Source organism: Hetaerina americana, unplaced genomic scaffold, assembly GCF_022747635.1.
Source record: "Hetaerina americana unplaced genomic scaffold, ioHetAmer1.1.p SCAF_3, whole genome shotgun sequence".
In the NCBI taxonomy this organism is placed as follows: Eukaryota; Metazoa; Arthropoda; class Insecta; order Odonata; family Calopterygidae; genus Hetaerina; species Hetaerina americana.
Window position 1 is genome coordinate 20847642 of NW_027286874.1, and position 72089 is coordinate 20919730.

General features: G+C 37.6%; 1 protein-coding gene and 1 long non-coding RNA gene across 2 annotated transcripts; both read right to left on the reverse strand.

The window, feature by feature from the left end:
• Positions 1 to 21841: 21841 nt before the first annotated feature.
• Positions 21842 to 51042, reverse strand: mRRF1 (mitochondrial ribosome recycling factor 1). The gene is made up of 6 exons (XM_071587697.1): positions 50661 to 51042; positions 50416 to 50553; positions 31882 to 32092; positions 25451 to 25607; positions 22139 to 22242; positions 21842 to 22025 (listed from the first exon to the last, which is right to left on the reverse strand). The coding sequence occupies exons 1-5, from the start codon at positions 50905 to 50907 to the stop codon at positions 22159 to 22161; spliced, it is 837 nt and encodes a 278-aa protein (XP_071443798.1). The 5' UTR covers positions 50908 to 51042; the 3' UTR covers positions 21842 to 22025; positions 22139 to 22158.
• Positions 38416 to 48170, reverse strand: LOC139690315 (uncharacterized). Its single transcript, XR_011701466.1, has 3 exons — positions 48085 to 48170; positions 47425 to 47486; positions 38416 to 38933 (listed from the first exon to the last, which is right to left on the reverse strand). It is a non-coding gene; the product is annotated as an uncharacterized lncRNA (long non-coding RNA).
• Positions 51043 to 72089: the final 21047 nt, after the last annotated feature.

Consider the following 72089-nt stretch of genomic DNA (forward strand, 5'->3'; position numbering starts at 1 on the left):
GCAATTTTATTCAAAATGTATTTATACAGATCATAGCAATTCCATTTTAGGAAACCCAAGAGGCACGAGCATTTATTTCTAAATGTCATACGTATAAACTTGGAAAGTGGTGCTACAATTTGACTGATTAGATCATATCGTTTTTCCTAATAGATTTTAATAATTTTTACAAGGGATTTTAGGTGTCCCTGTGTAGTTTAGCTGATAGCTTTCCCGAAGTTGAAGATCGTAGTTTGCCTTTTTTACAATGTCTACTCTAGATTTTCTCACAACCACCAATCGTTCTTCATTGCGTATTGCATTATAAGCACCAGTTGATTTTAAAAAGTAAGAGAATCTGTTATTTAAAATAATTAAAGTTTTTATAATTGCTTCCAGAGAAAATTCAAGAACAGGTAACTCGACGTAAATCAAGTTTGGTATAATATAGTTTACTTCTGGAAAAAAAAGAAAAGTTTGGTATTCTGATATATTCTTCTATTTGATATAATCTGATATTCCACAACCAAAGAGTAATATACTGGTAGATGAGATATTCAAAGATGAAATTTACAAATGTGGTACAACGTTTAATAATTACAGGATGCATTAAAATCATCTTACTTTCTTCGGAAAGTCTTTTAAAATATTTTTCTCTCATCAGAAAAATATTTGAGAGAAATATTATGAGTGTTAAAAATCATTTTGAATTATAAACTAAAAATATAAAATGGATCTTAAAGAACATCAGTTATCTTCCAAAGTCTATAAATATATTCTATGACATATTACTAGAAATAGTATAAAAACAATGTAAAGGCGTTAATTGATGAAGAGGTGTTACTCCACTTTTGGATGATTATTTTCAGTTTCTTATCAGTAATCATTGGTGAATTGTAATGAAATTTGTTTTGGACAAATTTTGGAAAAACCAAGTAGTTAATATAGGTTGGATTTATGTTATGAACACATTCATCTGATTGAAAAATCTGAAAATTAAAGTTCATTTGCTTAACTGAATTTTGGATTTTTAATAGAAGGGCTTTTGAACTATGAACATAATTAAGTTCATCCATAATTTTTGTCGTCTTTCGTGCTTCACCTCCGACATCAAAGCATTCTAAAGTCTCTAAAATATGTTTATTGATGCCCGATAAAGAAGTTTTTTTTATTTTTTCGTTCTTGAAAATGGCAAAGGTTGTATAAACATGTATTCCACATGCTTAGAAGTTCAGATATTCAATATTATTTCATTTTATATATGCTGCCCATTACTTAATTTTCGATATTTTAATATTACTGATATTTCATTTTGGTGGAAATCTAAACTGTAAAATGTTTCATTCTATGAAACTGTTTTTGATAGTAGATTAGTATGGAGAGTGTCATAATCATTTAATTTTTATATTATTTAAGCATTGCTGTAATAACACTCTTGTACCTAAGTGTATATTATAGAACGATTTAAACTTATTGTTAATGGGATAAATCGATGAAAAAAATTATTTAGGAGCACATGTGATGCGCAAGGAAAACATCAACCTTGGCTTTGAAATGAAAAATAAAAGTTTTATTTATTAAAATCCACGTGTACTGATAGACTGATACACGTGTCTGGTGGCACACAAGTCCCAAGTAATCACATAATAGGTAAAATATAGTCATGAAACAAAAGTACAGTATGAGAGTCTACTCCAAATAATTATAATTTTATATATTATTGTAACAGATATAGAAGAAACATCCAATAAATAGCGAGAATTTCTTTACCTTATAGACGGAAGATAATGGTTCATTCGAGTAACTCGTGAAATATAATTTTCACTTGCAAAATGTAACTGTGGGCTGACTGCTCTAAGGTTCCTAGTACGTGCCACTACTATTACAACTGCTAAATTTGAACATCTATACAATAAACGGAAGGATCCAAAAATGTCTATTGAGTCTGCTGAGATGGTTTTTGAAATGGTCTCCAACATATGACTTTGCGTTAATGGTTCATCTATTGAATTAAACCAAAATTTCACACGGTCATAAGGTTGAAACGCATTGTGCCGCTTGCGAATCTCGAATTACACCTCAAAATACACACCACCACCCTCTGTTCCATAGTATTTTATCGCTAAATTTATTTTACGATCGTGATAAAACGGAATCTAAGTGTACCTTTCGTCCCGTGAGAGATAGATAGCACGCCCACTATCCGTTGCCACCACCGAGATCCTGACACGAGGTATTGACAAAATGGGTAGGAGACTAGAGTGGGATCATAAAACCACAAGCAACACTTACTGCCACTCACCTCTATGCCCACGACGTTTCCACAAGACTCGGGGAATCGTCCTTCGCCCGGGATGGGCCGGTGGTGGCTTGCCCTCTCCGCCGGACCAGCCCCGCCAGAGCAGCCGTTGAAGTGGGGGCGGGCGCGCGCCTCCTCCCCCGGCGATCCCTGGATGAATCCGCCGGCCAGTTGTGCAATCCGACTACGCCGTTCGTCCTCTCCGCCGGCCGCACTCGTGACTCCCGAAAAACTTCCTTCTCCCTCGAATCAAACACGCGGGTCCAGTCGCGGCCGACACCAGGCCTTGCGGCCTTGTATTTTTTCCCTCTCTCTCCTTTTCCAACCACACTCTTTCCTCTCTCCCCGTCGGAATCCGAACGGTCCCGGTGGTCTGCGGGGAAGACGTCGGGGTACGGAGAGTCTGGAGCAGACGACACGCTCCTTCCTCCTTCCGATCTCCTCCTCTCCCTCTCTCCGTCCCTCTCTCCGTCCCTCCTTCGCTCTCGTCGTACCCCTCTCACTCGGCGTAGAAGCGGAGGCAGGGGAGGGAAGGAGACCAGCCTAGGCAGAAAGAGAAGGTCCGGCGAGAGCCTCCTGTCGCCAAGATGAGCGGGTATCAAAAGACAGCCTCTCAGCCGTCCATCTCTCCCCGACCCTGACGAAGATGCTATAGTTTGATGCGTATAATACTACATGCATTATCCGCTAGACTTCTTCTTCGCCTCTTCTGCTCCCGCGTTACCATCATCCCCGTCTTCTTTCCACCTCCTCCTCTCCACCCCCGCCCCCGGCCAACGCCCCCTCTCCTCTCGGGGCTCCCCTTCGATCCCCACTTCTTCCCCCTGCCGCCCCTCCCAGTCCGCCCCCCCCCTCTAAGACGATCCCTCCCTGCCCTCACCCTTTCCCCTCCCCGCGCGACCCCCTTTAGCCTTCCCCTTCGCTCGATGTCCTCCTTAAACACCCTCCCTTCTTGTGTCTCCCCCCGCACTACCCCCTCCCAAGGAACATCATGACGACGGGGAGGGGGGCGGGAGTGAGAGGGGCCGCGCGGAGAGAATATCGTCCTCCTCCCACGGCGCAAAGCCACTCAGGCTACGGGTTTCTCCGCGGGGGCGGAAGGGAGAGGGCTCCCGCGCCATCGCTTGCGCTTGTATCCCTCCGCGCGGGGGCGGGGTCCTCGAGGGGCGGGGCCTACAAATCCCCCTCCAGTCCCCTCTACTTCCTACGCCGCCTCCCCAACCCACCCTACCCCCTCTCAGCGATCCCCATTCGGGGGATACGTACACCCATCCACCCTCCTCTCTCTCCCTCCCTCCACCCCATCTATATCCCTCGCCTGAAAAACCGCCTTCATCCCCTTTCTTTTTAAGACCTTTCGAGCGGGCGAGAGGACGGGTGGGATGGGAGAGGGAGGCAGGGAGGGGGGAGAGGGGGTGCAATCGGAGGGGAACGGGTCCAGGGAGCCAATGGGAGCGACCCGTCACGGCACCCCACCCTTCCCCCACCTAACCCCGAGAAATCCGGCGGGAGAGGAGCGTCGCGGAGCTGCCTTCCGAATGAGGAGCGGTGCTATGCATTACGTGCGGAGGACGGAGGAGAGAGGGGCTGGAGGCGGCAGCAGGGTGGTGCATCGTCAGGCAACAGCCATGGGGGTGCGGATGGGGAGGAAGAGAAAGAGAGAGGACTGGCTCCTATGATGATCATAATGATGCGGGAGGGTAGCCGTGGTGAATTCGCGGAGGCGGTGAATTGCTCTCCTTCAAAGCGGCGCGCGGGACAATTTACTCCCTCCCTTCCCGAGGGATAGAGGCGGGCCCTGCAGGGAAATTGTTTTAAGGGTACATTCGGGATTCCGTCGACTTTAAAAGTCCCTTTCCCCCCAGGGCCCCCGCTCCTTCCCCCAGGGGTTTCGTGACGCGAGAAGGGATCTCCGGGCGGGATATGTCCCCGACTGCGCGGGGGTGTCATTCCTCGCGCTCATAACAATCCTCCTCGCTCGTTGGGGTGATGATATCCGGGCGGCGGATTTGGATGATGTCGGAATGCTGAGAGTCCATTCACGTCGGAATCCGAGCACTTGTGGAAGGTGTTGGCTTCAAGGGAGGAGGGGGCCATCCAAATATTTCTTCGTGTCTATTTACGGGGACGTGAGGTTCTGTGGTTACGCTAAGGAAAGGCACTGTTGAAATCAACAGTGGAGTGCAGTTGAAGAAAACTAGTTATTTTTAGTGAGGAAAGAAAATTTTAGCCCGGATACGTGCGCCGTAAATGCGTGAATGCATCCTACCGTTAATATCGCTATAGCTGTGAATTTGAAGGGATAAAAGTAAAGTAATTTTCAAAATATATTTTTCGTTCTTATTCTCTGATTGTCTTGAAGAGATTTTTTTCTTTGCCATATGCGGACGTTTTTACATGATTTCTTAGCTCAACCATTGCAATAACGATGAAGTACACTGCCCATTTATCATTTTTCTTGTTTGCCAGTAATCGATGTACATTATTCTGCGTGCATCTCAAAAAAGCCGTGGTCAACACTATGTCGGCCGTTTTCACCGTCTTTGCCTTCTTCGGAACCGTATCGTTTTTAGAAACCCACTCTGCCGACTGTTCCTTTGTAACTGGGATTTAATAGTGCGTACATGCATCGTCCACAGTTTTGTATCGTTGCATAAATTTACTAGGATTGCAAAGGCGCCAAACCAGCCTCCGAATCGGCCGCACGATTTCGTTTATTCTCCACTATGTGGCACTCTTCTAGCCAAGATTTTTTCACGCCCAATTATTCGTGCAAAATTGAAAACACTGTACCTTCTGATATGTCTGTGGCCTAAACTGTTTTGCAAACATTAAATTATCGATCACTGAAAACCATATCGTGAATTTGGTTAATCATTTCGGAGGAAGTCATTTCAAATGAACGTCCAAAACGATTGTCATCTTTTGTGAATGTATGGCCACGATTAAACTCATTTACCCAATGTAAAAAGTCTCAAACACAGAAGCAGATGTGCCATTAATTAAGCCTTTTACATAGAATTGTAAAATCACTCATTTTTTTCCATTTTTCAAAGGAAACATGTTTGTTGCTTCAATCGACTACGAAGTGAAATCTTGCGTCTAGTTAAGGATGAGGCATACTAAAAGTAAGCCTTTTCCGATGCGACGAGCGCCATCACTTGAATTTTCTAATGACTTATTGAAAGAGTTGTAATAGAGTTGTAGGTTTAGGGGAAGTGACCGACAGTTTAGGTCATTTGCGCCATTAGGGATAGATGGGAAAGGAGGAAGGGTGGAGAGAAACCAAGCGTCGGCATTAGCCTATTCTTAACGAAAGGCGTCAGGAGGTGGGCAGTTTAACGTACCATCTGGCGGACGGCGTGCTTACTCATAGTGATCTCAAGATAGCACCTCGTTAGGATCGGGATACCACTGAAAAAGATCTACCGTGCTCGAACCCGGACCCTCTGGATTAGAAGCCAGTACGTTAGCCACCGCACCATCCCGATCCCCGCTTATTGAAGCACATATGTATTTAAATTCAATTCATTCATTCAGGACTGCAGTGGTCGGCTTAGCCTCGTGACATACGAACTGATGGTGAAAATCAACGAAAAAATTCATGAAAATCGTCAACTTACGATTACGGATCTCTCGCTGGATTCGGCTTGCAACACAGCTCTTTGACAGTGACGCAGAATTGCATGATGGTGTAAAAAGTGGTTAAAATGTAAGGCGGAAGATGTCTTCAGATACGGAATTGAAAGGCATTAGATATTTTTAGATATTAGATATTTAAGTACCCTGCTAGTCACCGCTAGGGAGCGTGACAGGGGGTGATACACACAGACTAATTTTGACCCGAACATGGCCCTACCGCGGTCAGGCAATGTTGCTCTGATCCCTTATTGTTCGTGGATAAAATTACGTCTTAAATCAATCTGTTATATAGTTAATCTCTTTAATTTTATTGACATGATCTCTCCTACCGTAGTACGATGGGGGTGATAATAAATTTTCAACGTCACTACTTGGCTTCTGTATCCCCATGATACATGCCTCAATTTTGAATGGCGACTATGTAGAAAGATCGTTTAAGAATTTATCGCTTAAGAATGTATCTTTTAAATGTATACAATGAAAATTTGTCCTGTCACTAGGCTCATATTTTATTTCAAATCGTATGCTATTTTTGGACACCCTTCGTACATTACTCTGAATTTAGACTTCTTGTATCGGTGATCATTAGTTTTTGTGTGATCGTACCCATTCAGAACACATCCATGCATTGAAAAGCATTTAACCTTGAGGACATGCATCATCAGTTGAAACATATTTTCGTGAGATCCCTGAGCCCATTTCTTCAAGCAAATAATATTTCTCGCGAAATTATCTGTGTATCTAGAATTAGGAATTGAATATTTTAAAATTTACATAAAATTATAATTGCTAATGTGATGAATTGAACACTTTTCAATGCATTACGTTGGGAGTAATTTACATGTGCAAGATCAAGAGCATAGTATATAAGTTAGTGAAAATTAGATATTGTGCACAGAGTGTGCTGAGAGTGAGCTCCTTACAGAATAAGAGATATAGATATACATTGAATTTAAATTCGCAAAGGATGAAAATTACTGTCGAGCATCACAATTCATAATTTGCATATGTGACTACCTAAAGTAAAGGAAGAACTTAGGCTGTGTGAAGAATTTTTGGGTGAGAAGACTGTGCCAGCGATAATTATTTCCATAAGAAACATGATGTATAGGAACTCCAAAATTCAAGATGGCCGCGCATATGCATACAATAAAAGTAAATTTAACCTTCGATCACGGAGATGATTTATTTAGCACGCTAAAAGCTAAATTATTTCATTCTACCTAGGTTATTTTCTACAGAGTTGAAATTTCTGTTCAATTGCAAAGTTAAATAAAAGTAATACATAAAATACAATAAAAATACGTCGATGGTTAAATTGGAATGTTTATAACTGAATTATGAGACTGTAATGGGGAACATTAGAATAATACTCCCTCTTTAATGTTTCACCTCTAGAAGAATATCTTTCCATCTTAAGGAACCATAGCTTCATTAACGGCTAGGTAGCTTTGGTAGGTAAATGTAATTAAATTATAATAAAAGATATGTTATTGCTCATGGAGTGGTCAACCACATTTAGAAGAAGTGACAAATTCAAGGTGTGATAAAAAAAAGACCGGACTGATTTTATTCTGCGCAAGCCGCTCAACCGATCGAAACGAAGCACAATGCGCCATCTAGCGACATATTCTACGTACAAAACGAGAGGTGTTGCGTTTGTTTACGTCGAGTCGTTACGCAGCAGCAGCGATAGGTGTCTTAACCTGCTCGTCGCCGCGTGCAACGGCAGCAATGAAGGAGCTAGAGGAACATCGTGTGTGCGTGAAATTTATTTTCAAGCATGGCAAAAGTACTACGGAGACATTTGGAATAATTCAGCAAGCCTCTGTTAATGAAGCTATGAGTCGAGGCTAGTATTTGAGTGGTACAGTCGTTTTAAATCGGGCAGAACCTCGACAGATGAAGATTCGCGAACGGGGAGGCCTTCCACTTTGACAGACCCCAGCCATGTCAAATCGGTGAACGATTAGGTGCGGGCAAATCGCCGTTTAACTGTTAGGAAGATAGCCGAGGAAGCAGACATTAGTTTTGGATCCTGTCGGACAATTTTGACAGACATATTGGGCACGACGCGAGTCGCATCAAAATTCGTCCCGGGTGCTGACTGATGAAAAGAAACAATAAAGTGTGGACATTTGGCAGGAACTACTGGATCGAACCAATGCCGACCCTGAGTTTCTTAATACTATCTTAACCGGTGACGAAAGCTGGGTTTACGGTTATGATGTTGAGACAAAGGCCCAGTCTTCTCAGTGGAAAGGTCCTCCTCATTCTCCACGACCAAAGAATGCTCGCATGTCACGGTCCAAATGAAGGTCATGCTGGTGTGCTTCTTCGATTGGCAAGGGCTGATTCATTACGAATACGTCCCTCAAGGCCAAACCGTCAACAAAGATTTCTACTTAAAGGTTATGTAGAGGCTGTGGGTTGCAGTGAGCCGAAAGAGGTATGTAAAAATCGGTAGAAAAGTGGTGTTTTAGGAATTAGATACAATTCAATGGTCTGGTTGATTTGCCAAAATTTCCTATGGGAAGAAGTTAATTTTGAAGAGATTTCATGGAGGAAATAAAAGGGTAAACCCATATTTCACTAAAAGAACCATGCAAATCAGTACTTTAAAAAAATACAGGAAACTCGAGAATACTAACACGGAGGAAATATGTATTATAGACCCCACGACATATTAAAATTTAGAAAAATAAAGCTTCACCGTGATAGCGCAATCTTTCAGTTCCGTAAAATGCAATTAATCTGCCCTAAATAAATCTTCCATAAGGTTAACCCTGCTAAAACCCTGCTAAACGTCTCTATAGGCGGCTCTTGTGGTAGATCCGGGTAATGATATTGCTCTGGGGTTATTCCCTTCACATCGAAAGTCGTCCGATGCTATTCTTCAAACTCCATCCGAAATGGCATCGGAAGTTATTCCATAAAAGCGCCCGGCGATAGCATCGGTAGTAACCGATGCCATTTTGATGCTACGGTAGAATTAGGGAAGAGTGAAGTTAATGCCTTCTGCATGACGATCGAAGTTGATTGAAGGTTGACAAAAGAAAAGCATATTCTTTCAATCGATGCCAATTGGTTGGCGTGAGTTGGAGTTTCATGCAATTGAAAAACAGCAGGCGTGGGTTACATATGCTCATTGAATAGTTTTATGCACATATTCGTCGGTTCACTTTTTTAAGTCACATGGCTCATATTATATCGCAGTGTAGACATCATTTTCATATCATGGATAGATTGTGGTAGGTAGTACAGTCTGATATGAAATTGTGAAACAAGAAATCTTTGTTACTATTTTGTAAAGTTTATAATTGGCCGTGAATATATCTATTTGTCTCTACAAACATCACTTATGTCACAAGTCATTAAATTAATAAGATCTAAATACGGAATTGCATTAAAATGTAAAATCAACTTAAGACAAAGTATAGTAATTGACGACAGTCACATACAGTATATGCATGATCAATAAAAATTATATGCAGTGAACAATAAAAATATTATTATTACCGTTTTAAAAGTTAAAAACTAGCTCCCTGGCATGGATTTTCTGTCCAACAACACGCAGATACTCTATATTCAGCCATAAATTATAGTTTATAATTAATGGCCAATTTTATTCCTTTGCCAACAAATAAAATTGACAAAAAACATGTACCATATTGGAGAAAATTAGCCACAATAACTGATGAGTGCGAGCAATTTGACTTAAGGTTTAAGCTGGGGAGTTCATATCAACAAAATCGCCCTACGACTTACCGTAACTTGCATTTTGTGGGAAAGAGCATGAATAAGGGTAGGCACAAAGCTTACACATATGATGTTAATATGGTCAATCCTAGAAATTCCACAAATGTATGCATGAAATCCGTACGACAAATTTAAATAAATAAGTTTGATGGAGTACAAGGAATGACAGGTTGTTTTGTGATGAACAGATATGGTAGGGAGAAGAGTGTTTTTAAAATGCTAAATGCTTCGAATGTTGGGAATATTTAGCGAACAAAGGAAAACTAAGAGATCAGTCAGGCAGATATGGAACATATCGAATGGAAAGAGCTTGAAGCGAGGGTATGAAAACCTACCTTTGGAGGATAAAAACAGTTATGCATTTAAAATAAAAAAGAGAAATCAATGGGTAAACATATGAAAGTATTCCTTTTTTTAATAAAGATATAGCAAATTGGAACTATTTACCTAGTTAAATCGCATGCCTATCATAGTCAAAACTATTTAAAACCATAATTCAGACGGCAAATTTAAAACCTTAAATGCACTTTTAAATTAATTTCAACCTTGCCATCTAATTGTAGGAAAGCTTATGAGGAAGTGGTTCGGAATAAATAAATAAATTAGGCTTATTCAACTGTCCCCAGCTCAGTTTTGTGGAAGTTCATGTTCATTTAATAAATTAGGTGTATTCCATACCTCACTCCCATAGCATTGCCATGCATATTTTTTAGTGTGAATGTTCACTCTGCAAAACCTATACATTTATAGTCAAAATAAAATGTGCCGGAAATCAGTCCATTGCTTTAAATTCAACCATTTTTCAAGCTTCGTCTTCTAGTTTGGAACCAAACATACTATTAACTGTTAAATTTACGGTGTCTGTTACCGTAATTCAAGTATCGGCAAATTTTGGCCGTTTGCGATACGCCACCTGCGGTGATGTCGACAAAATCTTAAAATTTCCGTGCTGAAGAATTCGCGTCCATTGCTAGGAAACTAGTTACGATGCTCAATAATAATTCATTGCATAATTAAAGTTGTCACAACGGCATTGCCAAGTATATGTAAGCCTTATTAAACGAAAGATGAAAGGTGAGATTTCAGGGTGAGGAACACGGATGCTCAGACTTTCTTGTGTTGGATAGTGAAGGAGACGTTTAATTATGACATAAGTGGTTCTTATGTTATTTTAAAATGGTAATGCTGTGGTTGCTACTCGTGAAATGTGGCTGCTATTAGTGTGTATCACAACTGTAAGACGGGATTGGCATAGCGTGTGGATACTATTTGTTTGTCTAGCAAAGTACGGTCCTAGGTTCGTGCTGTCTGAATGCACAATTGTTCCTAAGAAATATGCAATCGATAATTTTAATTCTTGTTACTATGTTAATGGGGCCATATAGAGTAATGGCTCTGTGTAAATTAGTATTTTTTGTTTTTGTGGATGAAGAGAATTGAAATTTAAATATCTCTCAGCTTTTTGCGGATTTTCCTTCAATCTACCGAGGTAAATTCATCTGTATTTCACAAATGAATATTTGTAATTTTTTCAGAAAATATTATTGCAATTTATGATGAATTTCTCTTCATTTTAATGATGACCTTACCTGAATTTAAGGAAAATAATTTTTATTTCACATTTTTTATCCCAATTTTTTTATTTTTGCAAGTATTTCTTGCTTAAAAATTTTAAGTTTCTTAGATTTGCTAAAAGGTTGGCACAAGTTTAGCTAAGTAAATGTGACTGAAATCCATTAAATTAGGGATAAAATATTTTTCAGCGCTTCTCCATGATTTTGCATTTAGTATTTGCGACTTTTAGCATTAATTAAAGTAAGTATTCGAATTTACTCCGCGTAGAATACTCTGTGACTCTGCCATTATAAGGGAAAATTTACTGCGCCTACACATACCATGTGTTTCGTGTATTAGAGGTCGCCAGAAAGCAATTTGAATGCTGCAGATTTTTTTCCATGCAACAAATTGCACCGAATGATTTGTGGAAATATGTACATTAATGGCCTGTATTTTCTAAATCTTGTAAACCTTAAATGTAAGCTTCATTTTCATCTCACTAAAATGATGCCCATAACACGAAAAGTAGATGAGAAGCAATTAAGGTCAGACACCCAGTGCATAAGCCATACTTTTTTCCCCGTAGACTTGGGTTATAAGAAAATTGATTAACGTATGGCGAAAAGTTAAGGGCATTCCAAGGTTCTGCGAGCTTGTAAAATATGAAAAACTGTTGATAATGTAAATCATATATTACTTCGAGAAAACGTTAACATGAATTATTCTTTGTGTAATAGCTTCAAATTTAGAAATTTCTGATCATTGCACCCGTAATTAATATATCATTATAACTTCTGCAATGTGGCTGCACTTCATTGCAAATCTTCTTCTAGTTTGAATATTGTCATTCCGCGCAATACGAACAAATGAGTGTTGTTAAGCGTTTCAGAAAAGGCATTTTGTACAATTATTATTATTATTATATAAATTATCGAGGCATTAATATTAAGCTTAAAATTTCCCAAAAAATTCTGTTTCTTTGTTTCATTTATGGAATAAGAGCTGTTTCTTCGTCAATAAAACCTTTCGTACACTCATTCATAATACAGTTTCTATACACGAACAGTCATAATTCACCTCACAAATATTTCTGTCTGGAAAAAATACAATATCGGCCTTATATTCAGGCAGCTATACAAACGGAGACGTATGTATAGTTGGCATTTATTTTTCCCATGAACAGCTAACAGACTAAACATTTAACTCAATAACATCAAACAAAATGGCTTGTTTTTAGCTTCAATTATTGTTTCGCTGCGATTACTTAAAATTTTTCTCAATTTAAATACTATATGATAGTCCACTGCGGATTCTTTAAATAGAGTATAACTTTTGTTTCATTCCCAGGAAATTAATGTATTTCATTTAACCATTCGGATTTCATTCGGTTTATGCACCTAACTTACGTTATTATAATAAATGCGAAAACTCTGACAATATCGCATTCCTTTGATGGTATCAATTTCTATTTTGATCTTGAATGATTAGCCTTATGATTATAATTCATTCTAGCCCATCTGGGAGCCTGCTTGAATAAGGCGGTACAAATTCAGCGTCGACGTACTTCTCCAAATGAACACGTCACCCCAGGAAGCGCTCATTTCCAATGGCTAACTTCCACGCCTAAACTGGTAGCCTTTGTTGACTATTTTGGGAATTACATTTCCATGATAATACGCGCAGCATATTTAAAGCAGTTACACATACTTATCATCGAAGATATCTCTTCTATACTTGATATACCTACTAATGTAAACCGTCCTTCCAGGATAAATGAAGATGCCGAAGATGATGATCATTTAAAACACAAATTCTCAGCCAAAACTACCAAGGAATGCGACGCTGATTATGTGACTGACATTTTCAGAACCTAATGGCCTTCAGTGAGAAATTTCCAGAAAAAACGCGTACTCATTCCTGATCAGGTTACGATCGTAGTCCGGTTTAATGTTCCGGGTTCAGCATTAAATTTCCACAAATCCAGTTTTTGCTATTAAATCAATAACGAAGGTGATTTTTATTTATACTGTAAAAAAGAGCAATATTGACGACTTGAAATTTTAAGAGCTTATATATGTAAATATTTGTAGTATTACATGAGAGCCGCTGGAGCCTTGCGTTTGACAGAATCACTTAATAAAATAATTCTGGTTGATAAGTACACTAGAAGGTTTTCTGTCATTTTATGTGCATTTAGTTACATTCTTTCACTCTTAAAACAAAAGAATGGCTTAAGATTCTTCTTATGTCGACTGCCATTCAGAGAAAAAATTGCGGATATTTATTTTGCCAGTCTCTCTCTCTATATATCCCGCTTTATCTCCATATTTTTAGGTAATATGGTTTCCCAGCAGATTATATTTTTTTATTTGAGACTCTTTTCACACAGAGTCCTAGTATTTACGTATCGCCAAAAACCTGTTTGCCCGGATGATGCCCCAAAAATGGCATCTGTCCCTAATCTTATTATGGGAAGTGAATGGAATGATTATGTACCCCGTTTCAAAGCAAAAATGAGACCTATTGTTCAAAGGTTCAAGGGATTTGCTTTAGTACTAATAAATAAATGTATTTGTCTGTAATTATAGTAATATTTTTGATATTATAAATAATTGTTATAAGATTATTTTGCATTAATTTACAACAGTATTGTAGTAATTAATACCATCTGTTGCAATATACGTTTATCCATTTTGTCCAGTCTCGTTATACACATGAAACCAAAGAAAATTTTCTGCTGTATTTTACACACACTTTATACACACATTTTATACTAAAATACCCACAAATAAATGCAACAATTTCAGAGTGTAAAAATCATTCGCCTTGACTGGGACTCGAACCCAGATCCCTCGATATCCGGTCGAGTGCTTTAGCCACTTAAGCTACCGAGGCGTCCTCTTAAACTCTGAAATTTTGCACATTAGCGGATGACTCCGTTAAAAGTTACTGTTGCGGCATCTCCCGCAGTTTCTTTGGAATTTTACGCACAAATATATAGGTCTGAAAAAGTTTGTTTGCTCAGTTCTTACACCAAAACCATTGAACAGTTTGAATTATGATTTGCTGGAGACATATTGACACTTCCTTTAACATAGAGGAATAATGAATTTCAAAACCAGAGAAACATGCATGTTTTGGAATGGAATTTAATGGAATAGCAATACTCTTTCACTCATTAAAATAACAAATGATTCTTGGATGAAAATGCAGCTAATACATTGATATTTCTTACACTGGTAGTCCTTTTTCATATCTTGATCAACTTTCTGGAACCAAATCATTTAAACATGAAAATTAGTGATTGTCAAATTCTAAGAAACTGCAAGTTTGCATCCCGGTCAAGGTAAATGATTTTTGCACTCTGAAATCGTTATGTTGCATATTATAACTGTCATTCATTTTCTCAAGATTAGTCTATATATTATGGGTCATGGTAGTCCAGTGGGTAGAGTGTTGGACTGCTGACCTGAGGGTCCCGGGTTCGATTCCTGGGCGAGGCACTCTGGGCACCTGCAGCTCCACCCAAGCTATGTGATTTTTTGGGTACCAGGTGTTCCTGGAAAACCATAACCGGCACAGGGAAAGGAACTGGCCTCCCTACCCTGATGTGTGAATTTCACACGCTGTCAGGCTTAGTACTGGGTGAACTCTACCATCACCTACTAAACCAACCTTTGGGTTGATTACTGTGTCTATGGTTTTTAGTCTATACATATACACATTATTTTCTATAGAGAGTTAGCTCATATTAGATCATGATTTTGAGCCTAACTCTTCACCATCAAGAGTTACGCAAAAAGTATAAGAGATAATGAAATTTAACATCATTCCATTTCAAATGATATGTTTCATCACTCCAGCATCAGTGTAAGAGAAGGACACTCAGGCATCTTTGATAATGTAATGTAAATGCAGATGGACTTTTTAATTTTACTTATATTTAATGGATCAATTAAAATATTATATCATTATTAATAACAAAAGTCATAAAATGCCCCACAAAAATTAATTAAATAACTTCAATGCACTTCAATAGGGCCACAAAGTCTGGAATTAAAGACATTGACTTAACATATATATATATATATATATATATATATATATATATATATATATATATATATATTAATATATATATATATATTAATATATATATATATATATATTGTTTTTAATTATAGAATGTGATATATTTAAGTATGGCTACAATATACACCACAATCAACGGAAATATGTAGCATAATATGTGCACTTTCCCATTCATGACACCTTTATACAAATGAAGTATGGGAAAACTTTCATCTGTTATGTTGGCTTTATCTATTCCTTTTGTTGGCATACCTAATGAAATCAGTTATCTGACTAATGTAACACAGTGCTGCATAAACAGCAGAAAATGAAAATAATGTACGACTAAAAATGCCACCTTAAAAGCATCAGTAGCAAAATATATAAAAAGCATGACCTCCAGTTGTGGAGGAAAAGAGGTTGCACGACATTATATAGCCTCAAAATTTCAGGATTAGGATAAAAAGATTATTTATCTTTACAGAAGTAGTTAAGGATAACCTAGCAAGCACTTTAGGGCTAGTCCTAAATTTCAAAAAGGTGTTATGTAATAGCTATAAAAATGGCATATTTTATGAGATTGTATATTTATATTGTGATTATAGTAAATGCATACTATTGGTTGGGTATAAATACATATTCAATTCATTAATTAAGTGGCACATTATAAAAACAATACCTCAAGAAAACTAAGACAAATGGTAATTTTTTAAGTGCTCAAAACTTTGATTGAGAGCAATTAATAATCCTCCCTCTTGAATCTGCTCATGCTACAGGAACATATATGTCCCAGGAATATCTCCAAAGTACTTGATGGAAAGATAAATATATTTCAAATCCATTATTAACATACCCAATATATCCAGAGAATATTGTTTACATAATACTTCTACAAATTGTAATCCTGATATGTTAAAACAGCTGAACTTTCTCATAAACATAAGAAACTCATGGTTGTATATGTTTTGCCCAGTGATGTAGCTAGGTTCCAAAAAATTATTGAGGAATCCTTGAAAACCTAGTTGGGATTGTAAATTTTAAAGCCAAGTACATAGTTGGTTTCTTAAAGGACAACTTTGAAAATTGAATTTGTTTGTCTATTTTACCATAGTTGCCTGATTACTTCTAATGTATAAATGTGGCAAATTAGGCCAGGGGGAAGAGTGAGTAGCTGAGCTACTGACTGGAGGGTCTTGGTTCGATAACATGTGATAGTTATGGGCACCTTTAGTTTGGCCTAAACTGTGATTCCTCAGGTTCCAGCTCCTCATGGGAAACTAACCGTGGCACAGGGAAAAGAACTGGCCCCTCTCCACTGATATGCGGCTTTCAATAGCTATTATTATTTGCTGACCTCTATTATCATCTATCAAACCTAACTTTAGGTTGATTACTGTTGATATACAAATAATTAAGTTATAATATGGGTAATAGGAGTGTTCCCTGGTTTATTAATCTCCAACATGTAGGGTCCCCTTTACTGTGAGGTCTCGCAACCTGTATTTGTGCCATTCTTTTGCTATATCTTGAGATAAGATCAGTCTACTTTCTCATCATCACCCTGAATCCACAAAGGGAGGTCAATTTTGTCAGGTGCATATGAATCACCGCATATTTGCTATTCTGATTTCTAAAATTAATGCATGGAAGAAACCTCAGGGTTAGCTTCTATCTACAAAAAGTATTCAACTATGCCAAATATGATAAGCTCCTTAAAACTGGTAGGACATAATTTTAGGAATAACTCATAGTAGCAGCTGAAGTTATATACAAAAATATTCACAAATTACTATTGATGCGTGAGTAGAGTAGGTTTTGGATAGAAACAGACAGAGCATGTCTACATTTCTTAGTCTTGCCTAAAACAAATAAACCAACATTACAATATACTGTTCTTGTATTCCACATACATTCTACCTCCCTCCATTCCACCCTATAAGTCAATCTTTTTCCTTCCCATATTTTTCTTGTATAGCATAAACCTGAATTTATGAACTCCCCACTGACTTTCATTCCTATCCCATTCTTATCATGCTTCTTTTACTATTTCCTCCACATGTACATTGAAGAGAACAGGTGATAATAGACACCCCTGTCTTACTCCTCTTCCTCACTCTGCCCATCTACCCCTATATTCTTATACATTCCTAAATTCACTCAATTTACTTTATCAGACACTTTCTCAAAGTCTATGAAACAGACAAATACATTATAAGAAAAACAACTTTGCACTTTCCCACGAGTTTATTGGTAATGTACCATGCATTTTGGTTTGCAGAACAATCATCGGGAATAAGACATGTCAAATAGTGACTACATCGTATTTATACGTTTGAGGATGGTGAGAGGGAAAGAGTGAGGAAGAGGAGTAAGGTATTTGGGGGCATAGAGGGGAGAGATAGGAAAATCCTAAGACAACAGAGAAACTGAAGGAAAATAAAGGAGTGCAGGGAACCAAAGAAATTGAGAGGTAAAAAGAGGGGAGGGGAGAAGATGGATAAGCACATTTGGTCATTGTAGAGAGAATTGTGGCAAGTAGCTGATACCCTGGCAGAAGGGATGCATACAGAAGGGTTAGGCAGGAAGGGCATATGTAAGGGACAGAGGCAGGTTGAGGTATAAGTGATTCCAAGAAGGAAATTATCGGGGACAGGTTGTTCAACACAAACCTAAGAGTGGAGGGTAGGGGGTGGATGGGAAAATCCATGGAATCCAGTCTCCTCTAAGAAAAGCTTCGTTACATACAAAATCTACATCATTTGAATTGTGGAAGGGAAAATGCAACTCATTCTCCCAAGTATGATCCCAAACGTGATTTTAAGTTTCATCCTAAAGTAGTCAGCTTACCTGATTCCTCCTTTATCTGCTCCAAAATCGAATAACTACAAAAAGGCTTGAAGTTTGCCCCTGCTCAGTCTTTGACCCAATGCCCTTTCAAATCTTTGATAGTGAACTGTTAAGTTGCCCTTCATGTTGAGCATTCAGGTATTAAACAGGACGTTGCAGATATTATCATATCCCAACTTGACAACTGAGATATATCTCACCTCAAGAAAGTTGACCTACAAAATACCAATGTTTTAAGATCCATCAAGCAGAGAATAGAAAAAAACTTGATCATCTCTAAAGTAGATAAAGGGAACAGCATAATGATCACATCTTGAATCATCTTGATCACATAATGAAACAAATCTTCGTATATAAAAAAATGTGACAATGTGTTAACAGATCTTTTTGTGATCCTCCCTTGTGCCCCAATCACTAGGTTCAAAAAAGTGTAAAACAGCCTTATCCACCTGCTCTAAACTATTCCTAGAAATGGGAAAGAGAAAATTATTACAAATGAATCCCTTAATCCTCCTAGATTTTATGGTCTCCCTAAAATTCATATAGATGGAACACCTGTTCACCCACTGGCATCACATATAGGCAGACCATCATATAAATATCGCCTCCTAACTGAATACCATCTTTAGACAATCCACTGATTTTTAGCTAAATGTAGGGTGAAGAATACAATTAACTTAATGCATAATCTTCACCATCTCTCTTTGCCCCCGAACTCCTAACTAGTTTCCTATGACCTAAAACATTTACTAACTTCTGTGCCCATTCAAAAAACTTTGTTACTCACAAAGTTTGCATGCAGTTCCATCTACTGATGGAACTTCATGCAAATCAGAATTATTTTTTATTCAATAATGTTTTATATCATCAAACAGATGGCTTATCATTGGGTTCTCCTTTATCCCCACTATTAGCTGAAATATTTATGGACACTTTAGAGTCACAATTATTTAACTTCAGCCATCTTTTGCTAACTAATATTTAAAACTAATATTTTCTTCTGGTATCCTTAAGTGGATGACATCATCTGCTGCTGGACAGGGAGTGTAAGACAACTAGACAGTTTACTCATCATTAAATGCCCAACACCCCAAAATTAAGTGCACCATGGAAATTGAATCTTTTTTCTTGAAATTGAAATCAGGGCAAATGATTACATTAGGGGTAATCAGTTATGATTCAGGAAGGATAGATACATGCATGATGCCATTGCAGTTATGAGGTCGCTGATAAATAGGAACAAACAATACAATCGGGATGTATTTGCCTGATTCATAGATTTAAAAAGGCATTAATTATGAAAAACTAATGACTGTATTGCAGAAAATGGGAGTAGATTGGCAGGATGGGAGATGTTTATGCAACCTGCCCAAGGCACAGACTGCTTGGGTATGAGTGGTGGATAGAGAGACTAGATGGGCAGAGTTAGGAAGAGGAGATAGACAGGAGTTTCTATTATCACCTGCTTTGCTCAATGTATATATGGAGGAAATGGTAAAAGAAGCATGATAAGAATGGGATAGGAATGAAAGTCAGTGGGGAGTTCATAAATTAAGGGTTTTGGACAATCAAGCTTTGGCATGTCAGCCAGCCAAGGGGCTGCAAGCATTGCTGACTGAATTGGAAATTCAGTGTGATAGAAATGGGATGAGAATAAATGTAAATAAAAGAAAGGTTATTCAGTTTTTCGAAAGAGAAAAAGGCTAAGTTAAATGTTAAAATAGGAGGACAAAAACTAGAGCAGGCGGAACAGTTTACATGTCTCAGAAGTGTTTTGGAACAAAATGGTCAAAGAGGCTTTCACAAGGAAGAGAGAATTGATGCTAGGGATATTGAGTAATTATGTTAAGAAAAGGCTCATTAAAACTCTGATATGGAGCATAGCTACAGGTGTATGTACGGTACAGAAACATGGTCACTGAAACAGTATGATAGTAATAGATTGGAGGCTTTTGAAATAGGAGTTTGCAGAAGGATGGAGAAGGTAAAATTGAAAGAAAGGAAAACAAATGAGAAAACGCTAGGTATGGTGTGGAAGGAGAGGGAATTGTAGGGAGAAATCATAAGGAGACAGGAAAATTAGATGAAAAGCATACCGATTGGCAGTGGGATGTTAAAGACTGTAATAGAGGGGAGAATGTTAGGCAAACGAGGAAGGGGTAGAAATAGTATAGGGATGTTTGACGAAATGAGGGGAGGAAGAAAGTATATGGAGATGAGGAGGGGCTTGATGTAGAGTGGGCTGTTGGGTTGTGTTACGTAGGAAAGACAAGAGAATCATTTCATAGTTTTTATCCATCCAAAACCTACCTTAACTGGTATATTAACTACATGTAGTAATAATGATTTCCTGCCAGTAATACCTACCACTCTTTCCCTTAATTAATCATACAGCCTGTCTATTTCTTCCTCTCTATGGTTACTTATTTGTATGTAAATCTGAATAATGACCAGTTTCATTGATTAAGGTTTTCATTCTACTAATAATACTCTGTTACTCACCTGCTCATGGTTTATTCCTGACTTTAGATTCAAGACTACTGCAACTCCACTCAGGCTCTCTTCCTATCCAATGTAAATTAATCTGTAACTATCACTCCACTAATTTATTCAATGGCATAACTTGGTAAAACTCCTTCATGATGTGATGTGTAGAAAAGGCAACACCCTGCTATTCCACAAAGTACAGGGTGCAGCAACATAACTTAATTATAAATGCGGCAATATAAAAAGAAGTTATATTGCCGCATCCTGTATAACTTAAATGTGACCAGTTTCAATACAACGTATCATAATCTGGCAGTTTTACAAAGATTTCACATAGTTATATAGCACTGGATGTAGAGAGTGGAGGGGTGAGGTTGGGCTGTAATTTGAATCTTTGAAAAATTGCCACATGATGATATGCTGTTTCAAAACCATTGCAATAAAGTTATATTTTGTGGAATAGCAGTGTGTTACCTTTACTACATACTCCACTAATTCCCACAATCCTTCCATTTCATCTTGCACAACTCTAAAATAGCTATAGCCCATATTATAACAGGTCTGTTTCTCTTTTATGTCTTCTTCTGTGCTGCTTCTCTCAAATTTTCTTAAACATGATTTGCTAGTGATGGTTCTAAATACTCACCTCATGGGCTCCATATTTTTGGCTACTAAGGTGTTTGTTGTCTGAATAAAATCCAATCAATGAGATTTTTCAATTACTAGTACACTCTGTACCCTAATGCAGACAGTGATAGGAAGTGGACCCTGAATGCAACTGAATGAGTTGCAAATGCCTTAAAGCTTGATTCAGTGTATCTTGAATGAATTTATAACCTCAATTACCCCGATATTAAATATTATGCAAGTATTATGGGGAACTAGTTCAATTGAATTCATTTAATTGAACAAATAAGTGCATTAAGATTCCTAGATCTGTAAATATTATAATTGATAGACTACAAGATTGATTGATAGACGACTCGTATTTCCTGGAGCCTACAACCATTAAATCTGGTAGAGTGGACCACACTGAATGCATACCTTATTTTCTGTACATAAGATCTTTATAATTTACAAATGGAATTTTGGATAAAAATTATCCACTACATTACACCTCTCTGAGGCTACTGTGGATTCAGAATGATATGGAAGTTGGATGATGGAAGAACAGTGGATTAAAAAACACAAATGACATACTTCGGTGTCACTACATGCACAAATTTATTGCAATTTTCTTAGCACTTGAAAATATTCTTTCTTTCTAGAGATCAAACGAGTTCTTATGATACCAAATCAGTCTTGACCATAGAGCTGATTCCTCTTTTTCTCCCTCAATTTAATTTATTTGGCATCTTGCTTTTATTCTCCAATCCCTTTGTAGCTATAAAATAATGATTTAAATTATTATTACAATTTATTAAGATAATAACAAGTATCAATATAAAAATAAACAAGGCAAAGCAATCCAAACTGAAGCTCATAATATTGACATACCTCTTGAGACTTGCACAACATTAGTCTTTTCCAATAAGTTCTTTTTGCTTTGCTTCCATGATACTTTCTGCTTGTGAAACATAATTATTTGTCAAGCTCATAATCTGAAAGATAAATGGTTGATTTAGTACATAGCATATACTTTATCTAGCACATTCAAATAAAAGGTAATGTAGGGTTAAGGGCAAGAGACTGTTTTCTACTTTACTTTAAATTTCCTAGTTAAATGAATACAAACATTAAGGTAGGCAACTAATGTGCAGTAACATGGCTAATTGAAGAACTTTTCTAACATTAATAACACTCTCAATTATTCATTCATGTCCAATGTGAAGAAAAGTTTTATTATAACTACACATAAAAAGAAATTAGGGCCTGTAGAAAATGAACATGGCATTTTAACTAGTTCGAAACATATCAAGAGCTGCTAGGACCAGGTAATCATTCAGATGGTTTGCATGACCTACAATGACTCACAGCTCCAAAACCTCTCTTCTTGCTCCTCTGGTAAGTGGTCTTTTATTGTGGTTGATTAATAATTTTTAGTGTCTTAATTTAGCATAGTTGAAGAATCATTCATGGAAATATTCTTAAAATATGAGAACTCTTCAGAAAAATTGCCAAAATACAGAAGATTGTCTTTCATGACATTGCTACTAACACACTTATTAAATTGAGGTACAATTTTCTGTTTCAATTTCATCAAAGTATTTTTGAAAGTCTGGCAAACCAGTGTGATAATGTGGTTTTTGACACAAGATGTTGCTGGTACTTCATACCATTGTAGCATCATCATTATATTCTAAGCGCATGATCCCTCAAAAGGTTTTTTTATTAGTTGAGACATCCTGCGGTTACAAATGATTTATTGATCATCCCAAAATTATGGATCTTGGGTACTTCAAGCTTACTCTGGATTTACAAGCATTAATTGAAAGAGTGCTGAACTGGCTTAAAAAAAAGGGATTTTTGAGGGGTTTCCCAGTAATAAGTTGAACACTTTCTCGACAAAAATTTCAAAATATCCTCATCCATTCAACCTTTGCAGTGAACATGGTTGTGATTTCCAACTGCAAGGCTTCTCCCAGCATTTCTGCATTTAAATATTAGCAATAGTTTTAATTCGGTACCAATAACTCAACAAGCCACTGATGAGAAAATTAGATAAGTCATTATTGGATATTTAATGGTCTCAGTTTCATCAGCTTTTGCATTTATTATCTTTATTAGACAGTACAAAAAATGTTGATGGAAATGTATGCATGTGCAATCTGAGTTTATTATATTTTCTTTTCTGATGTTTATAGCACATCAGAGAAAAGTCCCTTCATTCTCCTCTGGCACTTTATGATATTTTCATTCATGTATGCATAGTAAATGTATGTATTTTCATGAATCTATACCACCAAAAGGTTAGGAGTCATGAAATCATCACTCACCAGTCACCCTCTTGCAGCCATTTTCAATTTAGACTAAAAAGATATTGTCACCACAACGCCATGGTTTCTCTGGTCCCTTTTCAATTAGTTTCTTCTGGGAAACAATCAAGCCTTATTTGCTTGCAAATATGGTACTTTCTTAAGTTCATATCTATAGGAATCCCAGTCACTATTTCTAGGTTTCCCTGTTTTTCCTGGTGGTTTATATCCTTCCTGATTTTGAGTAAACTGAACATGTCTAGATGACATGATGTATTTCTACTCGAAGACCATTCCTCCAATGATTAATACATTTGATCCTTGTTGAATTTGGGCCACTTAGTTTTCATAAGGAACTTTAAGAAGATCCTGCCCATAGAGTTGATTTCAGTAACCCCATGGCGGAAGTAGTATTTAGGGGAGGCAACTGACAGCTGAGGTCATTTGCACCATTAGGGATGGACAGGAAAAAGGGTAAAGAGAAACCCGGTGTTGGCATTAGCCTACGTTTACAAAAGGAGCCAAGGGGTCTGCAGCTTTACGTCCCATCCAACGGACAGCGTACTCACTCAAAGTACCCTTCACAAAGCACCTCAAGTAGGGATCGAGATACCACTGAAAAAGATTCAACACCACCGGATTTGAATCGGGCCCTCTGAGTAGGAAGCTAGTACAATAGCCACCGCACCATCTCGATCCCCTGCCTGTGGTGGAAATTAGCGTCAATACTATGATGTAGCAAGTCTGTTTTTCTGGTGTTTCATAGGCTGCTGCTTGATGGCTTATTTCTCATACATACAGCTCAATTTACAAGCCCTCTAAAAACAATTACAAATGAAACATCAGGTATTCCAAAAGAAAAACACTGAGGAGCATGTACAATAAAACCCTGTATTTCCACTTTCCTAGTAATCTTGGAAAAAATGTAAATTAGAGAAAAAGAAAAGTTATTTTCTAAAATTTACTCAAGTAAGGATAAAAATAAACAGCCCAGCTAACAGAGCAAAAATAAATAGAGCATAAACTAGAAAATGATTATTCATTTCCTTAATCAGCTCCTCATTAGAAAATGTCTTTTTTACCTCAAGTTTTTATTGGAATGTGGGATAAATTTCATATAGAACGGTAAAAATAGTAAACTAGCTTCACAATGCGTGAGATACTGAAGTGATTCAGTGCAATACTGTACAAGTACATAGTGAGATACAATACTATAAAAACTATGATTATTACTAGTTCAAATTAAAAATTATTTAAAAAATTGGGCATGGAGAACATACGTCAGAAAAGTCTAGAAAAATATTACATATAGAAAAATATTACCTACATAGAAAAATATTACATAAATAGAAAAATATTACATACACTGTCCAGCACCTCAGAATAGAGAAGATGAGTGCTTATTTATATGAAACTATATTTCCCAGGATAAAAAATTTTTCAACTGCAATAAATTGTAACTATATTAATTTGGCATGAGCTGGTTTTTTGGAGGGTATTTATTCAAAGAAATGACTAAATTTTACCGATTCACCAAGCATTTTACGCAATCAATCTCCATGGCATGCTTCCTTGATGTAAAATCTATAATGTGCACTATTTATACATACATATTATTGGTGGTCTAACACTCAAAACTATTCTACACTCATGATGGCCTCCTCATTTGGGTAATTAGGAATGACTGAAAGGGGGAATGCACAGGGAAAACTTCTTTTTGGTTTATATTCATGATTTCAGCTTTTCAAGGAATATAATTCATGAATATAGTTCGGTTAAAATTAACACATATATTTCCATAAGTGTGTATCTTAAAATGTACACATACCACATTAAAATGAATGGAGTAATTACACAAAAAGTGATACGCAATGCAATTCATCCTCCTTCATACCATTTGTTGAGCTGAAAATACATCATCAGAAGAAACATTTTCCTTGTTTTTGACATTCTTCATAAATTTGTTCTGAATATCCTTGATTGAATCTCTGCATTTAATGAAAAGGGCTTTAGCATTCTTTGACAAATTTTCTCTATGCTCCTTAGTAACTCTGAAAAAAATTTGAGAACATCTATGAAATAACTACATCTTACTCATAACCTTTTATATTTTCTCTCAGGGAATAATTGATAGCTAAATAGTCAATAAATAATAATAGAGACAACTCAATAAATAATGGATAAATAATAAAAATAAATAATTAAGGCAACTCTAATTAACTTTATAAAAGATAATTGCTAAATCAGCATTATATACCATAATATGACAGCAAGAGTCTTAAAAGACCTAGCTACAAACTGCACAGGGGCAGACTATTTGGAAACTTAAATTAATGGAATTGCTTCACGTTAATTTGGCACAACAGAGCTTACTGTAGATCAGTCCAGATGATGCTGCATAACAATGAAACCTGCATCGCACACAATTAAAAGCTTGGGGAAAACCAAGTGACTTTTGCTTATTTTGCATGAAGTTTGTGGCTGGTTAAAAGATTCATATTATTTAACTTTGCAAGAAATATTTATCATGCAACTTGAATTTGGCATCAATGTCAACACTTACATTGAGTTTGACTAGTAATGTATTAATAATAGTATTTTTTGATCATTTAGAATATAAAATACAATGGACCTTTAACAGTACTTATCAAAAGGAAAAAGACACTACAGTAATTTTATTGAGGTCTGCAATGCAAAATACATGACCTGAAATGCCAAGCATATGCTTTTAATGAATGTATACATTGCCTAAATTGAAATAGACCAAAAATTAATCTCTTCTCTCTTATTTTTCATTTGCTCAGCACAAGACAGTTTTCTTATATTTTCTCTATTCCCCAAATTCATCCCCATTCCCCAATTCATCTGAGCACTGCTCATTTACTAACTTTTTACTGACAAAACAGATTTTTATCCAACATCAATTTTAGAAATAGAAATACATTGATGATTTAAAAATTCTTCTCAGTAATATTGTGAAAGTTTGGGCATTGTTAACACATTTGATCTTGAGTTAATATTCATAAGATTGAAAGTATACTTTCTTATCAATCGATAAACTAGTTTTCTGACCGATATGTTCAAGTAAATAGCTTTCATGCTCTTGTTTCCCTAATTTTAATTTTCTCACACAATATTTTATCAAATTTAAATTAATTTTCCAAAATTAATTGAAATTACATGATAGAGTTGTGTTAACCAGCCAACATCATACCAAACCATAACTAAAATAATGTTCTAGTTTATCAGTTATGAAAAACATTGGAGTTTTCAGACAAAATATGTACGTACAAGTATATGATTACATGTACTACATACATTACAGCATAGTACATATATTACAGTATTTATTTAAAACATTTGGAAAATGTGCTAGACTCTAGTTTTCCTAAAAATAGCGGTGACAGTTAGAAATTGCATCATTTGGCCCAGTAATATGATAGCTTTGATATTATAGGGATGAGTGTTTGTGTATCTACAAATAATTACACTGCATGCAGAAGACCAAGGAGTAGGGCAGACTGCCAATATTAGGTCAAAATTAACAGAAAAATTGCAAAATACAAATTATAGTCTCTTTTATCCTAATAGAGTTTACCCATATTTATGAGGAGGAGACAAATGACAGATCTACAGAAATCCAATGGTAAATAAAAGTCCAATTTACTCCGTCAAATGCCTTTTAAAAATCTGACAAACCAACACATATATCCTGATTGTATTCTATGTTCCTCTATATCAGTGACTTCATATCTGCAATGGCATCACGCATGCCTCTATCCTTCCTGAATCCAAACTGATCATCCCTTATGTAATCATTTGCCCTGATCTCTATCTCCTTGTTGATGATCCTGAGAACTACTATAGCTGCATGCAAAATGAAAATTATCCTTCTGTAGTCCTCACAAATTCCTGCCTTTCCTTTTTTTTGGAATGGGAACTAACACTGACCTAAAGAAGTCTTACAGCCAAATTCCTCCCTCATAAATTCTACAAATCAGTCAAGAAAAACTCTTCCTTATGCACTTTCCTAAAAATTTAAGTAGTTCCGCAGGAATGTTGTTGCCTCCTATGTCCTTATTTGATTTCAGTTCCCTTAATGCCCTTTCTATCTTGCTATCAATTACGCCTCGGCCTAAGCTATCTTCATCTACATAATATTTTCTCTCTGGGCCTAATCTTGCCGGTCTAATTTCTCCACCATACAGTTACTATAAATAGTATTATTCCTTCCACTTCTCCTCGATTTTTTCTCGTTCAACTAGTAATTCTCCTCCTTATCTTTCATTGTTTGCAATGATTTTCCTTTTTACTTCCTGACAGGGTTGTAACCATCCTGTTTAGCATACCAATTTCACCTTCATCAGAAAAATTTCTATACCCTCTCACGGTGTTTTCCACCACGCTTCTTTTGTTCCATTGTTAGCTACCTCAGTTTGTTATTTAAGTCTTCATCCTTCCTTCTACCTAACTCGGTATTTACAATCTTCCATATCTCTTTCATCTTTCTTTCTAATCATCTCATTCGTGATCCATGGTTTCCTTGTCCATTTCCAATTAACAGTTCCAATAGTTTTTTTGGCATGTTTCGATATTCCTTTTGTGATATATTCCCATTTTTCCTTGACAGTACTCAGCTCATTTCCCACACTCATGATTTTCTCCACAGCCTGCTGACACTCCTTCCTTTTCATTCCAGCTTCTATACAACGATTTCAAAGTGTAAAAACCATTTGCCTTGACAAGGACCCACAATTTCTTGAAATTTGTTAATGCTTCCATGCTCCATTTCCTAAACTGCCTTCTCTACTTTATCTTTCTGAATCGAATGCTACACTTCATAATTACTAAATTGTGATCTTAGTCTGCATCTTTTCCTGGGAAACTGTTTGAAGTGATCACGCTGCTCCTAAAGCTTCACCTAACCATAATATAGTCTAACTGATACCTTTCCTAGTCACCTGTCATTTTCCATGAATATGTATGCCTATTGTGGTGTCCAAACCAAATGTAGATGATGATTGATCCCTGCCTCCTGTAGAACTCAATTGCTTTCTACCCGCGATCATTCCTCGTACCTTAACAGTAATCCCCCACCTCATTACCATCTCTTCATTTGCATACCATCACATTCCAATACCCTGTCACTATCAAATGCTTCCCTGGAGGAACACATGTGATTAGGTCCTGTAACTGATCATATAGCCTATCTACTTCTTCCTTCCTATGAATGCTTGGTGGCATGTATACCTGAACAATAACCAAGTTTGCTGGTTCTGCTTTTACTTCTATGAGTAAAATTCTATCTGTTGCATGCTCTACGAGGGGGACGTAAATATAACAGGAATGTTAGTATAGATTCTTTAGTTCTCAATATATTTACATTGAATTTTGTTCACCTTCAAAGTATTCCCCATCGACCACAATGCACTTCTCCAAACGATGCTTCCATTGTTCAAAATATTTCAGAAATTCATTTATCAGGATGTTCTTTAGGCCTTCTAGCAATTTTTGTTATGCCTCCTCCACAGTATCAAAACACTTTCCTTTCATGTCCCTTTTGAGTCTGAGGAACAAAAAGAAGTCACAGGGAGCTAAATCCGGTGACTAGGGGGGGCACAATTGATGTCATGCCATTTTTTGTCAAAAACTGCATCACGGGGAGGGCAGTATGAGCTGGCGCGTTGTCATGATGGAAAAACCAGTCGCCTTTGTGTCAAAGATCTGCTCCAGAATCCTCTGAATTGAACTCCATGACACTCCAGACATCTCACAGAGTTTATCAATGGTTCTGCAATGATCTTCATGAATGAGGGGATTGATATTGACAACGTTTCTGTCAGTTCTTGATGTTGAAGGGTGACCTGAACAGGGTTGGTCTTCAATTGACATTTCACCATTTTTAAAACGTGTAAATCACTTGTAGACTCTGGTTTTGCTTAGGGCAGCTTCCTCATAAGCAGTCTTGAGCATTAGAATAGTTCCGCAGCCGATTTCCCCAAGAGGAAACAAAATTTCACTGAAGCGCATTGTTCTTGATAATCTGTCATCATGTTTTTTGCTGAAATGAAAAAAGTTGTTTCACTGAAACAGCTCTCATGGACGGACTGATTCAGTCACAGCAACGGCGCTGTGCATACAGATGCAGGTGGCGTGAGCCTGACATACGATCGGCTGAACAAAGGCTTTCCCCACTCTCGCTCCTCACCACAGCCCAATTCCCATTACTTTTGGGTCCCCACTCGTAAGTCAACTACTCTTTAAAGTTGGCTTTAACCTCGTGGACAGTGGCGCCTCGCACACGACTACGAATGCATGTGACATTGTATGTACGGTATTTCGTCATAACATCTAGTTCCTTTAAAAGCCCCAAAATTTCAGAGTTTAAGAGGACGCCTCGGTAGCTTAAGTGGCTAAAGCACTCGACCGGATATTGAGGGATCTGGGTTCGAGTCCCAGTCAAGGCGAATGATTTTTACGCTCTGAAATTGTTGCATTGAAATGCACATTAGCGGATGACTCCGTTAAAAGTTACTGTTGCGGCATCTCCCGCAGTTTCTTTGGAATTTGTCAAAGGGAAAACACCATAAGTGTTTAAAGTTGGCTTTAACCTCGTGGACAGTGGCGCCTCGCGCACGACTACGAATGCATGTGACATTGTATGTACAGTATTTCGTCATAACATCTAGTTCCTTTAAAAGCCCCAAAATTTCAGAGTTTAAGAGGACGCCTCGGTAGCTTAAGTGGCTAAAGCACTCGACCGGATATTGAGGGATCTGGGTTCGAGTCCCAGTCAAGGCGAATGATTTTTACGCTCTGAAATTGTTGCATTGAAATGCACATTAGCGGATGACTCCGTTAAAAGTTACTGTTGCGGCATCTCCCGCAGTTTCTTTGGAATAAGTCAACTACTCTTCTTTCTACCTATTTATTCACTGTTATTACCACCCCTTACATGCTTTCATCCCCTCCACTGTATACACTACTAATTAAACTGTCCAATAATCCCCACTATCCATCCATCTCACTTCCCACAGCCCTAAAACACAAATTTCCTCTTTTCATCTCCTACTTCATATTCTATAATTTTCCTGCCCCTAACATTGTCCTAAAATCCCAAGTTCCTATTCCAACTAATTCAGCCCTTTTCAGTATTTTCTGAGCTGCTGTTGTCGGTTTTGCCCCGCAAGGATTTCATGGAATGGGTGACCGCAGAAGCCTTTCCTCCCCCACTGCTGGGAATGACATGTGGCCAATTGCTGTACAATGGCTGTACACCATAGTTGCCAGAACTCATTTTCATTATAGTGTCCATCCATCCCCCATCACTACCAAATGTTTCCCTGCAGGAACACATGGGATTATGTCTTCTAACTAATCATATATATCCTATCGACTTCTTCCTCCTTATGATTGTTTGGTGGCATGTATACCTGAACAATGACCAAGTTTGTCGATTTTGCTTTTATCTCTACTAGTAATATTCTATCTGTTGCTTGTTCTATGTTGACTACGCTTCTTCCTACCTCTTTATTCAATATTATGGCAACCCCTTGTTGGCTCTCGTCCCCGCCACTGTATGTATATTATTCTATAAATATCACTCCAGTAATTCCAGCTATCCTTCCATCTCACCTCCCATAAACCTAAAATATCTATATTTCTTCTTCCCATGCCTTGCTTAACATTCTCAAATTTCCCTATCCTCATCATTGTTCTAACATTCCACGTTCCTATTCTAAGTAATTTGGTCTTCTTCTCCTGCGTCTTATGTCCTGCTGCTGCTGTTTTACCCTTGCAAGGGTTTCGTGAGATGACGACCGCTGAAGCCTTGCTTCTCCCGCCGCCGGACATGACACACGGCTGATTGGGCTGAGTCCCACAGTTGCCAGGACTCATACTCTGCAAAGTGTCTGTCATTATATTCTTGGGAATGATAATTGAGGTGGCTTTCCTGTTGCCTTCTTCATTAGTGTTTTTTACGTGAAACCATCACTCAATGGATGCCCAACTGGGGTCAGATGTCTTGGCAGCCACCTTACTGAGGAACATACACTGACTGGACTACCTTGCATCTGGTTCCTAACCTTTGAACTATCTGGCATGGGTGACCCTACCAGGAGCGATTATTATAACTCCTGCCAGCACAGCTCCAGGGGTCATCGGAATGCACAAAGCCCTTCCACCACGTCAAGGTTGTAGTCCTTGGAGTGTGCAACACTATATAATAACTTATTTCAGTTCTGCATTTATTACCGTGAAAAAAAGGCAATAATAAATCGACTAACAATTAACTTAAATTTTAGAGCTACAAAAAATACTCACTTTGGAACAGGGATGTAAATGGTGGTTCCATCCTGTTGTGGATTTAGGTTCATACCAGATTTTGCAATGGCTTCTAGTACACTTGGAATTGCCTGGGGAAAATCTGACATATTGACCACAATAGTTTTAGGGTTCTTCCGAATTATTTGAGCCAAGTCCTGCAGGGTATATTCTGTTCCTTCGAATTTCACCTTTAAAGTTTCAAAGGAACCTGAAAACAAGATAATAATTATTACAATTTGAATGCTGATAAGATGTATTCTGATTGCATTGCAAATCAGAAGAAAATTACAATGTGACCCAGGTATTTTCAATCCATTATACGAGGGTAATACCATAAGTACCCGACCCAACAAAGAAAACATGAAAATTTTGGAAAAAATATATTTATTTTTCAACATAATCTCCTTTCAGCTCTATTCAATTTTCCCAGCAATGCCCAATAAGTTCGATACCCTTTTAATAATAAGAACTGTCTTGCTCCTCATGATAGCCATTAACTGCAGACATCACTTCCTCACGGCTGGAAAATCTTTGACTACCAAACCATTTTTTTAAGTTTGCGAACAGAAAATAATCTGAGGGTGCTAAATATAACAAATAGGGTGCATCAGGCAGCAATTCAAACTTCAGTTAATGAATTGTAATGCAACACCGGATTTGTGAGCTGGTGAATTGTCTTGATGAAACAACACTTTCTTCTTAGCCAAATGCAACCGCTTTTGCTTGATTTCTTTGCTCAAACGTTGCATTAAGTTCTCGCCATTGATAGTTTTTCCTTATACAAGATAGTCAATGAAAATTATCCCACGTGCATCCCAAAAAACCGACGCCTGCAGATGACACGGTCTTAGCCTTCTCTGGAGCCAGTTCTCCCTTTTGAATCCATTGTTTTGATTGTTCTTTTGTCTTGGGCGTGAAGTATTGGACCCATGTTTCATCCATGGTTATGAAACGGCCCAAAAATTCTGCTTTAATAATGTGAAACTTTGCTAAACACTCAATTGAAACATCTTCACGACACTGATTTTGCTTGAGTGTGAGTAAACGCGGCATCCATCTTGCATACAGCTTTCTCATGTTCAAATTTTCCGTTAATAAGCACTTTATGAACTTCATGAATGCATTTTATACACTTTATGAAATGCCTTCCATGTTGTTAGCTCGTGCACTTTCAGTCAATGATCATACAGTATTATCACTTTGTGGATTTTCTTCACCGCTTCTACAGTCGTCACCTCATTTGGTCGACCAATGCGATGCTTGTCTTGATCGCTCGTACAGCCTCGTTTAAACTCTGTTACCCAATATTTTACTGTTGTAAATGAAGGAGAGGACTCATCCAGAGTAGAATCCAGTTCAGCTTTTATATTGGTTGGGCTGAGGCATTTCAAATAAAAGTATTGTATCACATAATGATGATCAATTTTCTCAATTTTCACAAATTCACTGAAAACGTTCACTATTGATGGTTGCCAAACAAATACTAAACCATGTAGCATCTTCAAACTTGAAAGACATGCTTTATAGATTGCATACTTTCTAATTTAGTGGCATTTTTCAAACAACTAGCACCATCTCTAGGTCAGGCAAGGTACTTCTGTGCCTTCCCATGACATGGACAAGGAGCCTATTGATTAATCCTTTGGCTGCACCTCTGGAGACCTATCCTCACATGTGGCCAAAAAGGAGGGCATCGTGCCTCCATAACCTGTATTATATCTAACTTATCTATCTGTATCTTTATTATATCTAACCTATCTAACTGTAGGAAGCAATAAAAATAATCCAAATTCATAGACGTGAGAAAATTTGTCCACAGCTCATCATAGAGAAGGCAAAAAGCTTCATTCATAACAGCAAAACCGTTAAAGATAAGATGATGGAAGAAAAACCAGAGAAAAAAATGAAAAATATTCAAGTGCAGAATTAGGCAGAAGAATCAAAAGAGCTGAAATATTAACACAGGTGGGAAACAAAATGGGTGAAAGAAGCATGGTGAAAGAATCAGTGCAAGGATAGAGAAAGTTTACAGAGGAATGACGTATTTGATTTTCCTTACAGGATAGTGGAAAAAAGGGTAGAAGTAAGAAGGGAAACTTTATGCAAAATATCAGAGATGCACCAGGAAAACTATTAACTGAAGCTGGACAGATTCAACATAGATGGAAAGAATAAAAGAGAAATTATAAGGTAAACATATTAAGCTAGGAAGCTTAGACATAGGTATGGACAGCTTAGAACCAGGTAAACAAGATTGTAAGATAAAAAGGGCAATACAAGAATGCAAATCAAAACACGGCATAGGGATAGATTACTACTTAAAGAGTTATGGAGAATGTGGGGGAGTTTTTATGAATTAATTTGAAGAATTTATGAGGGATCAATTTGGGTGGAAGATTTAATGAGAATAGCATTAGTTCTAAGGGAAAGACAGGCATAATTGAGGACTGTAAAATAATACATTTGATTTTACAAGCAGCTAGATTGGTACTTAAAATTATCAGTAAGGTGATAGATAAGAGGGCAAATAAAATACTAAGGGACTAATAATAATACTATGATCAGTGGGCCCAGAAGGGCGAGAGGTACAGATGATGCCAAAGCAGTATTGAAATCACTAGTACAAAGCAATACAATCAGGATGAACGAGGTCTGTTCACAAAGTATCGTGACTTTTGTGCTTTTTCAAAAATTATTTATTTATTCATGAATATCTATTTCGTGCCCATCACAGTAATCCCCATTAGATATTATACACTTGTGCCAACAGTTTTCCAATCCTCGAAGCACTTCAAAAACTCATTTTTTATGATCTTATTCACCTACTCCTTCGATGCAGACAATCTCGTCAATCGCAGCGTAGTGGCGCCCTTTCATGGGCCTCTTCAGTTCAGGAACAAGAAAAAGTCACTGGGGGCCACATCTGAGAAATATGGTGGCTCTGGCATAATTAGTGTGTTGTTTTTCGCCAAAAATTTGCCCACAAGTAATGATGGGTGAGCAGGGGCGTTGTCATGGAGCTAAGGCCAATTTTTGTCCTTCCACAAATCTGGGCGTTTGTGGCGGATTGCTTCGTGCAAATTGTGCATAACTTACAGGTAATATTCCTTATTTACTGTTCTACCCTGTGGCAAGAATTCATGATGCACCATGCCCCTAAAATTGAAGAAAACTGTAAGCAAAACTTTCACATTCGACCAAACTAGGCGTACTTTTTTTGGTCTTGGCTCTTGCTGCAGCTTCCTTTGCGATGATTGACCTTTGGTTTCCCTGTCATAACCATAAACCCATGATTCGTCACCAATTACAACCCTCTGGAGCAAATTTGGGTTGTCGCGGACAGTCATTAGCAATGTTAATGCATTGCTGTTTATGGTCGAAATTGAGCAATTTTGGTATGAATTTTGCAGTGACCCATGTCATGCCCAAATCATTGGTAAAAATCGAATGACACGAGCCAATCGATATGTTTAGGTCCTCAGCAACTTCTCTAACAGTGATTCGACAATTGGCCAATACTATTTTCTTCACTTCATCAATGTTTTCGTCTGTTCCTGACGGGCTCGGGCGCTCTTCGTCGTTCACATCTTCTCAGCCCTCTGAGAGCATTTTGTACCACCAATAACCGTTGCTTTGGTCCAAGGTAGCTTCTCCATGTGCCACAGTCAACATTCGGAATGCATATCAGTGAGAGACATAAGTACCAACATACTGCCACAAATAAAATGGAAAATCAAACATATGCAACCTGCGAAAATTCAAAATTCACGATACTTTGTGAACTGACCTCGTATTTTTTTGTGTCATAAATTTTGAGAAGGCATGACAAAGAGATAATTGAGTAGAAATAATAAATGCATTGCAGATAGTAGGAGTAGGCTAGAGGGATAGGGGACTATTCTGCAACCTGTACAAGTCTCATACCAATGAAATTGTTCAACAATTGGACCAAGAACATGATCTGATCTATCAATTTTCTCTTGTTGCACATACCACTATTTACACAATTGTCCCGGGAAAGCTCAGATATCACAAATTGTTCTTCAAGGTGGGTACCAAACATTCTTACCGACCAACACAAAGTACAAAGAATATTGAGTGAACCAGCATTTTTGGACCTCTATCCTTCATCCTGACCTTGCATCTAACAACTACTTCCTCTTTCTGCACTTGAAACAGTGACTTGGAGGATGGTTTGAAGATGACGAGGAACTTAAGACAGCTGTTGTCAACTGGTTCGATTCCTAGGGGGTGAACGTTTACACTGAGAGATTTAAGATGCTGTGCAGCATTAGAAAAACTGCTTAGAAGTGAGTAGTGGTTATGCAGAAAATTGAAGTAGGCTTGTAAAAAGTTTAAACCGTCCAAAAACGTTTTTGAACGAATATGTATATTTATGATCCAACGCCACTTACTCTTCAAAGATGCCTCATATGTTTTCCTGTCAAAAATATGACATGTTATCGATGATGTTATCACAAAAATTTTTCAAAATATCGAGAAAATTGACTATGATATTTCATTCCTCTTCTTTAGCTACTACACTTGAACATTTGAGTATTGGAGCAAATTTACAATTTCTTAGGGCCAAATTTACTTCAGCAGACACACGAGTATATTTTCCCTCCTTTAGTCTCCTATTCAGAAAACATTAACACATTTCCTGAGCCTGTGCCATTACTTGATTTTAAAAATACATTTTGCAATACCTTTCTTCATTATTCAACCTTTCATTGGCCAATCAGATGTTAAAGGCACTGTTTGGTATATTAACATATTCAGTGGATACGATCTGGAAAACCAATTGAAAATGTTGGATGTATTATATAGCAGCAGTTTGACAGCTCTGTAGTTTAGCTTAATTTGCAACATGTGACCACAATGATTTTAAATACTACTCAACCATCTACACGCAAAATAGATAATTTTGAAGGCATATATACAAGGTCTGTCCAATAAATATGCAAACTGAGGCCATATAAACTTTATTTGGCAAAATTTAGTCTATATCGATTATGTCCCCTTCAAAGTACTCTCGATTCATTGCTATGCACTTGTTCCATCTTTTTTCCCACTGATTGAAGCACCCCTGGAAGTCCTCGGCAGTTAGGCTTTTTAGTTGCCTCTTGGTTTCTTGCTTCATTGTGTCCACATATTCCCAGTGATGTCCCCTCATCACATTTTTCCATTTTGAGAATGGCAAAAGGTCTCAGGGGTGAGAACTGGCGAATACGGAGCATGATCAAGGATGGTGATTGATTTTTTGCCAGAAACTGACGAACAATCACTGCTGAATGTGCAGGTGCATTGTCATGGTCATCCATCCATCATGTTCGGTTAAAATAGTGTGCACTATTGATTTTCCAAAATTCAGTTCATCAGCAATCATTTGGACAGTTTTTCAATGATTGGCAAGGACAAGGTGCCGCAGATGATCAATATTGTCATCAACACAGGTAGCTGAAGGTCATCCCGGCCTTGCATCATCCATGGCATCTTGTCAGCCATCTTTAAAATGCTTAATCCACTTGAAAATGGATGTTTTCTTCAGAGCATTATCACCATAAACAGCTGTCAGTATTTCAGTAATTTCTTGATAACTTTTACCGCACCTCACAAAAAAACTTGATGCCAATTCATTGCTCTGTGATTTCATGAATTTCCATTTTCAACAAACAGTAAAAACAAGGACAACAGAAAGTAAAATAAGTGGCACCATATGCATAGCTCGATGATCCACCTAGCACAGATGGCTCTTGGGTCTCAGGCAACTGGCGCCACTATAGGGCAGGGCTATAATCTGCCAATTGCACCAGTTGGAATATTTATTATACAGCCTATGTGCCCTCTTTTTCAACACTGCCTAAATTTGCCTGGCAAGTCCATGGTTCAAGTCCCAGCCAAGGAAATATTTTTTCACTTCTGATCTGCTCAATTCCACCTTCTCCTGTATTTGTCTTTTGTAAGTGTTCCTATCCCTTTTTCTTATAGCTGTATTCATGTGAATGAATATTTGTTCCCCATAAGGTGGGTTTTCGTGTTTGAATGTGCATTTGGCCAGTGTGGCTCATTTCCTTCCTTCTTTTGGCTATGCGTGCCACAAAACGCACTGATCCTCTCCTTTATGACTTTGTATGATTGCTTTCCCTACTGTCCTTTCCTCTTGTGTAGTTGTCCATTTCTCCTTTGATGCGTGAAACAGCTCCCTTACGCCATTTCCTGACCAAAGAATTGGGGCACTTGGTTGCATAAACCCCCTAGCAGATTTCAGAGTTATTCAGAATTATGAAGCAACCTACTAAGGAAAGGTCTTTCACCTAAGAAAATATCATTTCACTTGATTCTCTGAAAGAAATATTAAAGGTCAAATCACGAGAGAGTGAAAAGAATCTAAAGACTGAGAGCTGGCACTTAAAGGAATCTCAATGTGATGTGGACAGCCTATGTTATTTTCAAATACTCCAGGTAATTTTTCTCACGTAAAATTGCTCAATAGAAAAAAAACAATTGATCACTGCCAAATATTTTTATTCTCAGAAAATCATCTCATCTGAGTCTATGGTAAGTAAATATTTACAGAATACACAACCGAAGTTTCAATATTTTTCTATGTTTTAAGTCTTCTGTGCTTTAATTTCACAGATACACAATCACATAATCAAAGCTAAAACAAAGGTATAATAAAGAATAAATTTTGGCAACATGATGAATTCAATTCTTCTACTATACAAGGAGAGATGCTTTAGCTCCACAGAATTTTTCATAGGCTATCATCAAGGTCCACATAGGAGTTTTTCACTCTCTACAACACTCTGGTGCAATGAGGAAGCAGCAGCCCTGCCCAAGCTTTTACTTCTCCGAATTGCTCACTAATCCAATAACTATACGGCTTCCAAAGCAGTCCAGTGTGGTCCTTCTTATTGGCTGGCAATAGACATTGACTTGCCATACATGGGGAATGACTTTCCATGCCTCAGCAAGGTTGACAGCTTCTTTCAGATAATTAGTTCATATCTGACTATATATTTATGCATTTCTTAGAGCCATGCCTGCAGACGGGAAGAAACAACAACATACATAACTAATTAGCTATGCACCATTGGCTAAGAAACATGGGGACATATATAGTTGGCACAATGAATAATGTGTTACAGGAGAATCACTTTATTATAATGGGAATACGTAACATGCCTCATGGCTGAGCTTAAAGCCATTAAGTGCATCTACCAGGTTTAAGAAGGTGGATTGATCTATAGATAGGGATATTAGCTGTGAAATAAGGGAGCATGCTTGATGAATAAACACTTGTGAACAATTAGCAATGATATTTCGAAGATAAGGTGGCCCAATTTCTTCAAAAGCCTATGAAGGTGCCATGCCTTGATGAGTGGCAGCAACCAATAACCAGAGGAGGGGCTAGCAGACCTTCTTTACATGAATGAAGGAGGATATCATACTGGCTCGCACAGCAAGACTCATTCCACTCCATTCATATAGGCCACACTGTGATGAGCAAGGTAATAGGAAACCACCACATTACCATTCTGAGGAGCATCAGCTTAACAATTTTCTCTTTTTCTGGTACTGAATTAAATAACAGACATGATATGACCCTCTAGAATAAAATATTCTGGAGGTTTACTAATCCTAAATTTAGATCCTTGCATCGGGACAACTTGAGAAAGTATCACAGCCAAATGTATGAACTATTTAGGATTGGAAATTAGAATGCCAGGCCACTCCAGGCATTAGGAAGTTTTGAGAAAGTTTTGAGAAATCTAAAGGTAGAGATGCATAGAATAAGGGTACGACATCTTATGTGAAAGTGAAATAAAATTGCATGCAGAAGGAGACTTAAGGATGTGGTTGTTAGATGGATCATCGATCCCTCGGCTAAAGATTATTTCGGATCAATCGATCCATGATCCGACGATCAGAAATATTCTGGGTCTTTAAGATCCACATGATAGCTTATTTGAATGACTGGCTGCTGGTGTTTACCCAAATCTGGGAGCTCTGGGGCACACCATGACTTTCAAGACTCTTGAATGACTATTCCCCTCAGGCTTCATCCCACAGATATACCATTCCTGCTGCTGACGAACCAGAAGCTGAAATGGCAGGGAGGTAGGACGGCCCAAGAAGGATGGTTGGCTGGATTATCAGCAGTGGAGACATACCGTTAGATCACGGTACGTGACTGTTCTTTTATGTTAATATACATCAGTTTTTCTTCTTGTAAATAAAATAATAAGCCTTTTCCTCTGTTTAGGACATACAATACAGACATGTTGTTGCAACAGATTTATGTGGGAACATTCTGGTGTAACCGCAAAGGCATATGTAATGGCCATAAGTGCAGCAAGGGCCTTCGCCTCATAAATTGGTTTCTCCTCCCCTAATGGCAACATTCCCGTAAATTTCATCAATGGTATCACCCATGCAGCCTGGAAGGGTATAGTATCAGAATACACGTCCATCTGTATGCAGAATGAGGAGAAAAACCTAAGGCAATGCCATATCTTTACTTGCCAGAAGTCAAAGACCCATTTCATTTGATGCCTGGCGAGGTCTATGATGAGAAAATATGGCAGGCAAAGAATGTACACACATCATGAGATAAACCCTATGGCCTTAGGATTATCTGATTGTTGAACTGATTTTATGATTTCTATAATGTAATTTATTCTGGCCAAAGAGTTAGTGGTGAGACAAAGGTTCATTGGTGACGTATCTATTCATACTCCCAAAAATTTTAGGGTACATGCTGGGGTGAGCACACACTTTTGGAAATTGATGGTGATACGTAGCTCACTGGTCATTAATTCAATAATGTTATTGATACACACAGATTCAACTGAGGGAAACAACAGTCAGTCATCCAAATAAGCTATTAAATGATTGTCAAAGTCCTGTTATATTTCGGCCGTCATTGCCCTTGCCTAGCATTTTATAATGGCTGGAGCAAGAGCATGCCCCATTGGTAACCAGTTCCAACAGTTATATTCTTAATTAATATAAATTCCATAGAAGTGTCTATGGGCCGGATGGAGAGGGATTTGCCAAAAGGCATTAGTGAGATCTAATTTGTATAATAGGGATTGTGAAAGAATAGTATTGAGAGCCTTTGCAGCTTCCTTAAGTGAGAATTGTGGTTTGTGAAAATATCTTGTCCATGTGGACAAAGTCTTTCATAATGCGAGTGCTGCCGCTTGCATTGGGGTTGGCAACTAATGGAAATGCACACATGGGCCTAGCCATGGACAATATGTGTTGTTCAGTTGAAACGTTGATCCACTAAGCTGTCCGAAATATTCTTAAGACCATCAACCATATTCGGATGTCATTATAAGAATTTCATTCACACTAGCTCCATGAATGTAAATATGGGAGAGGGCTGCAATGAGAGTGAAAAGCTTTTAGATTACAAAAAAAGTTTTACTATGTGAAGATAGCAATAAAACTCACAGATACAGTAGTGGCATTTGTTTACACAGTGAGAAGACTGTGATGATGACAAAGCAGTGATGTATTGTCATAGAATTGTAGGATGACATCACTGAAGTAATAAAATAAATGTGTACAGAGAAAAAAATCTAATTTCCTTGGAAACTGGAATGCAATCATTAGAGGAGAAAGGCTTCAGAAATATTGAGAGCAATACAAATCAGTGGTAGCAAAAACACTCAGTCATCAACACTCATGAAAACAATACATGTGAAAGATGTCAGGAAAAAAGGAGTAAGATGACACCAAATTCACTACATATTCATGAAGCTGGTCCTTAGGAATGAAAGGCAACCCCAATTCAAGAAGCTAAAGAACTTAACGAAGACTGAAAGGGAATTAGATTCAAGGAAAATGAGCCCCAGTGGGATTTCAAAGAGAAATTGGATAAAAGTTAACAGCACAGAATTGATTCAAGAAAGATGACAAAAAATGACTGGACATTTTGTAGCTGTGAAGAAAAATATAGGATGAAGAAAAAATATATGGACTGCAGGTTAAGTACTGGGCGTAATAGTAAAGAGAGGAAAGATAAAATTAAAGGAATGAGGGAGGACATACATGCAACAGGAAGTTGAGAAATGAAATCAACCTACATTCTACCTACCCTAGGTCTTATCTACCTAATCCTAACTTTCTGTTACAATGCGTCAGGTTGTGCAGATTTCATGGGATGACAACTTCAAGAGCCTCGCCTTCTCCACCAATGGGCATGTCACACACTTGGCCTGGCGGGATAAATCCTGTATTTTCCATTGTTTTGAATCCATTTTCACATTAGATTTTATCATCATTTCTTGAGATAAATGAGATGGTTTACCATTGCCCTCCTCAACAGTGTTTTAAATATGGCACCATTACTAAAATGGTCTTGCCACTGGGGTCGGATGCTTTTGCAGCCACATCATAGAGAAACAGATGAAGAACTACTTTTGTATGGCTCCTACCATCTGATCCATCTGGCATGGGTGACTTTACTAGGATCAGCTATCATTGCTCCTGCCAGAAACAAGTATGTCCTAGTTCTTGAGGATAGAGCAAATCACTTATGCAGACTGATTGTATGTGTTTGCTAGATCAGCCATCCTCACACCTTGTTCTAACTTTTAAATGATTTTACTTTACTTTTCTAAGGCTATTTTTATTCCCTTATGGCTGTCTCCATTGCAGCTTTTTCTTCAGGGATACTTTTAAAACAATGCATAAAATATTATTTAACTTTGCACGAAAAATCACAAATAATATGTCTGAACACAGGCCTGGAAAAATTTGCGATCAATAGTGAAACTAAGATGGTAGTTGAAACAAGTGCTAAACACAAACTGAAGTAGCAGGCATGCAATCCCTCCAAGAATTCCTTTTTCCTCATCACTCGTTATGAAAAAAATTGCTTGTTAACAGAGTCATTTTTGGGCGAAATATTTTCCCAGTTCCCTAAATAAGACGGCCAAAATTGAAACATTGACCTGAAGATGCCAACAGTATGGCTGAAGAAACTTGTCGCCAAGAGATACCCTGATGTAGAGGAACAGCCAAAAGCCTTAGCCATTAGTATGAACATGTTTTAAGCACCAAAATAGGCAGAGAAATGTCAAAATATCAGGAGAATCAGAGGAATATGTGATAGAATAAATTATGGTTAGGCTCAGATAAAAGTAAAGTGTGATATATGCAAAGCTTCCTGAGATCAGATTATACTAATGAAGTGTAATATCACATTCAAGACAAAGAAACAGAACGTGGGAGAGTAAATGGCACATTGAAGCATTAACCGCTGTGAAAAGTAAGGAAGGCCAAGATGCACTGGAAACATTAGTAAGGACATGGAAACAGGTACACTAGGAGATAAAGTATGGAGGCAATTCAAGAATGGGATACAAAAGCTGCAAACAGAACTATAGGACTATTTTCCAGGAAAATGACATGAAAACCATGGATTACAGATGAGATGATTAGGAAAGAAAGAAGAATTTATATAAAAAAAGAAGAATGTAATTATAGAATTAGGAAGGAGGAAGCACTAAGAGATAAATAATAAACAGAGGTGAGAGCAGGTTTAAACACATAAAACATGTAATACTACAGCATATAAATTACAGAATAGACATACAGATGTCATACAGTATGGTAGCTTAGGTACAGGCATACTTGAATGCATATTAAAAAGCAGAATAGTAGTTATTAAGGGAGGTGACTGATAGCTGAGTACCTTGCAAAATAAAAAGGCATTAAGGGAATAAATATTAATAAAGAGTGTGAGGGTGGATAAAATCTCTATGGAAATACTGAAGGGTTTAAGAAAATGTGGAAGGAATAGATTTTTGGGCTAATTTCATAGCATATAGGAGGAAGGAAGTAGGCTGGATGATTTTGTCAGATAGATTTGTGCTAGACCCTACCCTAAAAAAGGAAGAGACAGGTATATTTGAGGACTCTCACAGTGATCAACCTGAAGATTGGTTCAATAGGTTAGGGTAGAGCTCACCTAGCACTAAGCTCGATGGCATGATATTCAAATATCAGGGTAGGGGGGCCAGTTCCTTTCCCAATCCCTGTGCACCTACAATATCTCAGGAAGATCTGGTACCTGAAAAATCGCACAGCTTGGGTAAAGCTGAGAGGCATCACTCAGGACTGAGCCTGGGCCCTCTGCTCAGTAACTTTACCCACTGATGTCTAGATGTGAGGATTACAGAACAGTAAGTTTGATTTTTCAAACAGCTACAATGGTACTTAGGATCATCAATCAAAGAATGGGAGGAAGGGATATTACTTTGGGGAGAAATTAGTTTAGGTTTAGGATAGGGAGAGGTATGCGTGATGCCATGGAGTTGATGAGGTAACCAATGAAAAGAAACATGAGAGTACAACTACTATGCATTTATTTTGCAGTTTGTGGGAAGGATTATGATAGACTAAATTGGGAAGAAATAATGAATGCATTAGAGAAGAAAAAGTAGTCTGGAAGGATAGGCAAACTTATCTGAAACCTCTACATGTTTCAGACTGCTCATTTGTGGATGGTGTATATGGTTGGGATGGACAGTGCTAGACAGGAAGTGAGACAGGAGTGGCCATTATCACTAGTTCTTTTCAATATAGATGCGGATGCAATGGTAAGGGAGGAATAGAAACACTAGAGATAGTGATGAATGTTGGTGGGGAATTCATTGAATTATTAGGATTATGGATGGTCTAGGTATAGTTGACCAGTTAGCCAAAGTGTTACAACCTTTACCAGGCAAATTATAAAATCAATGAGAAAGGTATGGAATAAAAATCTATCTCAAAAATATGAAGGTTATGAGGCTTTCCAGAAAGAGGAAAGCCAAGTTAAACATTTAAATGAGGATGCAAAAACTAGAGCAGGTGGAACAGTTCACCAATCTTGGAAGTGTTTTGGACTAAGATGGTCAAAGTAGTGAGGATATAAGAAGAAGAATTGCATCAGGCAAGAGAACTTTTACAGGGAGGGAGTAGATGACATAGACTTTAAGAAAGAATGATAAGGAAAGATTACAGAAAACTTTGATATTTAATATGATTTTTTACACAGCATGGAAAAATGGTCATTAAAGCTAGAGTATAGGTTTAGACTGAAGACCATTAAGATATGGATATGGAAAAGGGAAATTGAATGGAAATAAAAATAAATGAAGAAGTACTGGGCACCGGAAGGAGATAGACTGATTGGGATAAATATGTTCACCAATGATACTACCAGGAATACAGTAAAATAAAGTTTGGATAGAAAAGATGCACATTAATGCCGAAGTTGGTTGAATAATTTTATATCCATGCATCAGAGGATTCTGTAGCACTATCTGCTTCCCATCTTAGAGATATAATGACAGTCATTCCCTCCTATGAAACATTTATTCATCATCATCATTGGTTGTTCAACCCTATTATTGGTTGAATGCAGCCCTCCATCCTAACCTATCTGATGCTAATTGGCTTACTTACTGGTATTTTTTGCATACTTTCTTCTTTATTTGTCCCATGTTTTCATCCCTTTGCCTTCCTCTAGGCACTTTTTCCTCTATTTTTCCTTCTATTATATTCTTCACGAATTCATTGTGCCTTGAGGTGTGGCCAATCCATCTGCTTCTTCTTTTCTCTATGGTGTTCCATAAAGTCCGTTCTTTGTCTATTCTTCTGTATACTTCTTCATTTCTTATTTTGTCCATCCATTTGATCTTAAGCATCCTCCTCCAGCACCAGGTTTCAAAGGCTTCTGGTCTTTTCTGGTAAACTTTTCTGATGGTCTACGCTTCTGATCCATAGAGTGCCACGTTCCATACTAATGTTTTTACATATTATTTCCTCGTTTGTAGATCTATCTTCTTTGAACAGAGCAGTTGTCTTTTTATTTTAAATGCTTTCTTAGCTTGAGCTATTTTTCGCTTGATGTATGTAGTACTTCTTCCGTCCCATGTGATAGTACTTCCGAGATAGGTGAAGGAATCCACTTGCCCTAAGTTTTGTCCTTTCAGTGTGACTACTGTATTCCGCTTCTCTCTTCCACATACTAGGATTTTAGTCTTCATCTTGTTTAGGTTCATGTTACATCTTTGTAGAACTTGATCCAATACATTTAGTGACCTTTGAAGATCCTCCTAGTTTTCTGCTATCATTGCAATAGGCTTGGTGAAGCGTAGCATGTTTATCTCATCTCCGTTGATCCTAATTCCGTTTAATCTGATGCCTTGTGCTTCTCTTATTGCCTCCTCCAGGTACACGTTGAACAATGCAGGTGAGAGGTTGCATCATTGTCTAACTCCTTTGTCAATTTTAGCCACTATATGGCTTCCATCTCTCATTCACATTGTGGCTAGTTTCTTGTATAGCTGATAGATTATTCTTCTGTCGTAGTGATCTATTCCAAGTTTTTCCAGCAGTCCAAATATCTAGTTCCATTCCACATTGCCGAAGGTTTTCTTTAAGTCCACCAATGCCACATACAGTTGCTTGTTCATGTGTATTGTTTTCTCTATCATGATTCTCAGACAGAGTATAGCTTCCCGGGTTCCTCTGTTCTTCCTAAAGCCAAATTGGTTTTCCGATGGGTTATCTTAAATTTTCCATTCCATCCTTCAACTTATTATTTGTGTAAGTATTTTTGATGCATGTGACACAAAACTTAAAATTCAAAGTTCTTCACATTTCTCTGTCCTCATCTTCTTTGGTAATACGACCATCACACTCCTTTGAAAGTCTTCAAGAAGACTTTCGTCATTGTAGCCATTTTTGATTTTCCATACAGATTGCCCTTGGCTTTGTTTCCGAGTGCCTTGATGATATCTCTGTCGATTTTGTTTTCTCCAGGAGCTTGGCTTTTCTTAAGGTCTTTTACTGCTCTATTGAATTCACTCCTCAGTACGTATGAACCCTGGTTTTCGTAATCCATTTCACTCATCCTTCATTAGGTTTTCTTCCAGCAGCCTCAGACCTTGGTAGAGTTCTTCAATGCATTGCTTCCATGTAAATATAAAATGAACGTACCTACGGTCTTGAGGCAATGAAAACCATATAGCCGAGACCGTAAACTTGATTGGGACATAATTGAAAGAAGGTGAGGAAAAACAAAGTTACAAGTAAGGGGTGGGACAGGGAACGCACACTAGGTCACTTGGGTGTGTCACCTGGAGATCAAATTGGGGGACTATTTCACCTCCGGAATATTTTACTGGGAAGAATGCCATCATGTTATAAATTTTTGTTATTATTTTAATTATGAAAAATTTATTACTATTACCAAATATGAGTACATTTCAAGAAATTCGTGATTAAGTTTAAAAAATCATTATCATTCTAACTGAAACAGAATTCATCAGGTGGTACTTATAGTTCAATTTAAGCTCTTGCTGAATCAATCTTCAAAATAGATCTTGTTGGATTCTCTCATTTAATGAAATGACATCTCTTTTTTAGCAGTACTTTGTGTGTGAAACATAATGGCATCATTTCTACTATTCCTACTGTGCAGAGCTTACTATACACTAAAGTTAAATGTCATGGAATTGCACTCACTATAAAGTCTTCCTTATTTTGTAACACCATCCATAAAGGTGCAATACTTTAACTTGGATGAGCTAAAACAAAAAAATATTCCATTAAACCTGGGTATGGCAATCAATTATAAATTAGTTTTCTTAGTATGATAAGGAAATCCCATTCATCTATAAATATTGTATTGCAACAGAAAAGAAAATGGAACCTTACAAAAACTTAATGACACTGAGAAAAACTTTTAAACAGTAGTTAGAAAAAGAAATCTTTACAAATTTGGAAAACAGAATAAGTTGGACACAAACAATCCATTTAAATGTAATCCATGGGTAAGAGCTCCATAAAATTCTGGCAATAGCCTTTCAATCAGTGCATATCCATTTATTTTACTGTATAAAACATTCCCTATTTTTAGCATTGATAAAGTACCCCTTAAAGTGTTGGATTACAATAAATAAATATCCAAATTCCAAAGCAGATTCACTAGAATTACTGAAAACTGAAATCAACTCATATATATGTAGACATTTCACTGGAATTTTCCCAAATATTTATTAGAATAGTAAAGGCTTTTAAGTTTTTTTTGGCTATATGTACAGGAGTCTTATTGAAAACTGTAACCCAAGGAAAACTTTCTAAATGATAATTCTGAAAATATGAGAGTGGTTCTAAGGTGCTTACCTGCAACATGAATGATTTCAATCCCAAAAAAATGACAGCTGTCACGGTCACTTGATGGCTTGGGTATAGCTGATGACTACATGTCTATTAGACCCCATGTGTAATGGCAGCCAGAAAAAACAATTTGAATTTTAATGATGACTGGAACACCAATCGTGCATTTCCAGGAGGGCCTATGTGACTAAATTTCCATTCATGTACGATGGAATGGGCATTTGCAGCACTTGGTAGGGGGTGCAACCAAGTGCATAAACACAGAAATAATCATGTTTTGCGGTAGAGGATGCAGCCCTGTTCTGCAGATATAATAGGACAAAATCCGAATGCATTTGCATTGTATCAGCCAATCATCAGTGGATTTAACCACATTTTGAGAATAATGTATATTATCATTTTTGGATGGACACAGACTGAACATCGCTACATGCCTTAGCTTCGTCCAGCAAGACACAACCAAACAGCCCAAACTAAATTAAAGTTTATCAATTCTGCAAACTTTTTATCTCCCTTCTCTCCATCCAAAATGCCTATCCTTTTCCATCCATACCTTGCCTGCCTGATGCTCTCCTTTCTATCAGTCTTCAACATTGCATTCCCACTTAAAATACTCTGCATGCACCTTTCCTGCCTCCTTTGGATTTCCTTCAATAATTCTTACACCTCTCCAACACGCCTAACACGTCTTGTTGGTTTCACCCTTTCCATACTTCTTCAAATCTCAAAATCCACCAATTTAGGCCTATCTTCTTCCTAAAATTTCCATGCCATACAACACCACACTCTGCATAAAAGCTTTAACAAGTGTTTTCTTAAAATCATTAATCATTTACCTGCCATCAACACCTCCCACAGTGTATCTTCTTACATCCTGAACTACTTTGACTGTAATGCTTATAGATATGTGATTATAGTAAATTCATTTTATAAGTAAAAAATAATGTATTTTTATCATTTCTTGGCTGAATCATGCACTTTAACCGCCAACTGAGTACTCATGGGTAACTGATTTTAAATACCACAATGTCTGAAAATATGGCGAAATAATCGTCCAACAAAAAAAAGGAATGTTGCATTGTATAAAAATTTGCAAATATTGTGGAACAACATAGTATGAATAAACACCGACCAAATTTCAAAGCACATATTAATAAAAACTCGAAAAAAGTACACGATACTCCTGTTTATGACATTGAATTAGGTATTACTTTGTGGAAGGTTTTACGTCAATTATGATTAACCGAAAACACAACATACATTTCTCCAGGTCTGTCGGGTGGTTGGTAAAATTAAGGCAATAAGGGATTCCACCAGTGATTTTAATTTACCACAATCAACTCCAGTTAATTAAATACTAAACATATGAGAAAAATTATTTAGAAATTATATTTTAGGAACTTCTTTACTAAGCAACAGTCATTACAACATAGGTCAGCTTTAAATGGAAAACATTTCACTCAGTTGTTATGATGTCATAAAACATGCTGGATGCAGTCGAATTAACATATTCGTATTTTGATAAAAAAATTACTTAGGGAACATACTCGAATAAATTTGGGCAAATTAGCTCAATTGGTGTTTCAATTAGAAAAACTTATGTTTTGGTTTGCCCTCACTTATCATGTGGTACATAAGACTAATTTCATCAAACAAGTAATATGTTAAACACTTCCTCAAGTACTTATAACCCAACAATTTAATGCACAGGTGGGCAGAGAAATGAGATAAGGCCTACAGAATATTTCCTTTTAAAATGTTAAAAAAAAGCAATTTGCATTTTCCAATTAAATACCATCTCATAAACATTAATTGTGCAAAGAAGCAATACCGTATCATAATGCAAATGATGTACACATATTTATACTAGGTTGGGACTAGGTTTGTTAAGGGGGGAGGTAAAAACAAAGTTACAAGTAAGGGGAAAGCTGGGGTACACACACTGGGTCACTTGGGTGTGTTTGGGAAGCAGTAACCCATGTATACCTCAATCACACAAAAAAGAAAAATTAATTAAAATCAAACAAACTTTCAACCACTCGATTACTAGCAAGTTTGATTGATTTTTTAATAATTTTAACTTTTTTCGTGTGATTGGGGTACACGTATGACACTTTCCCAAACACACCCAAGTGACCTTGTGTGCGTTCCCTATCTTTCCCCTTACTTGTAACTTTGTTTTTACCTCCCCCTATAGAAACCTAGTGTCAATCAAGTTTACCGTCTTGGCTATCTCGTTTTCATTCCTTTAAGACCGTAGGTACGTTCATTTCATATTTGCATTGTATTTATGCTAATCTACAAGATATGCAATTATAGGGTAGTAATTCCACTTACCTGTAGTCGACCTCAACGATAGATTTTTAACATATTCTTCTTTCATTGTCTCCACCGACTTATGCATTTGGTTTTTCAAAGATTCTAAATTTATTAGTTCACTCAAAGCAGTTTCATTTACAGCTACATTCTTCTTTCCTACCAAGAAATGCGATAGCTTATGATGCCAATGAAACCATATCTTGATACCTTCCCAATGCGACTAAATGTATTTATACAAATGTTATTAGATTAACTAAATTAACCTTTGTCGCTCTTTTTCTTGTCTTTCCCTTTAGCATATCTTCGGAATGAAATGTTCCATGGTTCCCATGGTAGCAGTCTATTGTCCCATTTTAAAGGAATCACGCTCGTAAAGACACTGAACGGATGGTTAGTACGTGACGGTAAGCATTTTGAATAGGATAATGTTGCTAACTGAACCCTATGAGTGTAGTTCAGTTTATAAACACTATTTTTTACGAGCTTATACAAGATATGCCTGGAACTCATAGTAAGGAAAAGTCTTATCAGGTTGGAGTTCAATTTTGTTCCTCGATTCAACTTTTTCTAATAATTAACTGGATAACTTCTTTTACACAATTTCCTGAAACCTAATCGTCTATGCGAACGATTTGCATCCCGATGTTTTCGACAGTCATCTAATCTTTCAGCCTTTACGTAGTTCCCTAAGTCGCCACCAGGTAGCAATTATAACGTTGCTTAAGCGGCAAAGTATGTTTTTCATAACAGTGAAGTGAAATGCAAGTTCATTGTCTTCATTTTTTGATAAGGTTTATTATAATAATCCGTTATTTCCTTACTTTAACAATTCGCACGATCTCATTGAAAAAGGAGTTCAACAGTGTTTTCTTATATTAAGCAATTAATACTTCCAATTTGGCGTTTGGTTGGTGACAGTACCTTGATACAGTGTTATCTTGAAATTGCTAATAAAAGAGGAAATTAATTGACGGGCATGAACTTGACCTGAGAAACTCCGTGTCAACTGAGACATTAAACATCCGTAATTTGGAGTGCAGGTTGAAAAATCGTGTGTTTATATGGATAATATAATTTTCGAATGGCAATCACCATGGACACCTCAACGTCCATCATCCAAAGGTAAGTTAAACTTTAAAATATGCTTTCAATCAGAAGGTGATGAAGTATTTTGAAATATTTCATCGATTAAAAGGTCATGTTATCGTTTTGTCTGGGATTTCCTTGCAACAATTTTAATATTGGTTTCCTAGCCAGTGCTCAGCTCAAAAAGCAAATGGAATTAATTTATTACCCTTTGCTAGCTTAAAAAATGATTAATTTTGCTGAGGAATAGCTATACAATCAGAAAATGGAAGTGTTGGTGAATATTTAAGACCAAGCCATTTGTAGTTTTTGTTATCAAATTCTGTGTACTCATTATGGCAATGACGCCAGTACGAGATAATATGACCGTGGCCATTCTCAAAAAATTTAATTGTTCTTCAGCTACCTAAGGGTCAGAAGGTGGAAAACATCCCGGCGGGATTATTTTAAGAGGTTTGCAATTGAAAACGTTGTATTATAATTCACATTTTTACCAGTTTCAGTTGCGCAGAACGAATGTGGTCAGTAGAAGTAGTGTACCCTTATCAGAGCACAGAGCACATTTCTTATCAAGAGATGTCCCCCGGAAAAGCTTTTAAGATATGAAATCCATGATGCTCACTGGGTCAGCCAAGTGTGTAGCATCTGAACGCATACAGATTGCTAACATTAATTTGCTGGTTCGGGACTCGAGTTGGAGATAATATTCCTCTGTGATTTTTTTCCGGTACTGTTTGTGTGCGAAAGTCTTCCTTCCCAATCTAGTGACACTGCTAGAATCATTTGAACCTAGGCCAGTTCTAATCACTGTCATAGGATTGGCCAAAAAGAAGTTAGCAAATAATTCATTACTTACCATATCTCTCATGTACTGAGAATTTATATACCCTTGAATACCCCCCCGTTTCCTTGGGCAGTCGACCATCCATGATGAAACATCCTCATTCCTCGTCTGCCAGCGTCATGATAGATAGTTCGCCTCACCTTTTGATTGAACCGGCTGATTGCTTCCTGACAGTCAGAGTGAGCTGTAAACATAGCTGCCGGTGAAGCTCAAACTGCAAATTTAACATAACGTACGAAGTGTCCAACTCCACTCTTCTCAAAATATCAGAGTGTAAATAATTTTATGGTAATGCATTTTGGACGGAAGGAGTAATTAAGACATTTTTTTGAAAAATTCATGAAACATCGATGACAAAAGAAAAGGAAACTTGGAAGTTTTTTGCCGAGTTATCGTAAAATATTCTTTAAAATGCTAATGTATTATAAATGCGATATACAATTAGTGCCTTTCTTACGCAAATAAGTTTTTTCTGTGAACATAATTTTAGAAATACCTCTTTATTTTCAAATTTAATTGTGTGCGCCAAATTAAAGACTTATTTTTGTTTAAAAAACACTGAGACAGAAGGCATGGATGATCGTAAAGATTTTCCGGCGAATTGCATTGTTGAATTAATGTTTTTTCCTTAAAAATAGTAAATATTATGTTTGCAATGCGTGCCTTCTCACTAAACAAAAATGTCTGTGCAGAAAATAAAAATGCCTATAAAAGTATTGAGCATTTATAAAATAATATCTATTTATTATTTGTACATCATTCTGTAGTGGTCAAGTTATTTTTTCTGCTTGGTGTAATAGCTCAGCAAACTATGCCAATTAAGGTTTATGAAATTTCACTAAGATACCAAAAAGTATGGACAAAATGTTTTTTCCAATAGTCATGAAACTCGACCAGTCAAGAAACATGGTAGCAATTTTGAGTCTCGAAATACTGGCTCCCATAGTCCTGCAGGCTCACTGCAGGCACGTTTGCTGCGATTTGCTATTCAAGTCATTAAGTTAGTTCTACGATCTTCTAGACCGTAAGGCACTCAAAAGTTTTTCAAGTTTTGAGTCGCCAAGTGTACCAAAGCAAGAAAACGAAAAAAAAACAAATTAATAATGAACAATAAGGGCCGAAATATGTGGCTATAAATGAAGCTTGAACTAAATGTGCTTCCTTGACGCCCTGTACGGGAGGTAGAATTTAACTTGAACCATTCTTTTAAAAAGAGGAGGCAAGGGAATCATTGTCACTAAGCGCACATTGAAGGAATATGCAACTCCTGACGCTGCTAGATATTGTGGAACGGCGAAGACGATGACCGGACAATACGAAATAATAAAGGAGTCCAATTCTACGGGTCGCCTTCATTATGATCAACCGACTTTCCCTTCACTTCAATGCTATCCTTCATAGATTTTCATTTTCCTTCACCTATATTTGTTTCATCTGATAGCTTTATGATCGAACGTAAAATGTTCTCGTTTGTGTGATAAGTATCGCTCTAGTCGTTGTTGGAGCATTTGCAGGTGTTATTTGTCATAATATGAAAATAGGGAGAAGAAATGAGTAAATAATACGAGTGATAGTGTTGATAAGTTTTCTTACTCCTTACTATGTTAATTTTCGTGTCACTTTCGAAAGAACTGTTATAGGAATTTTTATGCATTACATGTGAAAAATTGCGTGCACTAAATTCTGGTTTATTATATCATTGCCTCAGGGTAGGTAAACGTTTGAGGGCACCAAAAGATACCCGCACCCCATATTATTATTTTACATGTACTTAATTGGGCCTCCTGAATAAAAAACTGGCACCTATGTTACTTTAAACTCCTTCAGTTAGAGTTTAGAAAATGTACTGCGTCATTACCATCATCGTTAAAGAATCCGACTGGTTTGTATCAGTTTTCCAATGTATACTGTTATTGTTGAATCTATTTATTCTTACATAGATAATTGAATAGATAGGTTGATTGCATTATTTTAATTTCACAACTCTACCTTGACCTTCCTCTGTAATTATTACCTTCCAATACAGCGCTCCGTAAACCGATTTCCATAAAATATGTCGCTTCTTTTTCATTACCTCTTCATACCAGAGTCCGTGCGCTACGAGTTATCCGCGGAAAAATTGCTGTGACTCGTGGAGAAACCTCAGAAAGCAGCCACCGCTGATTATTATTGGTAATCTACCGTTTAAGGTTGGTTTTGGACGGACACAAGCTACTAAACGGTACAGCGATAATTCCCTTGCCCCTCTTAACAAAACATAGTCTGACTTCATTCCGTTCAACATATCCTACCTGCTTCCTAAAACTTTCTGATTTGCTTAAATTCCTCCCTCTATTACAGTCTTCAACATCCTATAACAAATTAAAATGCTCTGCATCCATATTTCCTGCCTTATTTGTATTTCTTCAAACAATCCCCTCTTCTCGTCAGTCATGCATGCATGCATTTTCTAGTCATTTTTAGCATTTTTTTTGTTTGTTTTCCTTTCTTTTCATTTCACCTTTTCCGTCCTTCTCCTCACCAACATCTCAAAAACCTCCAATCCATGCCTATCGATTTTCTTCAATGACCATTCCCCCGCGCCGTGCAAAACCACGCTCTGTATAAAAGATTTAACTTATCTTTTCTGAATATCCTTACTCAACCTTCCTCTCATCGATTTCATTCTCCTTGTGAAATCTTCTTTGCCAAAGTAATTTCTCAGACTCCTTCTAATTTGACCATTTCGGTCCAAATGACTTACGTGATAGGTAAACTCTTCCCCCTGCTCTATTTTATTAACTCCTTTTTGATACTTAACTTGGCCCTTCGCTTTCTAGAAAACCACTAAAACCTCTTTTTGTTTACATTGATCCTCCTGTTCTCCTAGCTATTGCATTGAATTTCCAGGGTGCTCAGCCATGCCTGCAACTCCTTAGCTGAATGACACACTAAATCTTGATCATCTGCAAACCTAGTTCATTTGATGAATTTCTCATCGACTTTCATTCCTCTCTCTCCAGTTCTTCGCACGCCTCTTTAAAAATTTCCTCCTCATTAAATTGAATGGCACAGGTTATGATGGACACCCGTGTCTTACTCCTCTTCCAAACTCTGCCAATCCTTAATTTCCATCTGACACTCTCACCTCAGCAGTATAGGTTCAGAAAAGTGGTCTATCCCTCTGATATACTCCTGCTTTTTGTAATGCATTTGATATTTCTACTCAATTCACTCTATTACAAGACTGCTTCGGTAAAACAGACAAATACATACTGATTGTGTTCTATGTTTCTCTCTATTAGTGAGCTCATTGCTGCCATGGCATTACGCGTAATTTTCCCATTCCTGAATCCTAACTGATCAACCCCTGATTAATCATGTGCCGTTTACTCCATTCTCTTATTGATGATCCTGAATCCACTTTAGCTTGGCTTGAAACCAAATAGTTCCAAGAAACCAAGTTCTGCAGGGGTCACACGTGGCTGCGTTTCTGTTTTATGGAATGGGAACTAACATTGATCTTACGAAATCTATTACCTTAGTTCAACAGATTCAGGCGACATGTAGTGGAAATTCTTCATTATGAGAAAAAAATGTGCACTTTTTCAGATTTATTGTGACGTACCTTGTACCTGAAGATGCTTTGATGAACTGAAACGCGTTGAGCTTTACAATAAATCTGTGTAAAAGTGCAAATTTTGTTCTCATATTACCTTAGTACCAATTAAGCATTATGTGAAATCAAACTCATCGTTCTACGAGTATATTCCTAAAAAATCCTGCCTTTCCCTTTATTGATTGGTACTATCGCTGAGCCAATGAAATCATCCGGCCAAAGTCCTCTCTAATAACTACTCAGAATTAGCCCATAAAAACTCTTCCTCTCATATTCTTCTATACTTTTCCTACCTGTTCTCCCACCTTGGAGTAGTTCCGCCGGAATGTTTCTACCCCCACATCCTTAATTGTTTTCAATTCTCTTAATGGCCTGCTTAATCTTGCCATCCGGTAAACCTGGACCTAATATGTTCACACCGATGTCATATTCTCTTTCTATGTCTAAGCATGGTGGCCTGGTACTTACCATCTACTTCCTCTATACAGGTATATAGTATTATACCTATATTTATACGGGTATATGTAATACCTGTATATACTTGATATATACAGGCAACTCTCCGGGCTTACCCGATGGCAAGATGTACAAATAGAAGTTCCTCTATACATGCATATACCTTCCATCTCTACGGGATCTTCCCTGTTTCAACGAATTATTTTTATAACTTATCTTTGATTGCTTGCCCGGATTTTTCCCTTCCTACTTCCCGGCAGTAATTTCACCTTATTATATAGGCCACCAGTTTCACCTTTCCATTTTTATCTTTCCGTAGGCTCGCACTACGCTTTCCACCGCGCTTTTTTAGATGAGTTTCCCGCCTCAGTATATTATTTAACTCTTTATCTCCGTCTATCTATATCTGTGTTTACATTCATTTGTTTCATTCTCTCGTCTTTTTTTTGGGGATGTCTTTTCCGTAATCCATGGTTTCTTTATTCTTTTCCTATTTACTATTCTTATTGTTTCTTTTGCAAGTTTAGATATTCCTGTTTTTATGTTCCCATTTTTTCTGTAGAGTACCGAGCTCCCTGTCTTCGCTAATGGAATTCTCTCCCACCTGCTGATACTCCTTTCTCGTCATTTCAGTGAATGCTTCCAAAATCCATTTCCTAAACTGTCTTCCCCATTTTATCTTTTTAAATCGTACGCCATACTTCATTATTGCTAAATTGCGATCTGAATCCGCATCCGTTCCCGTTAATGTGTGCGAATTAAATACGCTGTTCCTATATACAGGTATGTACCTATCCAAGTCCAAGTGATATCTTCTCGAGTCCCTGGGTATTTTCAATTAATACCTAGGCATTTTGTGGTGTTTTAACCAACTGTTTATTATTATTAACCCCCTCTCCTGCACACTTTATTTTTTTCTCACCGCGCTCATATCCTGTTCCTAAACCATTCCACCTCACCCTACCTCACCATCATCTTTTCCTTCCCTGCCGATGCGTTCCAATGCCCAGTAACAGGCATTACGCTGATCAATTTGTTACAGTTGAACAACTTTTAGATTTAACATAACAAGTGTGATTACCATTTTGGTATTATGAAAATTGAAATTTTAAGGCCATTATTTTATAAATAGATGTTCATTCCTAATCGAAAAAGTTTATTTTAGTAGACTGCGGGATTCAAAATTTTCAGTTTAGTGGTCTGTAAGGTCTGAGTGGTTACCGCTCAGTGCAATGTGTCCATTTCCACGTAGCTGCTCAGCATTCCTACTAATGTACATTTCGTACCTGTGACATATGCGTATTTTTCTCTGGTTGTGATAATAGTCATAGTCATCACAGTTATCAATCAGAGTAATTGTTTTTGGCATGTCTGCAAAATATCCCGCTTACTGCCAATCTCTTCACTCCCCGATAGCTCCTTGCAATCAAATTTACCATCACCTACTTCCCGTAGTTCATCATGGCCTTTTCTTTAGCTCCTCTCCCTTATGCTTTCTTCAATTTTTGTCTTTAGTGAGCTCATCTACCCCAGGATATGTCCAATTATTGTTTTCTTCTCTTTGCGAGAATATCGCTAGGCTTCTCTCTTCACCCACTAAGGCGAATGGTTTTGAGCCAAACTATGCCGCAAGAGACGTAAGGAATCTCTTTTATTTTAAAAATATATTCAAAGTTACTCTTATGTACATCTAATTATTTGTTTTTTTTTCAATATTTATGCTATGATACTCGCAGGATTTCCAAACTTATAAAATGTCCAGGCTCCTCTGTATCTAAGGGTTGCATCAAATTTGCTCTATGGACGGGCTCATTCCTTTTGCGCAGACGGGCACATATGGTAAACCTCAGTGGAGGTAGTGCGGTGGGGAAACTTCTCGTGATGTGCATCACACCCTTGTGAAGCTCCTTTACGCTCGCTCGCCCTTCTCCGTCACAGCGCGGGGCTCGCAGGTGAGACGAAGGGATTACGGTCCCGCGAGTAGGTAAGCTGAACTTCTCTAATAGGAGTCGTAACAATGGGGCCACTAATTGATCTTCCTACGAGTACAAGTTCGGTCAATTAAATGATAGTTCAACTCCTTTCAGTTTTTTCTCCTCAACTCTTGCAGTATTAAAAAAATACGGAGGCCTAACGGTAAGAGCGCTAGTCGACTGATCTGACGAGATATACTCAATGTCGCTCGCCATCTCTAGAAACACCTAGCATATTATTCTTTTGGGATTAATAGGTTCAGAGGAACGGGAAGGGTCATTCGTCTTGCCTCGCTCTATATTGCCATGTACGCGAGCTGGTCAGTAAAGAGTGGTCATAAATCTTTTATTTGCTTAATTTACTGTGCAAACATTTAATTTTATTATAATGTTCGTTAAATGTGTAATTTATAAGTGGCACTAGTTTAATAAATATCCGTCTGCGGCCGTCAGTGCAAGTTGAAACATGTAAAGTGCGCCTACGGCAACGGTAGAGGTAACACGCCACGTTTGCATGCTGCATTGAAGGAAGGAGGCTCGTACATGGTATGTGAACTCCTATAATACAGAAGAAAAATGATTGGAAACTTGATATAATTAATGGTTTCCAGCCTAACTTAATGGAATCGTTTTATATTGGAAATGAAAAATAGTAACTTTGAGATTTCACTGGAAATTTTTAATACGAGACGACCCGGGTTGCTACGTTGGACATTGCGCTGGTCATTGCAGAAACCCTCCTTTTTCAGAAGTCTGTACCTGCTCCAATCACCTTTGAACTGTTTGAACTCTTGAAGACAGGTATTTCACAAAAATATTTCAGTTTTAACGGTAAATATTTTGAACAACCCATTGGCCTAGCCATGGGCTCCCCTTTGTCCCCGCTACTGGCGAATATTTACCTGGACCATTTTGAAAAAAATGTTTGTTTTCCTCTGGTAATGGACTGACCAAAAATGTATTGTGCTGGCATTGATATGTAGATGATGTGCTTTGCGTGTGGGTAGGTTCCAAAAGGCAACTTGAAATATTTCTGTCGTATCTCAATTCATTGAATCACAATATGGCATTCACTTGCGAAATAGAAGACAACAATTCCCTCAACCTCCTTGATTTAAATATTTATAATATTAACTACCACCTAGAGTTCTCCATCTTTCGAAAAATTCTTATACTGACCAAGTGATTCACTTTCACTCAAGGCATTGAATTTCGCAAAAGTTATCCGCTTTTCCCTCCATGATTCACGGGTTGGTGAACATTCCTATGTCAAAAACCAATTCCGAAAAAGAATTTGCTACAATAAAAACAATAGCCAGAAACAATGGATACAATGAGCAGCTCATTGATAAATTTTATTTAAAAAAAACTTATCAACTGGCAGGCAGAGACATTTATAAACAACAACCGCCACAAGACTCAGCTCCCAAATGGCGTAGAATCCTATATCTGGATCACATTACTATGATAATTTGCAAAAAACTGCCGAAAGATAAGTTCAAATTAGCCTATTATAATAAATCGAACCTCAGGAACACACTTTCCCACACAAAAGACAAAATTCCCAAAAGTGAAAAAAGGGGCGTGTATAAGTTAAGATGTGAGTGTGACGCAGTGTAATTGGACCACCCGGCCGAAACATTCAAGAACGGGTGAAGGAGCACCAAGCCTGCGTGCAGAACAAAATCAACGCCAAATTTTGCAAAATACTTATTGGAATATAACCACGGTAGTGACTTTAAATTTGAAATTTTACATGTAGGAAAGAAAGGACTTAGACTAGACGCTTTAGAGCAGCTTGAAATTTAAAAAAAAAGTACGCTCCAAAGAGAATATGTTTATTGACCTTTTGTGCACCTCCCACTCCCCCCTCCTAAACTTACCACTTCTCGATACCTGCGCTTATGAGGGTAAGAACTCCTGTTCTTACCCCACACCCTCCCTTGACCTCAGAGATATGTAAAATATTTTTGTATTTATGTCTATGAATCGTTAAAACCCACCCACTTTCCTCTGCCAATAGGAGAAATGCTCCACATAGCGTGCCTCATGCTTTATACCCTTCCCTCCAACTATCATTGCTTAATTCCCTCCCCCACCCACCCTCCGACCCTCTCACCTCCCCGCCCCTACCGGAGTGTAATATACAGGGTCGCACCCAAAAGTGGTAGGACTGATTTTTTTACAAGAATTTTATTGATACTTGATACTTACATCGACTTAATCATTTTCAAAGTATGCTCCTTGAGCTGCTACACACTTAGTATAACGTTGCTCCCATTCCCCGTACGCCCGCTGGAAATTTTCTTTGGGGATGCCGTTGATGACCCTCGTCGAAGCCTCTTGAACGGCCTTTATCGAGTCAAAACGTCGTCCCTTGAGCTGTCTTTTCATCGGGGGGAAGAAGAAGAAGTCCGGTGGTGCCAGATCGGGAGAATTGGGCGGGTGCGGCAACGTGGCAACGCCGTATTTGTCCAGGAGCTGTCTGACGACGAGCGCGCCATTGCAGAATTTTCGGCACCATCTTGGCGCACCCCTTGCGCATGGCCAAATCCTGTGAAATAATGCGTTGGACGTTGGATGCAGACAGACCCAACTGGTCTGCAATTTCTTCACTGGTTAAGCGTCGGTCTGTGTTCAGCAGTGTCCTCACTCTGTCCACATTCGTGTAGGTTCTTGCCGTCGACGGCCGTCCGGAGCGATGGTCGTCTTCAACGAGCTCTCTACCCTATTTAAACAACTTGTGCCGCTCAAATACTGTGGAACGGCTTAAGGCAGTGTCCCCATAAGCCTACTTGATTATATCGAGGGTCTCAGTTGCCGTCTTCCCGAGTTTCGCACAAAACTTCACGGAATAACGTTGCTCTAAATTCAGATTCAAAAACTTGCTTCACCAAAAACGGTGCCCTCACTCAACGACAGCCTGCAGGCGACTAAGGTTGTAGTTAGTCTGTTGCTAAGAGCCCCCTCCACCTTACCCTGCCAGGCAGACCCCCATCCATCGCTCCGTTCGCGCCAGAGAAAATCAGTCCTACCACTTTTGGGTGCGACCCTGTATATAGATGGATGTCAGTCAAAGTTGTCACCTGAAGATGACGTGGAACGTCGAAACCCGGGTCGTCTCGTATTAAAAATTTTTCAGCGGAATCACAAAGTTACTATTTCTCATTTCCGATTGAAAACTTATAAAGAGGGGAGCGAATTTCGATTGAAAGTGGTTGAGTCACTGTCTTTAGGGAATTAAATATTAGAACCGGTCGTTGCTCGGGTTGTGAGGGATGATGGTAAAATAACGTTTAGGGCCCAATCAGAAATATTGGCAGTTTCGTTAGGTACCACCTTGGTAATAGAAAAATTCTGCGTAGGATTATTCACCATAGAAGGAATATTAATGGAAGATGGGGAATTCATTCAAAGTTTATCAATGCGGTTGAAATTTAGCCACATCGCTTTGATCATGAGGACAAACAGCAAAGCTTCCTGTGAAAATTTCCAGAAACACCATTACAAAAAAATCAAATCGATGGAATCGTTTGGTCGTCTCATTTTTCGATCTTCAGGAAATTTTGTCTCAGTATGCTGTATCAGCACGTACAGCTGTAAATGGAGCACACTAAATGAATATCCTGAAAATTGTTCACGCATATTAATCGCATAGGGTCACATTTCGAAGCAGTATTCTAAATGCTACACCACGAGAAAGCTCGACCGCACATTGCACATATTTTTTCTGAATATCGTGCTAAAATCAATACGAATTGTGTTCCTTATCCTCCATATAGTCCATAATTAGTCTCATGTGACTTATTCATGTTCTCCAAACTAAATAAACACCTTTGTAGAAAGCATTCCTCATCATCAGAAGTATTTATAGACCAGCTTCACATGTTTCAACTCCAGTATTGCGGCAGCAGTCCAATAAATGTAATTGTACCACACACATTACACATAAAGTTAACAGTATAATATAAAGTTAAATTTTGCACAATAAATTGTACGAATAAGCATTTTATGTTCACACGTTATTGAACGTGCATGCATCACATTGTGATGACGACCAGTCTAGAAATCTGTTGGTAATATGATGTTACAGTGCAAATGTCCTGTGGGAAGTATCATTTACACAATCGATATTTCCTGTAGCAATATGGAAATGATGAGGTCATAAAGCTGATATGTATATCGAGAAATACAGTATTATAACTGCTCTATTGATACTAATGAAGCCGTCATCCATATGAAGCCGAATTGCGGGCTCTAGTTGAGATATCGTAATAGTGTCGTCAATAGCGGTAAAGTAAATAAGATATTGAATGAAATTGTGATAACGTCTCGTAACTATCTATTTACGTCAAAATATAGATACTGCAACAGTTTTTCAATATTCAGTGTAAATTGTGTAGCAGTGTTGAAAATCAAAGATTACATCCACGTTGAATATAAGATTTTGCTCAACTAGGTAACCCCAATTTCTTATTGTCCTTCAAGGAAATGATTTTTTTAAACAGTTTTTCGTATCAAATGTAAAAATTCGATTCAGTGTAAAAATTGAATTTATATGTCTAGTTTCAGAATTACGTAGAACGTATATAAATGTACTTAAAATAGGTTGTATTCATTTGTCTTTTGTTGCATGGAAACTAGGTTGCCTTCATGGTAGTTGAATAAACCTCATTACTTATTAAAGGTCACCACATTACTTATATAAGTTCACCGCATTTGAAGCGCTATATATTTTAAAATGAGCATATCATTCTTCTGGTCACTCATTTTCATTTCGCTATGCGAAAATCTTGGACGATCTGAGGTTTTTATGAGAAACTATTTGCAATTCTCGGGGTTTTTGAGTAACAGAGATAGTTGTACAGTTAGTATCACCTTACAGGTACTGTTTGTATGGCACCTGTATGTCATAAAAATGGAAGAGCTCTTCTTAGATTATTTTTTTAAGAAATTGCCTCTTTTGACACACGGTTAATATTACAAGATATATTGCATTATCTTTAAAAATTCTAAATAAATTTTACAGGGAATGGTATCTTGGATCTTACTGCTATGCATTTAATATCAGCATGTACAAAATATAGTCTCTGCTACGAAGGCAACTAAAATGAATCACTTTATGTCTCTTGATATAACTATAATCGTATAAAGCTTCTATTTTCATGGCGTGAACTGTTCGGTACAAAGCTTTCTGTATCAATTTGCATTGAATTCCCCGGAGGGAGCAAACGTTGAAATCTTTTCAACGAGGTATATCTTTCGGAAAAGATGAATGATTTATGACGCATGTCCTAAAAACTCTCTAATCGTTAGACCCGTCGCTGGGCTCACGGTTTATTGAAGCAGTCACACATTTCTTATTATTCAAGTTACACTCTTCTAAAATTACACAGACGCGCCGGAATCTTATCTGATTCTCCCCTCAGTCATCTCCAATCCCATTTGGGAATGACCAATCAAATTCTGCCTCATTTGAATACAAACATACACGCACACACGTAAAACGAACCAACCAGTCCGCTTGGCTGCCTATCCCTTGATGCTGCCCTTTCTGAGCCTATTATACGCGATCAGTTTTGAAGTCCCCCGTCTTTACATTTGCAAGTTGACAGAAGAGCTCCATCCTCCTCACTCCCTTCCACTCACGGAGCCCCTCTAGTCCCCGGAATTATTCTCCCCCTCCTGTCCAACCCGTGCTCCCCACCCTCCTCTCTCCCTCATCTTGTTCCAGTGACACTCCTTCCACCATTTACCGTTCACTTCCTATGTACCTTATTCCACTCACTTCCCTCCTCCGCTTCTCCCCTTCCACTCGCGTTCCGGAGAGAGAAGATCGCTCGGAAGGATGAGGAGGGGAATGGGAAGGAGAAGGGGTTGAGTGGGAGTAGGCGAATTTCCGGCCGTAAATTCAAACCCTTCTCACCCTCTCCTCCGCTCCCTATCGTGGACCCTTCCACCTCCTCCCCCCTTACTATTCTTTCCGTTCTCCCCATTTTCAACCCCTGGGAGCCCTTTCTCCTCCATCTCTCCTCCCTTTACCCCTCTCCGTCAGTGGCCCCGAATCCTCTTTCGACCAGCGGTTGGCCGAGAAGGCGTAAAGAGGTTAGCGTTGATGAGGGTGCAGCGAGTTAAAGGCTCAACACGTTGGGAAGATGTTGGCGGGGCACGGTGCGTGTGTGTCTGTGAGCGAATGAGGCTGGCTGTTGGGCAGGAGGGATGATGGGGGAAGGGAAGGGTTTGCTTGCGTTCTGATGGGCTATGCCAAAAGGGTGACATGAAGCATGGTGAAACAGAGGAAGTTATTTAGCACGAGGAGATGAGAAAAGTCGGGCCCTGTTGTAACCGTGTTTCGGCGTGGCGTTAACTAAACTGATAATGATAATCAATAGATGCCATTGACCACCGTCTGTTGCACTAACCGACGTTCTCGGCATTGCAGTTTTAGGTTCAGATGTTTTGGGTGGTATCCTTAAATCATTTCCTATAGACCCTAGATTACTGTTTCCGTTACTCAGAGCGGCCAAGAATCTTCTCCTTTCTTGATATTTAGAGATTAATGAATTAGCAGAGGTTGTGGGTGCTTAATTTCTCAAATATTTGTGGCTGCCGTGTAATGTTGACGAATCATGGGAGCAGAGAGGGGACCATACCCTTATTCCTCTATGTTTGACCTAAGGAGACCAGGCGTCAAAATTTACATTCTGTGAAACGAAAGGTTTTCAAAATAAAAATAAGTCGAAGCGCTCCAAATTATTCATCAAGCGGGTGAGCACTGATGTTAAAATCAGAAATGTCTCAGTTGACCAGAGTCGGGCCTTCAAAATAGATGACCTAAGTACCGTCCTCAACGAGAGATCAAGAACACTGAGAATAAGGTAACCTTAGGACACTACAATGTACTAATATCATCTAATGCATTTATAAATTATTTCACTATCGTGTTCGTCCCTGTCATTCTCTTTTTTTGTGATGTTACTTCATGCCGGCGTTATCGGTGTTTTACTTTTTACTAAGAATGTGATCTCATTCTCACTCGCATGAAAAAAAGACAACGTCACTACAAGTAGATTTGCAAGTCCTTCGAAAGCATTATTAATGGTTTTTGAAACGGTCAAATCTGCAGCCATTTGTCGTTAACAGGCTTTGTATGTGCATTTACCAGGAATATTATACTCACTTTTGGCTTTTGAGAGACATCCCAATTGCATCCGATTGTGAAATGGCTGTGAGGTGGGTTATTATTTGTTTAAAGTTTACCTACTCGATTGTTATACATAACACTAATAACAAAATAACAATTATATAGAATAAAAAATAAGGTGGGGGTCTAACTCAGTGAAAATTCATTCCAGGAAGAAGTGAAGTAGGTTTACGTTTTCTTGTTATTCCACCATGTTTGCGGATAATTTTTGTGACGATTCAAACATAGCCTTGATAAAATAATATCGGGGTAACCAAGCAAGTTTTCACTAGCAATTCGCATCGTCAACTTGAACGTGAATCAGCCAAGAGATGAAATAAAACAGCTCTCTGCTCTTTTCCCTGGTAAAATATTTTGTGTTTCCTCGGTGTCATCTAAATAATTATTTCATATTTCATTGTAATAATTGTACCTTTTAAGAGTCACATTCGTTATTTGGATTAGTCTTCTCTTTCGATTTGAGGTTAAAGCTGAGAATGATCAATGAAACGTGGGGGCATTGATTTGGTGGTGTCAATCGCGGGAAATCTTACTCTTCTGACGTCCTGCTCGTCATTTGATACTCGTGCGTCTGCGGTTGCGATCCAAATTCGCTACTCGCATCAATTTGCATTCATATTCACACCGGTATATAATCATGTCGACTCAGTATCATGAAGGGTGAGGGTGAATAGCAATATGTGTGCTTACATCTATTTATATTTTACTCACTTTCTCACCCGGTAAGATACGTACATACATCCACATAGAGCACCAATACCACACTTTGCGAATTGCCTTCGTTTATTCGCTCATTGAGAATGTCATCTGTTTCAGTAGTAATACAATAGAATTTCTCAGTTTTTATAAAACCCTAACGATATATACCCGAAATTTACTACAAAGCACATTTGTGTGCATGATAGGTTCCAGGTGTGATGCAACAACATTATTGGCGATCTTAAAACTTCGCGTGAATTCTACGTATTGAGTATTTGCGTGAAGTAGCAATGCCATAGTGTCATACTTATTTAATGCGGTGCTGTCTAGTAATTTTCTGTAAATTTACAAATAAGTCATTAAAAAATGACCCGCACTTATTTTATTTCTGGTTTTGTAGACAATTATCGACCTTAAACCTCTACTGCTGTCGAAACTCCTGTAAAATATAGGATAGTAGGAGACTAGCCAAGTATGTATTACATGATGTAATAACGAGCAAGCTGCTCCATCCAAATCCAGGCATGGGTGTACCAGATGGGCGTCAGGAATTCGTGGGCTTGACATGAAGGGAGCCTAGACGCTTTGTTTAGCTATGCGTAATACTAGAGCAACGACTGCCACGCGGCTCCATTGAATAATTTAACGGCGGCGTTAGAGCCGTTTTGAAACGCAGCTAGGTAATATTCATCCCTGTCATGCCACGTGTATTCATGTGCGTGTTCCAATCTCAAATGAATTTAATTCAGAAGGTATTATTCTATTGGCTATATGAAAGTATTTTTTAAATTTTAAAAGTCGAATATAGCATGAGAAATAGTAATTACTCACGCCATTAAAATGATATAATTGTATGTACTTTATTTTGAGCAATTAATTTCGTGTTGATGAGAACAAGAAACTTACTAGCACGTTGTATTTGTATAGTAGAAAAGTGAGTCAATTAGAAGACCAAGGCCGAACTGCTTAGTGAACTGCACCGGCGGATCCCCGTCTATTAGGTTTTCGTCCTATGCAGACATGGCTGAAAGGTGACCTTTAAATATTACGCTAGTCCAAGAGGTGAATTTGTATCTAATATTGGATCATGTGGTATGATTGGTATGTAATGATAGGGGGCAATGGTGACCTAAAAAGTGTTAAAACTGAGCGTAGCGATTTACACTTCGAAGCTGATGGTCTTCGGTAAAATTTAGGGGAAGTCAAAACTTTTGTAGGCGTTGAAATAATAATTTTCAGATTTTTTCGCAACGAGACAATGAAAAAAATAACTCCTACAGCCATAAAAACGTTGAAATTCTGGTGTGTGGAAAGATTTCCCCAAAACGCACTTAGAAAGTAAATTGAAAAGATCAATTCGGTAACTGTGGACGTTAGTGAAGTTCACGCAAGTAATACGCTGTGAAAGAAAACGGGGAACCGCCACATTAGCCTCCCTGAGAGATTTTTGCCTTGATTTTACATAAAAGTGGATGGCTGACTGAAGTCAACTAATTTTAAAAACAAATTAATATGATATGAATTTTCACATCAATGTGTTTAAAACTGATAATTATTTCAGGAAGTTCGGCTTATGCGTATGCACGTAATCAAGGTTTTCTATGTTAACACGTCCATGTAGTACAAAGACTGATTAGTCTATCTTTGGATTATATATCATAAGTAAAATCAATTGAAATAGAATATTACTCTTTCTAATGGGAGTATTCTATGGTGACAGAACAGAAATAATATCTTCTACAAAGTTAACATTTTAGGATTTTAATATGGAGTCTATGGGGAAAAAACATGCAATGAATAACGTTTGGTAATAATCTGGATTTCCGGATTTTCTACGTTGACATTGAGAAGGAAATGCATCAAATAAAAAATAAGTGGAGTGCTCTTCTTTGAATTAAAAATAATCTTGTGTTTTCCTGATGCCCAGCCACAATGAATATATAAATGGGAATGAAGAAGGAAATACCTTTGAGTGCCTCGTATCTATTGATATTCGACACGCTATATTTCCTAAATGGATTATGAAAATGTTCAACATGAAATGTTAAAGAAACAAAGACAATCATCCTAGATGTCAAGAAGAATTTGCCAGCATTCACAAACCTATGTAATGAAAGTGGAAAAATTTAGGTACTTGAGGAGGATCATCAACGATGGAAATACCTGGAGTATAGATAAAGAATATAACTTTATGCTGTTAGAAAATGCCTGGCACAGAGCAAAAAATCTTCCTCATAGCAAATGTATTCATAATAAATTATTTAATGATTTTATTTTTCTACGGATGTGTGCAACATGAAAGTTGGTGACTGCGAAGGACAAAACGTTCTAATTATTAGCAATGAGATGGTAAGAAAAATAGTTAAGGCCAAATGAGAAGAAGAAATAGATGACGAAGAAGTTCTCTTCTAATATGAGCAGGCATTTTTCTGTGGAAAAAATGGAGCATACATTGTTTAAAATTTTATATTTTCAGATAAGGTGGCCGGAAAAAACGTACAAGTAAAAGTTAGCAGGAAGGAAAAGAAAGGAAGGACTTGCAATGAATTTTGTTTTATACACTCTACATAAGTTAATATTATTAATTTGAAAATCATTTTGAAAATCATTACCCTCTAATTTCACAGTCATATGAATCACAGTATTTAGCCTCAATAATAATTAGTTTTCTAAATTCATGATAGCCTCTCTTTCTTTTTTCTTTAATTTGGTGGCGCTGTAGAACAACACAATTCTTCACTATAAAGATAAAAATTTATTTTCAAAGTGAGATTAATAGCCACTGATTAATCACCAGCGAAAACACTCATTAATGGACCCCCTTCAAAGTCCGAAATGCTAATAAAAATAAATTGTATGGAAATCGATTGAATTGATATGCCGAATTTATTTTATATTCATACTGATCCAAAAAATTGTAATTTAAAGATCACCAAGAAGAATTATTACTATCCTCAAATTGTTATTTATTTTCAGTATCATGATGTAAAAATACTGGGCGGGGCATAGTAATTTTTACTAGAGGGAACCCACTGCCTGATCCATTTTATATTAAAGGGTTTGCAATGATTGTGCGAATCATGATAGAGGAAAGAAACCTGCTGTTAAACTGATGATTTATGGCTAATATAGAGGAAATTAATGCAGAGACATATGAATCATAAGTGCAAACAAAGAAAGTATAAGCAGAATGACCGAGAAAATGAACGAACAAATCAATGGTAGATCTCTGATGACTAGCTTGCCCTTCAACTTTAGCACTTTGAGTGGTCTTCTGTCTCACAATAATCAACTGCATTTGTTTCTTCCCGTATTCTGGGGTGCGTTTTAGGGATGCTCCAAATACTTTCCGTTTGCTTTGTCTTCACTAAAAATTGGGCCAACGCCATTTTGAATGGAATTGACGTTCAAATAGCAATAAACTTGATACGATCGCTAAACTGGCTAAAGCACTCGGCCGGACATCGAGGAATCCAGGTTCGAATCCCGGTAAAGGCGAATGCTTTTTATACTCTGAAATTTTTGCATTGTAATGCACATTTAACGGATGACTCCTTTAAAAGTTACTACCGCGGCATCTCCTGCAGTTTCTTGGAATCTGAAAAATCTATTTGACCGTGGCATGGCAGGTGGATGAGTTAAAATTCATTGTAGGTATATGTAATGAAAAAAAAATTTATGCCCGTACGGAAGAATTGTACATCTCTGAGTGAAACTACAATATTTAAAGGGAGCTCGTTGTTAATTACGAGTTTGTCGACAGGATCCATAAAGCATTTCATTTAAAGTGAAATGTAATAGAGAGGAGAATGTGAGACATAATACGTGCAGCGAGTTACGAAATTAGTATATTGTTTTAACGCGAGCACGAAAAAGGTCCACAAAAATATGTCGCCTCTCGCAGAGAAGCTTCATACATCGAGTTTCGGCATTGAAGATTACTTTTTATAATAATTAACCGAAATCGTAGAACTATAAATTTATTATTTGTATTCCATACTTGAACTGAAAAGTTAGACATTAATTTTATCGTCCGGATCCAGTCGACGTATTGATAGCGTCGAGTGAACTTCCTAAATAAACGGCTATTGATAGGGATGGAGATTTCGGTCTCTTGAAAGCATTACTTTTTATTTTTTCCAACCGCAATGTCCTTTGGTGGAGTTGATAAAATACTAGCTCACAAAAAAGGGAGATCGATTTCCAAGCCAATAATTAGTATCAGTTATTAGAGGAGGTGATCAAAAGCTAAGATTATTTGCTCCAATGGGGATACGTGGGCCATTTGGTAGGGATAGAGGTTTCAGCAAATGGGAACCCACCCCTAACAATAGGACAAGGGGTTTACAATTTAACATTCCATCCGACGGACGGCATACTCACTTCCACATAGCACCCCAAGTAGTGATCGAGATAGCATTTAAACATGCTGCCACATCTGGGAATCTAGCTCGGACCCTAAATGTGGGAGCCAGAAGCCACCACATTATTTCGATCCCCATCAACAATTATAAAATAGAATTTTTCTGATCAGCCAGGTAATTAATTGGTGCCTGTAGAATTTTGAATGGCCCGATTTATCTGGTCCTTTCTAAGATTACATTGCCTACAGGCCTTAAGTATATTCATTTGAAAATAGTTTTTCGACACCTTAGTGAATACTATTTCCTGAGATGCCTAATTTCCTCATAGTTCTAAACATTGGTCGCAAAGCCAGTGAAACGTTTTTCCAGATTATACAGGATTCCTGTATATTCCTTTATGTGAAGGTTCCCTTTAAAAATTCCAAGTGAGCGTTTCTTCCTTGTGTAAAATGTAAAGGTTTTATATCAAATGAAAATCTATGAATCATATACATTTAATTGTCATAGCGGAGTTTTCATTTCAATGCAGTATCTTTCCTTAAATTTTCCCGTCTATTACATTCCTAATTAATACATTTTGCCTCTAGGTGGGTCCAATCCATCAAATACTTATTTGCGCTGGATTCTCCATGTTTTCCGTTCATCTTCTGCTCTTCGATTTACTTTTTCATTCCTCACTATTTACAGATTCTTTGATCCATTTTTTAAAAAAACAGGCAAAAATCGAAGAAAAGCCAAAACACGTACAAGCAAAACAGCTGTCAACAATTAACTGAATATTCAAAATGACCGAAATTTTCGGCATAAGTACCAACATAACGCCACAAAAAAATCGATAATCAAGCATATGTAACCCGCGAAAATTCCAAATTCGCGATACTTTTTCAACAGACCTCGTACATTTAACCAACCTTTTTATTTTTCTAAAATTCCAGGGAGAATGGACATGCATGCAACGCTGGACAATGGACAGGCATTGCCCGCAGCAAAGGTAGGGAGAGTCATTTTGTAATAGACTCGTATTAAAAATCATAATAATTGGAAAAGTGAATGTGAATAATTTATTTTCATTTTGGCTTTTGGCCTGAGCCTAAAATTTATCGAAATTTTGAAGGTCAGATGCTAATTTCTTGGAGTTTTTTTGCCTTCCAAATCAGCGGTAAGGTAATTAATTTATCATTTGTAATAAACGTTAGAAAATACTTTCTACTGTTGTGCACATGAAACTCTTCTGGGTATAATCTTGACGTTCTTGAGCCCAGACCTCCGTACCTTTTTCCGTACTCCCATAGATTTATGTTAAAGTTTCTTATTTATTTCCCATCTTACATTATACACGTGAGATTTGTTTCTCTCTTAATCGTTGCGGTATTTTTATCTGGAGATGTTGAAAACACTGATAGAGTATTAAATTATTTCTTTAACGTTTACTTCGTAACATTTCAGATAATTTTTACCATTTTTCAAA

Excerpts from the sequence above, each read along its gene's own strand:
- mRRF1 (XM_071587697.1), bottom strand. The coding sequence starts at position 50,907 with ATGAGTTCCAGGCATATCTTGTATAAGCTCGTAAAAAATAGTGTTTAT. Across the intron at positions 50,554-50,660 it reads CAAGAAAAAGAGCGACAAAG|GAAAGAAGAATGTAGCTGTA; the intron begins GTTAATTTAGTT and ends ATTTCTTGGTAG. Across the intron at positions 25,608-31,881 it reads ATTTACATCCCTGTTCCAAA|AGTTACTAAGGAGCATAGAG; the intron begins GTGAGTATTTTT and ends AATTTTTTTCAG.